Source organism: Petaurus breviceps, unplaced genomic scaffold (genome assembly GCF_028583685.1).
Source record: "Petaurus breviceps papuanus isolate PSGF00001 unplaced genomic scaffold, PetGlider_PUasm1.0 90842, whole genome shotgun sequence".
Taxonomy (NCBI): Eukaryota; Metazoa; Chordata; class Mammalia; order Diprotodontia; family Petauridae; genus Petaurus; species Petaurus breviceps.
In genome coordinates, this window is record NW_027187358.1 from 8,144,231 (window position 1) to 8,216,319 (window position 72,089).

At 40.1% G+C, this 72,089-nt stretch overlaps 1 long non-coding RNA gene and 1 pseudogene across 1 annotated transcript; both read right to left on the reverse strand.

The window, feature by feature from the left end:
• Positions 1-11,778: 11,778 nt before the first annotated feature.
• LOC138148883 (ubiquitin-like FUBI-ribosomal protein eS30 fusion protein) lies at positions 11,779-12,166 on the reverse strand (annotated as a pseudogene).
• Positions 12,167-22,880: 10,714 nt separating this feature from the next.
• Positions 22,881-28,728, reverse strand: LOC138148924 (uncharacterized). Its single transcript, XR_011165205.1, has 3 exons — positions 28,656-28,728; positions 24,149-24,306; positions 22,881-23,197 (listed from the first exon to the last, which is right to left on the reverse strand). It is a non-coding gene; the product is annotated as an uncharacterized lncRNA (long non-coding RNA).
• Between the last annotated feature and the right edge of the window lie 43,361 nt (positions 28,729-72,089).

Here is a 72,089-nt window from a genome sequence, read left to right on the forward strand (position 1 = left end):
TTATTAGATTGGAGTCCCTAAAGGCACATCCCAGCTGTTAGAGCAGATACCTCGCACTGGTGACACAAACTCAGCTACTCAAAAATACTCTGGAATCAATCTTAAACTTTTTGCATGTCATCGACCCCTTTGGCAGTCTGATGAAACCTATGGATCCCTCAGAATATTTTTTTATTTATAATTGCTTTATTTTTGGAGGGCAATTGGGGTTAAGTGACTTGCCCAAGGTCACAGGGCTAATTTTTATGTTAAGTGTCTGAGGCTGGATTTGTACTCAGGTCTTCCTGACTCCAGGACCAGTGCTCTATTCATTGCACCACCTAGAAGCCCCCTTTTATTTATAATTGAAGGAAATATTAACTTGTAATTAGCAATTAATGAAAATAAATGTGTAATCTTTTCCCCATCCAAGTTAATTTGTTGTTGTCAGTCACTCTTCTGATGCATCCTACTCTTTGTGACCCTAGTTGGAGTTTTCTTGGCAAAGATTAATCTATCCACTGCACCACCTAGCTGCCCCCAAGTTAATAGACTCCCTAAAATCTATCCATGGACCCCAGTTTAAGAACCCTGCTCTAAACTTTCGTTCTCTGTAATCGTGGCAAATTATTTCTAGTTTCTGAGCCTGCCTGTAAAATAAGGAAAACAATAATTAGACAGCCTCCAAGCTCCTTTCCTGCCCTAAATCTGCGATCCCATAATTCCAATTTTCTGCACTGCTCAAGAACTCTATTCGAGGCACTAGCTGTTGAAAAAGAAAAGAAGGAAAAGTTGCTGGCACATGTACCCATGCTAATACTCCCAGTGGAAAGTGACAGGGAGACCAATATAGAAGGAAAAACATAGACCATTTAAAAATCCACCCACCCAGTAGTTGAACCACATTGAAAATCAATAAGGCATCGAGGCAGAGAGATCTTAGGGCCGACCTGATACCTGTCTGGGCCTTTAAAACTAGGAAACCTTTGAAGTTGCAGACGACCAATAAAAACCCAGCTGGCCTTCACAGCTTAAACATGCCCAGCGCTGGTGTTTTTTTTTTTAACACTAGTGCTGCAGCAGCCAAACCACTGATCTCTGGAATGTTTGGTCATCGCTGCCTTGGCCAGTAGCCAAAGGTCCGTCCAATAGGCTGGGACAGTGGCTCATGGCCAGACACTCCATGACCTTGCAATGACTGTGCTGTGTACGTTCAGAATAACAATATATTGGCACCTGGCTGTGGTGGGCTTTACTGAAGAGTAGAATCCTGTGTAAGCTGACCCATTCTGAGAACCACATCCATAATATTTTCCTTATTAAAGCTCCTCCAAAGTCTCATTTTAAGGTAATTTTACCTTTAATGCAGCTCTGCCTCTCAGAGCCTTGAGAATCAATGAAATCCCAGAGTAATAAGAAAGTCTGCCATTTGGGTAACATTTTAGAGGGCTTTGCCATCTATTTTCCCCTTCACATCCACTTCTGGGAGGTAGGTAGGGCTGGATTTATTCTCCCCATGAAAAGATGGGGAAACTGAGGCAGAGATACTTGTCTTAGTCCCTTGTCACACAAATCAGAAATTGAGCTGGTATAAGAATCTAAGTAGCCTGACTACCACCCAAACATGCTGACTTCTAAGCCCAATGGCTGCCATGCCAGACTATCACTTACAATAATGTAAAGAGGGTAGGTGGGACAGCTAAGTGGCTTGGTGGATAGAACACCAGCCCTGGAATCAAGAGGACCTGAGTTCAAATCTGGCCTGGGACACTTACTAGCTATGTGGCCCTTGGCAAATCACTTAACTCTGATTGTCTAAAAACAATAAAGGAGCATCTAGTGTATGACTGTGGTTACATGGGAAATACAAAAGTAGAAGATGTGGAAACTCCACACCCAGTTGTAGGAGTATGCAAGGTATATTAGGTAGTAAGGTTCAGGGAGGAAAGTGCTGGATTTAAAATGGGAGGTTGTGTAGTCATTTCAGTCATGTCCAACTCTTCATGACCTCATTTGAGGTTTTCTTGGCAAAGATGGAGGAGTGGTTTACCATTTCTTTCTCTAGCCCATTTTATAGATGAGGAAACTGAGGCAAACAAGGGTTAAGTGACTTGACCAGAGTCACACAACTAGTATCCGGGGTCAAATTTGAACTCAGGTCTTCCTGATTCCAGGCCCAGTGTTCTATCCATTGTACCACCCAACTGAATGGAAGAATTATTATTCAAAACCTGGATCTTCTACTTAGAGCCAGCCTGTTCGGTAGGAATAGCATTTTTTTTTTTTTTTACTACAAGCTAAGTTGCTTTTTCTCCATGGAGGCAAGGAAATCATCCTTGAGTAGTTTGGGAGATTAGGGCAGTTCAACTGCCATGCAAGACAGGAAGATACCTCAATGCCAGGACGGATCTGGAGACTGAGAGGAGCCAAATACACCTAAATCTATTGTTTTGAATCAGCCTTGGTCAGCCCTGGTCATTGTCCAGCCTATGTGACTGTGTGCACATCACTCCCCAGGCCCTCAATTTTTTCATCTGTAAAATGAAAGTTAGAGTAGATGGATAAAGTCTTTCTATCTCTCGTCTCCATGAGCTAAAGAAAAATTACACAACAATAGGAGAGAAAGATACTATGGCATAAAGTGGATCTGGACCAGAGCTAAAATCAGCAAACAGGGAACTGTTTGGATGTTCATTAGTCATAGTCTTGTCTAAGCATAGTTCTAAGTTCATTTATCTATTTTGATTGATTTGATTTTGATCTCCTTAAGAACAGTAGAAAATCGAAATGAGACTCCTTGCCTTTTCTTGGGCTTTTTGTACCTCTGCTCAAGCTTTCCTCTTCTTCCATAGCCTTCTAACCTAATCTCTCTCATTTTTCAAGGCTCAGCTCCAAAGCCCCTTCCTCCAAGAAACCCACAGTGATCCCCGCCCCAGCCCACCACCTAGAATCCATACTGTCCTTTTGACATCCAGTAGCTCCTATTTTGTCTTATTTTGTGTGTATTATCAAGATTGTAAGCCCCCTGAGGGCAGTGTTTCTTTGTAGCTTCCTCAGTGTCTGGTGCACTCAAACATTTGTTGACCCAGGGATGAGTCTCAGGGGTAACCACGATTAAGGGGCTTCCACTCGCCAATACAGCCATGGAAGAGAAGGTAGGACCTCGGAAAAGAGAGATGTCAGAAAGGTGCAAGACCTAACAGGAGGAGAAGTGGACTGCCCCAGTCCAGTCTCCATGCTTGTTGCCTTCCCACTTTCATCTCCCAAGTCATACTAATTTCAACATTTTCCAGCTTATCTGACAAGGTACTTCCTGTGCAGGAAATAAATGTGTCAAATGATTTCTAGATTTAAAGTGACGGATCACAGTGGGTTTCTGGGCAGTAGGGGTGCTAGTCTCATAAAAAGTAGTCAGCCTTTATTACTTTAAGGAGGGCGTGAAGGAAAAAAAGCAAAGGGGAGAGAAGGGGAAGAAAGGCTAGAATTTCTCCGGTTTTACTCAGGGTAATCTCCTTAGCAGTCACCCTGACTCTCTGGTGCCTGCATCTTGAAAAGTACAAAGTCTGGAAAAATGGCTCACCTTCTGTGAAAAACTACTGTGTACTCTTCTCCTTTGTAGTTGAGGATGAAAAAAAACCCAAAACCTCAAAACCATCTTGGAAAAATCAAAAAAACAGACTTGCTGATAATTGAACTTGGCAAGGGCAATAGAAACATTGTTATGGGTGTTCCAGCCACCCCAGCACCAATTAACCCGGAGGGGATACGGGCTCTGGGCAGGGAGGGGGTGCATTGAAGGGGTCACTGCAGTACAATCTCCTGAAAAGCCAGCTCCTTGGCTTGGGGACTTAAGTGTGCAGAGATCCCAGTCCCCGCAAACTGATCTGAAAACCAGGTTTGAGTACAGGGAGTTCTGGATGGCCTCTGCATGTGCGCATGTGTCTTTTGGGCTGGTGCTTAAGGTGGGGGTTGGGGGGTGGAGAGGGAGCCTGAATGCTTCCTGCCATCTCTGCCCATTCTGTGATCCCAGGGTCCCGGCTTCTCTCCCAAAGGCATCAGGACAGAGAACCACTCTCTCAGTTCCACCCCACCCCCCACCTGCCCTCCCACCCTAGTCTACACACACATCCTTCTGCTTGCTCAGCTTGATTTAAGGGTCAGATTACTCCTTGGCCCCTCATGTCCTGACTCAAACTCCATACTGACGCCTGGGGCGGGATGCTCAGATAGAGGGGCGCCAGTGACAGGCCTGGCTGCTGGCATTCTCAAGCAGGAGGAGAAAGAAATGGGCAAAGCGCAGTGGCCCAGGCCAGCGTCTGTGCAGAGGAACCCGGACCCGAATTTTACTATTTGCCATTTACTATTCTGAGGGGGAAAACAAATTTAAAACACCTGGAAATTTGCGTCTCTGATGGGTCAAGTTGCACTGTGCTATAATTTAAATGACCCAGTCTGGGTACTTCAAAGGGATCTCTCCTCCAGGAAGCTGGGGAAAGGGGGTTGGGGGCTCCTTTTGTTTCATAGAGCCTGGCAGTCAAGTGATGACTGAACAATTCACCTGCTTCATCGGACTCCATCCAAAAATGCCAAGGCAGCCGCCAGAGAAAGCAACAGACCAAGTGTGCTTGGGTCTCCTAGGGAGTCACTGGGACCAGCGGCAGGCAAGAAATTCTCAAGGGGAGGTAAAGTGAATAATGGTGCTTTGGTGAGGGAGGGCCGTCTCCCACATGCTGTTCATGGGGGTGGCACTGTGTGGCTCTAAGGGAGACAGACTAGACATCTGTAGTCTCACCCCACCCTTCTCCAAGGGAGACTTTCATTCCTTCCAGGAAGAGGAACAGGAAGTTGGGGGCAGAGTCTGGTCACTTTTCCCTCCTCAAAGAGAATACCAAGGTAGAATATTTTACTTCTGTATGTCTGTGTGTGTTTATCTACACACGCATACATACAAACACAATGCACATGTATGTATGTATGTATGTATACATGTATATGTATGTACATATATATGTTCTTTCAAATATTCTTAGTAGTGTGATTTTCAGTTTCAAGCTATCTGCTAATCAGTATTTCTTTAATGGGGGAAGCAGGACCCTCAAACTTTATAACCGAAGCTTGGCCAATTTCCCACTGTATGCCAGTTCCACAAAGAACACACATATTAGGTAGCCAAGAACTCAACAGCAAAAACAGAAATCAGAGAAGGCAGACACAGGAGAATTTATACCAGACAATACAGAATGAGGGAGAGAGAGAGAAACAGAAATAGAGACAGAGAAGCATACAGAGACAGAGACAAAAAGAGAGAGACAGAGAGAGAGACAGAGAGTCCAAGAGCCCTAGAGGTTAGCCAGGGGGAAGTTCCCCACAGTCTCTAGTACACCAAGCCAGGGTTAGGGTTATGATGGAGACTACTGGCTCTCCTCATGTCAGTGACCTCCCAGAGTCTTTTTATTCAGCAGTCAGAAGAGGGGTTGGCCTTGTCCATCTTCACTCTCAAAGTCGGAAGCCAGAAGTGCCTGGAGAGACTGAAAGTGGTTCCCCACTGCTCTTACCAGCTCTGCCCCACTGCTCACTCAGGCACAGGTAATCCCTAACCGTTAGAACACCTCTGCTTTTGCATCTCTTATCTCATTTCACCCTCACAAGAAGCCCTGGGAGCTTCCCTAGAGGATGGATTTAATTTTTTACACTGGGGAAAACTGAGATTCGGAGACATTGTGATTTGCCCAGTGATCACACAGGAAGTTCGCAGTGGAACTGAGATTAGGACTCAGTTCTCTTGGTTGCCAGTCCGCAGGGGATGAAACCTGGACCTGGGGTCAGAAAGACCTGAATTCAAATCCTGCCTGAGGCATTTTCTTAATGGGTATTGTGGTCCCGAGCTGGTTATTTAACTCCTCTGAGTCTTAGTTTCCTAATCTGTAAAATGGGAATCATATTACTACCTATCTCACAGGACTGTGATGACAGATATAGGATTAAAGATTTCGGGGCTAACAGGAAGGGATTTTAGCCTCAAGTCCAACCCCCTCATTGTGTAGATGATGAAACAGAGACTCAGAAAGTTTAAGGCACTTGCCTAGGGGAGTCATATAACTAGGAAGCATCTGAAAGTGGATTTGAACCTGAGATTTCCTGCCTCCAAGGTCAGTGTCCTCTTCGCCATGCCAGGCTGCTTTGCATCGCATTTTGCAAATCTTAAAGGACTAGATAAACATGAATGTTAGTGTTGTGATCTTTCCATGAACCTTCTCTGAAGTACCTTGTATTCCCTCCCCTTCCCCTCTCCCACTGGTGACTCCTGCCCTTGAAAAGAAGGACCTTGGTGCACAGCCTCATAAGCAATCACCTGTGGAATTCTGGGACAGGCAACTTGTAACAAAACTCTCTGATGCTCATCTCCTCTCAGACAGGAGGAAATATTCTTTTTTTTTTTAAGCCAACACAATCACTTGTCAAACCAAGAAAGGCTTCCCTTTTCAGTCTTGTGGCTGCTCCTGCTGCTGTCTTAGACTAATCATCATAAAAGACAATTAGAAGAGATTGTATTATAAAGAAGAGAAAGTGTTGTCAAGGGATCTTGGGCACTTATTATCCCAACTTTGTCATTAAACTACTTACATTCCTGGTATAACCTTGGGCAAATAACAGTTTCTATGGGCCAGTTTATTGATTGATTGAGCTATAGGGAAGAGACTTCTAGAGATCATTCCTCTGTTCTCAAGCAGATGACAGGATCAGCCCACTAACACTTTGGTCAGAGGTTTACCACATAGCCCTAATGGGAATTCCAACACCTGGGACAAATTCAGGTGAGTAGAGCGGTGAGTGGTATTGAACTATGACCACAAAACCTTGGCATGATTGATACAGACTGTAGATAGAAAACAGTAATTGAGGAGGTTGAAGACCTAGAACAGGGGGACCATGGTACTTAAAGAGGGCAGGGATTGGGGTGAAGAAGACTAGAAGGTAGATACTGAACTTCTCAGAGAGGAGGGAGAGTAACTTGGAGGCCCATAGATGACAACAATTTGGATGAGATAGAATGAACCTTAAAGCTGGAAGGATGGTTGCTGGGTAATGATGGCAGTAAGAGGGTCTGAAGCACTGGGAAGCAAACAATGTGCCAATTATTCCTCTCAGTCCTGTGTTTCAGAATATTAATGGAAGGGAAGTCAACTTTGGAAATGGCACCAAGAAATGTCTTGACTTCGGGAGAAAGTTAGGTTTCAGTGAACATAAAAAGATGAGAGGAATGGGAAAGGGTATATTAACAATGAGGAGGTTTCAAAGTCTAGTAGAAAGAGAGGGTGCAAGAAAATAGAGACTAGAGAGAGCTAAGGTTAGAGCTGGATGTAGATGTTGGGGGAGGTAGCAAGGAAAAGAAGTTTCAAGGGTGAGCAGAAAGGCAAAGCACCATTTCCCTTAGCCTTAGCATGGTACCTAGCACATAGTAGGTACTTGATTTCCTTCCTTCTTTCATTCCCCTCTGCTCCTTCCCTAACCTCTACATCAGTCTCCTCCATTCCTTCTCCCTCTCCCTTTCCCAGGGTTATCTTTCTTCTAAACCCCAGCAAATGAAAGGTGGGGTGGGATTGGACTGGTACAGTTTCACAGTGAGACAAAGTAGCCCATCCCATTCTCCTCCTCCCAGAATCTTTGTGGATAATGACCCAGTTCTCTTTCTGTCTCAAAAAAATACCTTTAATTCCAACCCCCAGAAAGGACAGGAATGATGGAGAATGAGGAGTTACTGGAAAGGTAGTCTCTGGACCACAGTATGGATAAAGAAAAATCCCCCCATCAAGGGAGCCTTATCAGGATGTCACACCTGGGACAAAGCTCGAGTTGCCCTGTCCTAGTTATGACTCTCCTCTCACATGTTATAAAGGATCTGGGTACACTTCTGGGGATTTTTCAGTTCTCTGGCTCACTACCCCACCCTAGACAATCTGAGAATTTAACCATCTGTCAAAACCTAGCATACTGTCAATAGCTTTCCTTGCAAACATAAAAGCAAGCAGGAATCACAACAGGGTACATGGAAAATAATGATACCCACATAGGTTTAACACTGCTCCAGTGAGTTGGACAGCTTCAGTTATTTACAGTCATGCCCTGGGTAGGGCTTCTCAAAGGGGGTACCTTTAGCATAATCCCTCAGAATGTCTCCTACTCAGGATCTTTCAGCCTTTCCCCTTGGTTGCATCCTACATGGTGCCACTGACCTACCGTGTAGGAGAGCAATTGACTTTGCCTGTAATTCTGCACAGCTCCCAGCATAAAATGGGGATCATCTCTCCCTATTACCCCTTCTAGTAAAGTTCAGTAGTTTATCCAAGATCACACAGGCAGTGAGCATCAACATCGGTCTGTCTGCCAGCTTCAGCAGATGGTTTGGATTCTCTTCATCAATCAGCAGGCAGTGCTCATTCCCCAAAGCTACTGGGTAGATATCCCAGAGCTCCCTTGGACTAGCCAGAGAAAAATGGCACCCGATACTGAACTAGAATAGAGTGTCAAACAAGGGACCCCAGTTAGGATTTCTCCCTTACACTGACCTCTTGTTTCACACACTTGTGACCAGAGTCTAGGTTATAGCACCTGGGCAACACACAAGCACTTTGTCAAAGTGAGTGGGGATGTTCATCATGCCCCTCTACACCTCTGAATCCTGCCCCGTAGTGAGATGATACATCTCCCTTAACATGGAAATAACAACACATATGCCCACATGTGCCTGGTTCCACATTTATTCAATGAGACTCAACAGGATATAAAGTCCATTGTTGGTCGGTGGCCCCCCAACATTTGTCAGTTCAGTTCCCCAAGGGGGCTTGTCTTACATAATAGTCATATGCTGACCCGTGACAAAATATCTGTCCACAGAGACTTTGCACTTCAATTGTCCCTCTCTGTTCTCTCATGCTTTCTTCTGGGGAATTCTCTCAGTTGCCTACTTTTCTATCTCAATTTTGGGATTTCTCATCATTTTTTTGGTTTGTTTTTGTTTTTTTGTTTTTGGGGTTTTTTTTTTTTTTTGCTTTTTGGAGGGGCAGTTGGGGTTAAGTGACTTGCCCAAGGTCACACGGCTAGTAAATTTTAAGTGTCTACGGCTGGATTTTAACTCAGGGCCTCCTGACTCCAGGGCCAGTGCTCTGTTCACTATACCCCCTAGCCACCCTTCTCATTATTCTAAATGGGAAGAAAATGAGATGCTGTTTCCTACCTCCAGATCTTTGCTTTGAGATATTTTCAGCCTTTTCATTGATCATAGTTTTGCTGACAAGATAGTCTGGTAAAACTTGTTATATTATTTAGAATTCAAAAGATTTAGAGACATTTTAATTTCTTTTATGTTCAGTGGAAAATGGGAATCTCCCAGATTGGGGGAGGGGAAGGCACTCTTTGATTTCATCATGGCAAAGATTGTTTTTTAATTGCAGGGTACCACAGAGCATTTTTATACAAGCAAGCATGTGTAGGAATCCTAAAGAGAGTTTCTTGAAGCCAAATGCTATCTTGTACTCATTGGTGCATTATTCAAACTTCCCTGACTCAGGGCTAAGCCAAAGGTCATCTTCTCAACCTTAGACAGCTTCCCCACGTACAGAGGAACTGCACAAGCTCTCGAGAGCTGGTTGTTAAAGTTTCACTATGAGCATTTGCACACTGGAAATAGACAAATACTACAAATCAGGGCTTAACCTATTGTTTCGTTGATTATCTAGACTTAAGAAAATTATGGAGAAAATGTTAATAATGCAGATTAGACTTTAAAGTATGTCACCTCATTTTTTTTTTTTTTTGGAGAGCCAGTTGTTAAAAATTTACCAGAATATTGTTGTACAGTCTTTCAGTCATCTCTTTGTGATTCCTTCAACCACAGCATTCTAGCCTCTTCTATCCTCCACTGGTTCTTAAAGTCTGTCCAAACTCATGTTCATTGTTTCCATGACACTATTTATTCATCTCATCCTCTGCCATCCCCTTCTCCTTTTGCCTTTTGCCTTCAATCTTTCCCAATATCAGGGTCTTTTCCAATGAATCCTGTCTTCTTATGTGGACAAAGCATTTAAGCTTCATCTTCAGTATTTGACCTGGTGAATAATTTCCAATGAATTCATTTCTTTAAGCATAGACTGATGCAACTTCCTTGCTGTCCAAGGGACAATCAAAAGTCTTCTCCAGCACCAGAATTCAAAAGCATCAGTTCTGTAGTGCTCAGCTTTCCTTATAACCCACCTCTCATAGCCATATAATACTACTGGAAATAACCATAGCTTTGACTCTATGGACCTTTGTCTCCAAAGTGATGTCTCTGCTTTTTAGTATGCTGTCTGGATTTGCCATAGCTTTCCTTCCAACGAAGTAAGCATCTTGTAATTCCAAGGCTGCCATCGCTATTTGCAGTGATCTTTGAGCCCAAGAATATAAAATCTGACACTGCTTCCTTTTCTTCTCCCTCTATTTGTCAAGAAGAGATGGAACCAATTACCAAGATCTTTGTTTTTTTAATGTTAAACTTCAAGCCAGCTTTTACACTCTCCTTTTTACCCTCATCAAGAGGTTTCTTAATTCTTCTTCACTTTCTGCCATGAGAATTTACCAGAATATCCCTGCCTGTATATCTCTGACCTCTTGGAAGTATGACAAACAACACTCAGGAATATACTTCCTATTGCATTTTCCAAGCAAGTCTCTGTTCCCCGTACCAGACTTGGTCAAGGAGAATTTCACCATCTGATATCTTCTCCTTCCAGTGCCTAGGCAGCATACTTCCTCACTATACCAGTACATCCCACATATCTAGAGGCTCAGTTGAACTCCCTTCCCCCCAATTTCTTCCCCATTCATCTCTGGGTTCCATGAGTTCATCTAGAGCAAGCTGGACAGGGTTATTTAAGATAATCTGAGCTACTGACTTAAGGGAGGGGGGAAATGTCAAGCCCTCCCTGAATTGCTGCACAAAGAGAAGACAATATTTTAGTCCCTTCTATATGCCTTGCAGTCTGGTATTCTGGGAAGAGTACTAAATTTGGAGTCAAAAGACTCAGGTTCAAATCCCAGCACTGCCATTTACTATAGAATGAATATATACTTACATACCTACATACATATGTGTATATGTATGTATGTAGATATGTGTGTATACACTTATACTCATTTGATGAATATATATTCATTTATTTAATAAACATTTATTAAGCACTTATTGTGTGACATGGATATATGTATATGTGTGTATACATGCATGTTCATTTATTTATAGCAGCACTTTTATGCTAGCAAAAAACTATAAACAACCTGAGTGCAGATGAAGGGTGGATAAGAACTTATAGCATATGAACATTATTCAATATTAATGTATCATAAGTAATGGTGAATACGAGAAATTTAGCTTTATGAACTGATGCAATGTGAATTAAATAGAACTAGGAGAATAACATACATGACTACAATAACATAACGTTTTTAAAACCACAAAAAATAAAGTCATCAATCATTAGGTAACAGAAATGACAAATCTTAGAGAAAACAGGAGGAAGTATGTGCCACTCCCCACCCTCCTTTAGTTAAAGATAGAAGAGATATATATACCCTCAGACATGATCAATGTATTGGTTTTGCTGAACTGTTTTTCTTTGGTAGAAGGGAGGGATCAAGAAATTGGGGGGGAAGGGGAGACATTAATATCCAGAAACATGTGTGATGAAAATAAAAGTATAAATAAAAAATTTTTTAAAGAATCACAGTAGCTTTATTTGGGGACAGACAGAAAGTGCCAGGGGATTACAAGTTAGCACTGGGGCCCTTCTTCTTGCCAAAGGTGGGCACTACATTGACAAAGCATCAGTTGTACAGCTTCCTCCTGTTAGCACGTCCAGTCTTCTTCTTCTACTACTAGTTGGCCACCCTGGGAGTCTGACCCCTTGCTTTTCCAGCTCGGCCCAGAAAGCCATGGATTTTACCTCTTAGCATCTGGTCAGCCACTTCCAGAGTGGACAGGGGCTCCACCCCTCACTGCACCATCCTCCAGCGGGGAGCCCCCTAGAAGCAGGACCTGTTCCTCGGGGGCAATGCCCTCCAGGGATGCCACATGGGCCTTGATCTGGGCAACAGTCTCCTGCCCGGTCACCTTGAGGGTGTGCAGAGCCTGCGCATGGACAAACAGCTGCATGGTAGCAACTTGGCCACGCTAGTCCTGCTTCCACTGCTGCGAAGATGGAGACCACAAAATAAATAAAATTATTTTTTAAAATAATAAAGTAAACAAAGTTTCTACTTAGAAATAATATATTTGGGGGCGGCCAGGTAGCACAGCAAGTAAGAGCACCGGCTCCAGTGTTGAGAAGACCTGGAGATCAAATCCCGGGCTCGGACACTTAGCACCCACCCAGAAACACCTGGCCGTGTAACCTTGAGTAAGTTACTTAACCCCCATTGCTTAGGGGCGGCCAGGTGGCTCAGCAAGAGCACCGGCTCCAGTGTTGGGACGACCTGGAGATCGAATCCTGGGCTCAGACACTCAGCACCACACCCAGAAATAACTGGCCCTGTAACCTTGAGCAAGTTACTTAACCCTGATTGCTTAAAAAAAAAAAAAAAGAAATAATATATTTGTATAGTAATAATCTATTTAACAATCTATGAAGGCTTTCTCTTTATATAACCTTATTTGATCTTCACAACAATCTTCTGATGTGGGTAGTATAGGTATTATTGTGCCCATTTTACAGAAGAGAAAACCAAGAAAGGTTTAAATGGTTTACTCAGGGCCACAGGAGCTAGTCAATACAAAATGGGAAAAACCTAGCTTTTCTGACTCCTAGCCCAAGGCCCTTCTCAAGAGGCTATGGTGCTTCTAACCCTTCCCCACCCTAATTCCCTCTCCCAAAACAGATTTACATCATTACTTTGCTCAGCAAAGGCTTCTTTTGTTGAATTAAGTGATTAAAATTACTTATTTAGCACCTACTAGGTGCCTGGGCCCTGTAAGGATCAGCTAAAGCTCAATCTCTGTCTAAATCATCAGATATTCCAAATGGTCGGCCAAGGGTAGTTGAGTTTCTATCTGAGAGGCCCAGATGAAGCCTCAAATGAGGATCTGGATGGTTTGTTAGCTGTTGAAATGACCAATTTCTCAGAGATCACTGCAATTAAAGCTCATGTTCAATGGCTTACAACACCAGCACTGAGATTTCAGAAATGGAGCATCTGCAGCACAGCTGGTACAGCTGTGTTGGAAAATCAATCATTGCCCTGGCAACTGCGTAACTGATGGTCCATCAATCAGAAACACAAGGCGTTTATAAAACACATAAATGTGCCTGCAGATCTGCAAATGCAATGGGGAATTGAGGGCCTGGGCAGCTTGGGAGAGAAGGCAACTTGAAAGGCCCCTTTGGCTGGGGGGGAATCCACAGCTCGGTGCCCCCAGTAGCACAGCCCAGGGGTGGCAGATGGGATGTCGTCTTAGAGAAGGCAGAGCCCCCAGGCAGAGCTCCTCACTTGTGGTGGGTGGGCCATCTTCTGACTCAGCTGTCCCCCCTACCTGGAACTCTCTCTCTCTCCTCATCTGGTCCTCCTAGCTTTCTGGGTTCCTTCAAATCTCAAGTAAAGACCCATTTTCTATAAGGAGCCTTTCCTAGTCCTTAAAGTTATGGGCTTCCTTCTGAGACTATCTTCAGTTTACTCTCCATATCTCTTAATTACATGATTGTTTTCATGTTCCCTCCTGTATTAGATTCTTAGTTTCTTGAGAAGAGGAACTGCCTTTTGCCTGTCTTTGTATTCCCAGTGCTTAGCATGATGCCTGGCATATAGTAAGAGCTTAATAAATGTTTATTGACTGACTGACCGACTCTGCCTGGGACAAAGAGTTCCCCTGCCCCACCCCACCATCCACAGGGCCTAAGGGTACCTTAAAGGTACTCCTAAATGTTTGCACTTGAAGATGCCCTCCCATGTGTTATTGGCACAATAATCTTAGGTCCCACCCCCTCCAAACATGGCAGTTTTCTGTTACGATGTCTCCATTTTCTCTAAGAATACCTGAGATCTTGTAAGCGGAGAATAGAGAACCAGAGGAACAAGTCGGGGATATGGGAACAAAGTACTTTCTTTCTCCTGACTCAGACTGTAAAAGAGAACCTTCTTTCCATTTAGCGATTCCTTGTGGTTCCAAACATTACCTACCTTCAAAAAAAAAAAAAAGGAGATAAAATGAATGCTCTTCTCTTTTCTTTCCAAGATTCCTCATGGGCCATTTATTCCCCCCATATTCATTGTGAAAGGGAAGAGGGAAGGAAAGTTGAGGAATATTTAAATTTTTCCCTTAGTTTTATTTTTCTATTTCTATTTTTATTTTTTTTTGGTGGGGAGAGGGTGGTGGTATTGCTAGTCCAGATGTCTTCCTGGGTATTAATAACCAGATCACTACTTAGAGCACAAACTCCCCAGGCGTAGCCCATTAAGAATAACTCCTATAATAGCATAGTTTTTATAAGCTTTAAGTCTTATACAAGGTGTCCCAAAAGTCTTAGGGCACTTTTAAGCTTTAATAGCTAAAAAAATGCCCTAAGACTTTTGGGACATCTTGTATGCTTTAGAGGTACAGAGAGTGTATGCTGTAGAGTTGAGGTCTCTGGATGCTATAACAATAATACTTGGTCATTGTTTGGGCCCTGATAGCTCAGAGTGAGTATAAATAGCAATTGTTTCTTATTTTGGCCAAAAACCCTGAGAGTCTTCCCCTCCCAGATAGATTTTTTTTTAACTAGGTAAAAGAAGCCATTCTTTGCCTCATTTTTTACCTAGCCTTGATCAATGAATGGGTGTTGCCTCAATCAAACTGAGACTTGGGAAAGATCTTAGCTTAGAGGTCTCCTACTGCATCCAGGGTCATCTCCAGTCCTCCTGACCTATATCTCACCATTGGACCCAGATGGCTCTGGAGAAGAGAGTGAGGCTGGTGACCTTGCACAGTCCTCCCTCACTTGAATCCAATTCACTGGAAAGTCACGGCATCACCTTCCTGACGCCATGCTTCTCTTTGAGAACAAAGGACAGACAACAACTAGAACAGTCAGGAAATCAGTGGCAAAATAAAGCTGCTAAATTGTGTTCTATGCTGTGGTGGGTCCTAAAAACACAATAGGAGTACATAGGTAGTATACCTCAGGTCTGCAGCATTCTGGCCTTTCTTTCCAAAGGTCTCCACTTTAAACCAGTCAATAAGAATTTATTAAGTACTTACTATGTGCCAAGTATTTTGCTAATTTCCTCGGACAAAGAAAGGCAAAACCAGTTCTTTCCCTCAAGGAATTTACAGTCTAATGTACAATCTAACCACCTCCTTAATCCAATCCAGCTATCACCCAATTAATCCAACTATTTTCATTAAAAATTTTAGGAACATAACATTGAACATTAGTATAGTTGACTAAAATTGCTTTACATTCATATCAATCAATTTAAACACACTATATATCACAACAGCTAGGAAAGCTAAGTGGATAGAATGCAGGGCCTAGAGTGAGGAAAACTTATCTTCCTGAGTTCAAATCTGGCCTCAGACACTCACTAGCTATGTGACTCTGGGCAAGTCACTTCACCCTGTTTGCCTCAGTTTCCTTATCTATAAAGTAAGCTGGAGAAAGAAATGGCAAACCACTCCAGTATCCTTACCAAGAAAACCCCAAAATGGGGTTACAAAGAGTCCGACATGACTGAAAAACAGCAAAGTATCATAACATCTTTTGGTCTTTTATTCTAAGTGTTTTTTATTCTAAGGTCTTTTATCCTACCTTCGCCTCATTATTCTCATTTACTTTTCCTCATATTATTATAGTGCATGCTCTATTTTTCTGGTTATATTTTTTCCTTTACATCATTTCATAAAAGTGTTTTCAGATTTTTTTATTCTTCATACTTACCAGTCTTAATTGCATTATAATACCCCATCATGGTAATGTGCTACAATTTATTTAGCCACTCCTCTATTGGGGAGCTTTAAGTATTGTTGGACATTTAGGCTACTTCCAGTTTGAGAAATTTTTTTTTCTTTCAAATTCTCATAATGCTGCTATGAAAATTTGTTAACACCAGTGGGGTTTTTTCTTTGTCTTAATAACATTTGGAAGATGGAAAAGGGTATGGGGAGGAGATATTCCAATAATTGTTGCGTTCGAAGGTGTAATTCTTCTTGTAACCTCTCTTACATACTTCCGTATTGCTTTCTAAAAAGATTCCATGAGTTTGCAATTCTGCTCATAATGAATGTAGATGTCTTTCTGCAAGTCAAAAAATTTAATCAACAAATATTTTTATACATCTACTATGTAACAGGCTCTATACAAAATTCTGGTGATACAAAGAAAGGTAAAAACAATAACTGGGGGAGACAAGATTCAAAATAAAACACCTATGTACAAACAAGATATTTATAGGGTGAATTGGAGATAATCTCAAAGGGAAGGTGCTTCCATTAGAGAGGAGAAGGAAAGGCTTCTTGGAAAGAATGGAATTTTAGCTGAGACTTGAAGGAAATCATGAAAGCCAGGAGTTTGAGACAAGAAGGAAGAAATTTCCTGGTTGCACTGAATTTTGTTATTTTTTAAATCATTTTTGCATATTCAATGAACATGAGGTGGTACCTCAAAGTTATTTTAATTTGTATCACTTTGATCACTAGTAAAGTTAAGTAATTTTTGAAGTATTGGAAGCAATTTTTGTTTTCTCTTGAAATTGTTATGGTGTAAGAATGTGATGGAGTACTGTTGTGCTATAAGTTATGATGGAGGGGATGACTTCGGAAAAACCTGGGAAGATTTATCTAAATTGGTGCAGAGTGGAGTAAGCAGAACCTAGAGAACAATGTATACAGTAACAGTTCTAAAGGACTCATGATGAAATATGCTATCCACCTCCAGATAGAGAAATATAGTGCAATTTGGAGCATATATTTTCTCTCTCTTTCTTTTTCAGGTTTTTCCCCCCAGAACATGGCTAATGTGGAAATTTGTTTTTCCATGGCTTCATATTTAGAATGAGTTTTGTATTTCTTGCCTTCTCAAGGGGAAGAGGAGGGCTGGGGGAAGGAAAGAATCTGGAACTGAGAATAAAATAAAATAGAATTTTAAAAGAAAGGGAAAATGTTCATATCTTTTTACTATTCATATCCATTATAGAGTAGGAGTTGCCACTCTGACTTTTTAACAATTTCTTGTCCCAAACTTTTCAAGATACTCCAGCTGTATTATCTTTCCCCCTCAATAATCCCTCAACAACTCTCTCAGAAGAACCCTGAGCACATTGGGCTGTGGGTCTGACCTAGTGTGGCATTTCTGATATTCCATTTTCCTGTGGGTTACCTAGGGGTGATGAATTTGCAATCTCCCCATTTCATTGTGAAATAAGCTAAGGGGCTTAATTGAATGAACGAATAAATCAAAACTAGCCTTAAGGTTTGATGGCATCACAAAGGACACAATCCATCATTCGATCAATAAGCATTTTTAGTGTCCACTAGGTGCTTTTGGTAGCATAAAGGTATTTAAATTGAGATCATCTTATGTGAATAAATTCTCCCTTTACCAGACCAAAGAGCTACTTCTCAGCTTGATATTCAAGACCCTCCTTCAGCTATACCCCACCTTCCCCTGACATAGCCCATCATTGTTCCTCAGGTCCCCTGCAGGGTCTCTCTCCAGTCTCTGGCACACACACTTTTTACTACTCCACCTCTTTGCTCCCTGATACATCTCCTCTATGTCACTCCATGAACTTGTTAATAGGATCACAGAACTGGAAGGAACCTGTTTTGTTCTATAGACAAGGAACCAGTAGGATAAAGATACCTATTCAAGGTCAATACAACTCCTCCATATCAGAGTCAAGATTTGAACTAGGTCTCCTGACTCTTGAGCAAGGACTGTTTCTACTACCTTATATTCTATGACCTGTGTCAGCTATTCCATGCATGAATGAGGTGTATCATTTCCCTAGTTATGCTGGAAGGTCCTGTAGTATTGAAGAACTGGAATTGGGATAAGAAAAATCTGGATTCAAATCTCTCCTCTGACACTAATTATGTCAAATTCCATGATCATTCTTTTTTTTTTTAAACAATTGGGGTTAAGTAACTTGCTCAAGGTTACACAGCCAGTTATTTCTGGGTGTGGTGCTAAGTATCAGAGCCCAGATTCGATCCCAGGTCATCCCGACTCTGGGGCAGGTGCTCTTACTCACTGAGCCACCTGGCTGCCCCTAAGCAATTGGGGTTAAGTAACTTGCTCAAAGTTACAGGGCCAGGTGTTTCTGGGTGGCTGCTAAGTGTCTGAGCCTGGATTCAATCTCTAGGGCTGGTGCTCTTACTCGCTGTGCTACCTGGCTGCCCCTATTCCATGATCATTCTAAGCCTCAGTTTCCTCATCTGTAAAACGGAAGAGTTGGATTACTGTTGTTGTTCAGTCATGTCTGATTCTTAATGACCCCATTTGGGGTTTTCTTGACAAAGATACTGGAGTGGTTTGCCATTTCCTTCTTCAACTCATTTTACAGATGAGGAAACTGAGGCAAATAGGGTTAAGTGATTTGCCCAGGATCACACAACTAATAAGTATCTGAGACTAGATTTGTATTTAGGTTTTCCTGACTCCAGGTCATGGCATCACCTAGCTGCCTCTTCCCACTACTAATTCTATTATACTAGGAGTAACAGGGGCTTTATCATTTCCCTACTGTGTGCAACAAAATAGGTCCTCCATCAATGCTTGATGACAAATGTGGTATGAACTCTACACCTTGGGTTGTAACTCTTTTCTTTCTCCACCAAAATAAGGAATAAGTTTGTAGCTGGAGCTAGAAATCAGATAGGATCCAAGCCAGAACAGTTAATAAAATCAGATTCAATAGCTCAGAGACAAAGCTTAAAGAAAGAGACATCTTTGACCCATCGCCTAAGGAGGACTGCACCCACATTCCCACTCATCCTCTCAAGAACGACAGACCCCCTCCAATTCACATATTCCCTACGTGTTCTGATCTGACAGTCCTTTCAAAAACAGTAAGCCTAGAGCATCCATATTTCTATGTGGCATTTGTGATGGATATGAAATCAAGAATTTATTTCTGTCACCGAAATAAACCCTGCTTTTCAAAGACGCTGGTAATTTAGAAGCCAGGGGATTTCTCCGCTTACTTCTGCCAATTGCCATTTTTCTTTCCTTCTGGCTTTTCCCACAGTAAATCACTCTGAGGAAAAACAAAATGTGAAATCAGGCTTTTCATATGCTGGGGACGGAAAGTAAAGGATGGTAGGAAAAAATGAAACCACTCTGGAGCTGCGAGTCCCAAGCTCCACTCAAACTTTCCACTGAATCGAGACCTCAGCTTGCAACCCGAGAGGAGAAATTAAGTTGTAATATTCCAGCAAATAGTGGGAACCAGTCAGCGCTGGGATACGGGCTTTCGGCCTAGATAACGAGGCTCTGCAGAAGCAAATTTAATTACCTGTCAGGAACTAAATAAAAGCTTTGCTTTATCTAATACTCCCTGTGTGCAGCATAACTATGGAAACAAGTCTGAAACTCAATTGATTTGTTATTTACAGGGTCCTAAAGAGCTGTTAAAAAGAAAAGTGGATGACTGAAAGTCTTTTTGAAGTTTGATTTTTCTTTGATATGCTTTTTGTCCACTTCTTTGCTGACTAAACCTCTAGCTGCCACCATCTCCAACCATTAGCTTTAATCAGAATTATGCTTACTAAAATAATTCATTAGAGTAGCTTACCTTGATCTAAAAAAAAAAAAGCTTAAAAAAACCCATCCCCAAGTGACTAACTGGCTGGAAATAAGTTTAACCCTTAGCTCAGTAAGTTCTCAAAAGGCAAAGTTTGTCAAGACTGAACCCAAAGTCTTCCTTATTTGGTAGAATCTAAATCATGGAATTTGTGCTCTATTGTTGTTGCCTTTGAGAGTTTTTAATTTCCATGTCATTCCCTTTTCTCCAGCCATGTCAGGTAATGATGCATTTTATACACATCACCAAAAATCTAGTCTCAACAATTTTGTCAGGAAGGTTGGGCAAATGTTATTGCTCCCATTCCCAGATGAAAAAATCAAGGCTCAGTAACTATTATTATTGTAACCCTATTATTATTCTTTCTCTTTCCTCATTGCTTATATTTATTAAATATATATATATATATATATATATATATTACATTCCTTTGGGCAAAGCACCCACATGTAAGGATACAATTCCCCTTATGGACAGAGAGAGGAAGGAAGGAAGGAAGGAAGGGAGGAGGGAGAGAGGGAGGGAGGAAGGAAGGGAGGAGGGAGGAAGGAAGGAAGGAAGGAAGGAAGGAAGGAAGGAAGGAAGGAAGGAAGGAAGGAAGGAAGGAAGGAAGGAAGGAAGGAAGGAAGGAAGGAAGGAAGGAAGGAAGGAAGGAAGGAAAGAAGAAGAAACATTGCCCAACTGGAACTGGCCAGTTGGATGCCCAGTGGGGCAGCTACTACTACTCACTACTACAACTAATCTTGGGGTTTGAGGGCTAGATTTTTTTTTCTCTTCCCTACTACTTATTCTTTCATTTTAAAAAAACTGGAATAATTAACTTTTTGTCTCATGTAGTTTCATTTATGATCTCTTTAAATAACACTCTGGAAAACCAGGCTTTGATAAAGCCCATTGGGATTCAAATGGAGTTACTTGACTGTGCCTTAAACCTAAATCACTCTGGCTCTCACTGATGTAATAGGTCCCAACCCAAGCCTCATTTGGTCATTTTTTGGGGCCTGATGGCTCAGAGTAAGTGTAAAAAGCATTTTTTTTTCTGTTTCATCCTGAAACCCTCAGACTCTTCCCCTCCCAGACTGATTTTTTTTTAATCAAACTAAGCCATCTTTTGCCTCATCTCTTACCTAACCTTAATTCACTGAATCACTCAATGGGTGTTACCTCCAACTGAGACCTAAGAAAGATCTTAGATTAAAAAAGGTCAAGGTGTGCCCACTGCATCTGGGGTCAGCTCCAGTCATCCTGACCTATGTCTTGCCTCTGGACTCAGATGACTGGAAGAGAGAGTGAGGCTGATGACTTTACACAGACCTGCCTTGCTTAAAATCAATTCACTTGCAAGTCAAGACATCACCCTCCTGATGTCATTGGTCCTCTTTCAGGATGAAGGACTAAAAACAACAAACATTTATTCAAGGTTTTGTTAGCCACTGTCCAGATCGGGAGCTAGGCTTAACCCATGATCACCTGGGCAGTTTTCACAATTTCCAGTGGAGCAGATGTGCTGGGAAACTTCATTGTTTCCTATGGTTATCAGAAAGTCAATAATCTTCTATCCCTCAGTTCTATTGCCCTCTATGGGGCAGCTTAGATTCATTGTCAAGGGGTATGTGGGTTTGTGGATCTAATGGATTAAGATTGAGCTCTGAGCCCCCATCCACCTCCTTTTTATAAATTTGCTGCATTTCAGTGAATGCTAATCACATGACCTTGACATAATAGAGTCAGTTCTACACAGAAACAGTTTAGTATAGAATCAATATTCAAATAAATAGTACAAAATAAGAAGAACACAATGAATAATAAAACAATAAATCTTCTACCAGGTAGTTGTGAGTCCTCCACTCTGCTTAACCCTGGAAGTGCCTTACATCAAAGGTGTCAAATATGGTGTGGATGCATGCGACCCACAACACTCCTGACAGTAGCCTGAGATTAAAATGTACTTCCTATATGATTTTAATGGGTTGATATATTAATAACAGGGGAAAAAAAGAAACAGATGAACATGTGTGGTTTTCTAAGTCAATATGCAGCCCAAAGGGATTCAGTTTAAGGGCCTTCATTTCTATTTGAGTTTGACACCACTGCCCTAGATAATAGGAACAACTTAGATGCAATTCTCAGAAATATATTATTTGTGTTTAGTTTCCCACAGCTATGCTCCTATGAGTGGGGAAAGGATTATAAACAAGAGTGTTTCCAAAGAATGTTTGACTCATCCTTCCCGCAGTACCATTCACTATTAGCAGTTAGGGGCTTGGAGGAATTCTGGACCTGGAATTCCTAGAACTCAAAATTCTATATGAATTAGAATTAAAGAGCACTAGCATTTCCCCTGGCCTTGGATGTCTGTCACTGGCAGGAGACTCTGGTTCTGGCCTCCGCTAGCCCATCCTGGAGCCAAGTCAGTGGACTCAGCAGCCCATCCTATGGTATGAAGTTGGAGGAAGGGAAGGAAGAAGAACACTATGGTATGGCCTTGGTGTGTAACCCAAATCAAAGCCATAACCCTAAGCCAGAACACTTCCCTTCTATCTCCCTAACATCGCTCACATCCAACCCCTCCTTCTGCCTGCTCACAGAACCAGTAGGTTACGTCTAGGTCAGGCTCTTATTACCTACTAGATTATTGCAATAGCCTCCTAGTCAATCTCCTTGACTCAGGTGTCTCCCCACTCCAATCTACAGCCCCCAACCACCATTCCACTGCCGAAGTGATTTTCCAATGGTGCCGATCTAACCATGTCTCTTCTCCATTCAATAAACTCCTGATGTCACTCCCTGTTGCCAAGTGGGCCTTCTTTCCATTCCTCATATGTAACACTCCTCTCCCTCTATTCCTTTGTATTGGTGATCCCTCGGGCCTAGAATGAACTCCATCCTCACTCCTACCTCTTGGAATTCCTAGTTTTCCAGGGCCTACCTCAACTATCACCTTCTTAATGAAGCCTTTCCCAGTCCCCCAGCTCCTAGAGTCTTCCTCTCAACATTTCTTTTATCTTATTCTCTATCTTGTTTTTCCCAACTAGATTTCAGGTTTAGAGGGAAGAGGTTATTTCAATTTTGTCTTTATTTCCCAAATGCTTAGCATAGTCTCTGACATGTAATTGGAACTTAAGTGTTTATTGATTAGCTGGACATGGTAGCACATGCCTGTCATCCCAGCTACCGGGGAGGCTGAGGTTAGCAGAGATCTTGAGCTCCAGAGTTCTGAGACTCAGAGGACTCTGTTCATCAGGTGTAATCACCAAGTGTGGCATCATTATAGTGAGCCCCGGAGAGTGGAAGTCCTCGGGTCACCTAAGGGGGAACTAACCAGCCCGGGCCAGTAATGGGGCTGGTCAAAGTGCCCACGCTGCTCAAGAGTGGAATCAGGCCTGTGAGTAACACCCATGCTTCCAACCTAGAGAGAAGAGGAGATTCAGACTTTAAAAATATGATTATCTTAAATGATCTTAGAAATATCATGATCTTAGAACAACACGGATAGACTTGGATGAAATAATGAAAAGCAAAATAAGCAGAACCAAGAGAACACTATCTACAGTCATGGTAATAGTGTTTTAAAAACACCTTTGAACAAGTAATTAAACAATTAATTTACTAAACAAGTAATAAAAAAAACAAGTAATTCTGACTAGCATAAATACTTAAATTAACTACAAAGGACATATGAAGGAAGATTCAATCCCTATTCAGAGAAAGAACTAATAAACAGAAGTACGTATAGAATGATTTTACATATATTTGTGTCTAAAGGTAGTCATCTCTAGCGCTTGGGGGGGAAACAAATTTACATGATAACTAAAAATAAAGGGAAGTTTTTAAAATTTTTACACTTGAATTTTTTTAATTAAAGGGATAGCAAGTTATACATAATAGATTTACAGTTTCATCTGCAATCATCTTTTTTAATAATACTATGTTATAGAAATTTTATCTTTTATTCCATAAATTAAAAATGAAATGAATAAAACAAGATATATATTAAATAAACAATACTTTTTGAGTAAGCAATTGATTGGTTGTAGATGTCTGGACACCAACCCCTGGCTCATCACAAGTAAGTGGGAAAGTCAGGAATGGAATGAGAAGAACAAACTGAAGTTAAAACACCAGAGAATTTGTTCAAGCGAGAGAAGTCTGGACCAGGATATGAGAAAATGAGCTACCTACTTAGATGGGGCTTTCACAGAATCTCAAAGTTGAAAGGGTGCTCAGGGACCATGTAGTTCAGCCCATACATGAAGAAATATCCTCTCTAAAACACTGAGAGGCAGTGTGATCCAGTGGACAGGGCACTAGACTTGCAGTCAGGAAGACCTGTGTTCCAATCCCACCCTCAGATACTTACTAGTTGTGTGATTCTGGATAAGACTTGCCCTATCTTGATCTCAGTTTCTTCATCTTTAGAATGTGGGGGTTGAACTCAGAAGCCCAAAGTACTCAAAGGTCCCTTTCAGTTCTACATTGGTGATTTCATGATACCCACAAGTGATCACTCAGACTCTTCTTTAAAAAAAAAAAGGAAAATTATTTGATGTTAGAAACACCATATAGCAAACATCTATTTTTTTCTGGATTAAACTTGTGATTTCATCAGTGAAGGAAACACTCAATGAGAAAACTCTCTTTACCAATACAGAGCAGTACCTGCTCTGTAACTTAATAAGTTTCAAGAGTTTCCTGGGACACTGAGAAGTAGCCATAATGTGTCAAAGGCTCAGTTTGAACCCAGGCTCTCTTTTTCTTATGATTAATTTATTTTTAGTTTTCAACATTCGCTTCCTTAAGATTTTGAGTTTTAAATTTTCTTCTCCTCCCCCTCCTCCCATCTCCCCAAGACAGAGTGCAATCTGATATAGGCTCTATTTATACATACATACGAAACATATTTTCACATTAGTCATGATGTAAAGAAAAATTAGAACTAATGGGAGGAACTACAAGAAGAAACAAAACAACAAAAGAAAAGGACAGAAAATAGTATATTTCCATCTGCATTCAGACTCCAAAGTTCTTTCTATAGATGTGGACAGCATTTTCCATTGTCAGTTTTTAGAGTTGTCTTAGAGCCTTGCATTGCTGAGAAGAGCTAAGTTCATCAAAGTCATTCAATGAATAATGTAGCTGTTACTGCGTATAATGTTCTCCTGGCTCTGCTCATTTCACTCAGCATCAGTTCATATAAGTCTTTCCAGGTTTTTCTGAAGTCTACCTGCTCATCATTTCTTACAGCACAATAGTATTCTATTACATGCACATACCACAACTTGTTCAGTCATTCCCCAATTGATGGATATCCCCTCAATTTCCAGTTGTTGGCCACCACAAAAATAGCACTCAGCCTCTGATTGAGCACACTCTAAAAAATAGCATGGTTTATTGGAAAGGGTGCTAGACTTGTTGTCAGAGGAACCCGTGTTCAAATCTCACCTCTGAAGATTGCTGTCTGTGTGACAGTCACTTGACCTGTCTGGCCCTCACCTTCCTCATGTGAAAAATGAAGAGATAGGACCAAATAGCCTCTAAGAAGCCTTTGAGCTCTACATCTATGATTCTATAACTTCCCAGGCCACCCACTTAACTTTTAGACAGCTCTAATTGTTAAGAAGTTTTTCCTTATTTCAGCCCTAGGTCAGATTCCTTGAAATTTTCCCCTACCATTTCTAATTCTGTCCTTAGAGGGCCAAGTAGAACACATCTTCAATTCATAAACATTTGTTAAGGCCTCTTTATCCCCCACAGGACCTTGAACACAGTAGCAAGTCTGAGGAAGAGATGAAGAGTTCCGTGTATGCCACATTAAGGCAGAGAGATCCAGGAGGCAACTGGAATTGCAGAGCTAGAGGTCCAAGATGGGTACCAAGATGTGGGAGCCTTCTGCACAGTGACCATCACTGAAGAACCAGAGAAAGTAAATGAGATCACTGAAAGAATGTAGAGAGAAAAGGGCCAAGAAGAGAACCTTGGGAAAGTCTGCATTTGGAGGAACAAAGAAGAAGGAGTCAACAAAGAAGACAAAGAAGAGAAATCTGAAGCATGAAGAGGAAAGTGCAGGATCATGGGAATCAAAGGAACAGAAGGTATGCAGAAGGAGGGGTAGTCCACTCTGATAAATACAACAGAGTAAAGTGGGTGAGACCTAAGAAGAGGACATTGGATTTAGTGATTCAAAGTTTTGTTGGTTTTTTTGCTTTTTGGAGGGCAGTTGGGGTTAAGTGACTTGCCCAAGGTCACATGGCTAGTTTTTTGTGTTAAGTGTCTGAGGCTGGATTTGAATTCAGGGTCCTCTGACTCCAGGGCTGGTGTGCCACCTAGCCACCATTCACTGTGCCACCTAGCCACCCCTTATTCAGAGGTTATTAATGACTTTAAAAGGACAGCCTCAATAAAGATGTGGAGATAGAATCCTGACAACCATGGATAGTGAAAAAATAGTTAGTGAGTTCAGACTAGAAGTCTGACAAGTAGAGAGACATGGAGGGAGATGGAGATGGGATGTAGGGTATATATGGTAGGGATGTTTTTTTAGGATGTAGGAAACCTGAACATGTTTTTAAACAGGTGGGGAGGAGACATCAGAGAGAGAAAGACTGAAGGTGATACAGCTATCGCCCTGCTCAGTAAATTCCATTGACTGATCAAATGACATAATATTCATAAAGCACTTTGTATGGTGCCTGTCACATAGTAGGACTTAATTAACAATTTTCTTCCTCCTTTCCTTTCTTCCCTCCCACCTTCTTTCCTTCCTTCCCTCCCTCCTTTCCCTCCTTTCTTTTTTCTTTCCTTCCTTCCTCCCTCTCTTCTTTCCCTCCCTCTTTCTTCCTCCTTCCTTCCTTCTTTCATTTCTTCATTCCATCCTTTATCCTTCTTTTCCTCCCTCCCTCCCTCTAGAATCAAATTTAATCTCCCCTGTCAGACATTTCAATCTCCCTTTCTACCTTACTCCTCCTTCACAGTCTGTGATATAACCACACTAGCCTCCCCACACAACATTCCATTTCCCATCTACGTACCTTTGCAGTGGTAGTTGGAATTCACAACTTCTTCACTGGTATCTCTTGGAATACCTGGTTTCCTTCAAGACTTAGCTCAGAAGCCCCCTCCTACATGAAGCCTCTCCTGGTCCCCACCCCCCATCTCACCCCTACTGGCTATTGTGCCCCCTTCCCAAACCATCTTGTATTCCTTTCTGTGTGTGTAGCTGTATCAACTGTACATACTCATATGTGCAATGTTTTCACCCTCATTAGATGGGAAGCTCAAGAGCAGGAACCATTTCACCTTTGTCTTTGAATCCCTAAAGTTGAGCACAGTATTTGCAACATAGGAAACACGAAAAAATGTTTGTTGATTGACTGGTTGGTAGTTGATGAGGCAAAGTCCTAGAGGAAGCAAGGGTCACTGGGCTCAAGAACACAAGTAGAATCGATTATACATCTGAGTCCTTTGCTTCCCTGTGGGTCTGAGTCAGGCCAATAACAGAACCAGACCTTGAACCCTAGACTTTTTTGACTCCCAGCTACCTGCTCTTTTTCAGGAAACCTTATTGCTCCTTCATTCATTCCCTTCCCTTATTAGAGGAGAAAACTAAAAAAGGACTTGAAATTTAACACGACCCCTAAATGTGCACATTTCCACCTTCAAGTCTTTATTCAATCTGCCCCATCTCTTTGAAGCTTATCTAAATCCTGCCCCAATCTTCAAAATCCAGTTTGTCCCACCTCCTTCATGTGGCCTTCTGGAAAATATCCTCATCTGTAAAAGGAGGGGGTTGGACTACATGGTTTTTTCCAACTTGAGATCTATGATACCAGAAGCCAATGACCTCCCCAGCCTACAATGACTCTGTCTGTCTTTTCTCTGTCTGACTGTCTGTCTCTCTCTCTCTCCGCCCCCCACCCACTGCCCCCCACCAGCACCCTCTGCTGGCTAGGAATCCCCCACTATGGCGATCTTTCAATCCTCCCACAGCCAGAAAAGAACAGGTGAATTTTACCTTTCTCTCTACTTATTAAAGATGGGGAAACTGAGGAATAGGGAAGTGTTTAACTCAAACTCATGCACATTTAACATAGTTATGCTAATTACTCTCTGTCTCTTCCTTCCCCAGTTCCCTGTAGCATCACTAATGATTCGATAATCCAGAAGACACCCCATTTTTAATTCTTCTCTGTTGTGAGGATTTTTTTATATAAGCAATGCTAATAAAATCTATACCCAGTGTGGAATCCCCCCCACCCCTTGCTCATCAGCTATTACCTGGCCTCAGGCAGCTCAAGTCTGTTTACATTACAAATAAAGGATAAAATATGCTCATTGCCAGCTCTCTGGCTCCTGGGGGATACTGGTTGGGAATGGCGCCAGCAAGACACCCCGCCTCCCTGTCCCCCCCAGCTGACTGCCCCCCCCCCCCCCCAACTGCCCCAGGCGTGGCTCCCTGCCTTTCTCTCCTTTGGACTTTAACAAACTGCTACAACTACCTCAGATCAATTCCTTAAATCACAGTTTAATTATTTAGAAGAGGAGAGCTTTGGCTCCTCAGCAACCCCCCCAGCTCCCCATGGACCCCCAGGAACCACCACTGAATCATTGTTTAATCCTTATTACTGCCGTGGGCCCCCTGGGGGCCCTGCCGTGTTGTTGAAACTTCATTTCAATATTTACCACTCAGATCACTTAAGGGCTGTCAGCTTTAATAAAATTTTATCAATTGGATACTTATATTATTCACGGCTTCATAAAAATAACAAGCCCTGCCTTGGCATTTCAATCATTCCTGGGCTAATTTCAGTGACTGCTCAGGGATTTCGTTTTTATTAACATTTATATAGGATGTGACTGATTTTGCTTACCAGATCCATATTGCATGAAGCAGCTGGCCCATGGTGCTCTGAGTTATCCCATGCATCTTGGCTCCAAGGGGATGATGTGGAGACACACCACGCAGAGGCCTGAACAGCTGGGCCCAGACAACAGGAGGCCTCTTCTTGTCTATGAGTCTGTGCCTGGGCCTACTTGGTAGAGTGACTTAAAGCCAACAGGCACACACTCTCCTGTCCCTCCACTTCCCTCAAATTTTGACAAACCACGAGGTTTGTCATCCAGGGATGGTAGAGACAGTGTCAATCGTTGTCATTCATTTCCTTAATGCCAGGGTAGTCTACTGTCCTGGATAGCTATCCAGGGTCCAGCAAAGTTGGGGAGCTTCCCAGGAGAGAGTCCTCTTTGGGTCCTTCTATGAAGGAAGTGACCCCAGAGTCTCAGTGTGAGCATCTTCTTAACCTGTGTTCTGGATAGATTTCAAGGGTTATGTGAACTTGGATGGTGGGGAAAATGCCATCTTATTTTTTCATTAATCTCTAACTAAAATCCTTCAATTGTTTTAAAACATGATTCTAAGAAGGGATCCATAGTGTTCATCAGATTGTAATAAGGGTCCATGACAGACAAAGAAAGGTTAAGAACCCCCAATCTACACAGGGAAGATCCATTCTGAATTCTTGGGAAGCCCAGAGAGCCCCATGGAATAGATTACATGGAAAATGTGAGCCACACTGGGCAAAATGGGGAAACTTGTAAATTTGGGTTGTTTTTGTTGTTTTAACTGACCACACATGCAAACTAGCAAATCTCCAATCGCTCTAGCAATTGCGAGATTTGCCAGCCTGGGACTTTGCTATTCACTCCAGCTTCCCAGAGGACCAGTTCAATTCCTGATCTAATCCAGGGGATCATAGTGCCAGGCCCTGGGTACCTCTCTCAAATCTTTAAGCATCTGAGTCTCTCAAGGTCAGGTGAGTCTCTCAAGGTCAGCTGAGCCAAGTAAAGATTAATATCCTTTTGTTTTCTGATGGCTTATCCTGAACCCCCAAACCACCCCAGGTCTGTGAGACTTAGTGGACCAAATTTCATCTGCCTTCTTCCCTTCTCCCCCCTGTTCCATGCTTTAAAATCGAGGGCTGCTTTCTCTAACATGTATACATAGCACTGTGGAAAGACTTTTCTATCTGGGGCCAGAGAACCAGGGTACAAATTATAATCCTGCTACTTAGTAACTGTGAAACCCTGGGCAATGTTGGTTTCCTCATCTGTAGACTTGATTAGAGAGACATATCCTAGATCATGGGATTCACAGATCATGGATTTCAAGGTATTGCAAAATTTGGATGAAAAAAGTTGCCGTTTTATATTATTAACCTCTAACTGAAATTTAACCTTTTCATCAATTATTTTAAGACATGATTTGGAGAATTATTCCAGAGATTTCACCAGGCTATTGCCAACAGGGTCCATTACATGCAAAAATGTATTGTCCTAGATGATCTGGTATTCTAGATAGTAAACACCCTTTCAGTCCTAAGGCCCTGAGTCCCTCTGCATTCCAAAGCTGAGCTCACTTAACAGAGGTTCAAGTTCTGAAATAGGTTGTAAAAATGCAGGTAATCAGAAGTGCATAAAAGAGATCTCAGCCTCACCCCTACCCAAAGGTCCAAATCTAGAAAGGGAAAGAAGAAAGAGAATGGAGTCTGCAAATTCTACTCCAATGAGCTTGAACTTCAATTGTTAACAAAATTTTAGAATTTATTATTAAAGGGATGATTCTTAAACATCTAGAAAAGAAATCAGTGATTAGAAAGAACCAGCATAGCTTCACCCAAAACAAGAAATGTCACTCTAAGTTCATTTTCTTCTGTTACAGGGGAACCTAAACAGTACATCTGTGTAGATGGAGCTTCCTTAAATTTTTACAAAGCATTTGCCACATCATTTCAAACTTTTGTGGAAAAGATGGAAAGACATGGGCTCAACTAGTAGGGTCAAACTAGACAGACACTAATCTATACATAAGGATCCCTACAGGTTGTATATTGACTTAGAAACCACATATTAACATTACATATGTTCCTTTATATTCTATTTATTTTGTTAAATACTTCCCAATTACATTTTAATCTGATTCAGACTGCACCCTCCCTCCATCCCATGTTGTAAATTGAACACTAAATCACCACCTCTAACACCCCCAGGAAAGAGCTTATACACATGATGTATAATTGTACAAGCCCATGACCACAAATTCACATAGACACCTCCACAAAGTCACAAAAAAACCCTTTCTCCCAATTAACTTCATTAATCATACAGCAAATCCCCTGAACTGATGGAAGAACTATATGGGATAAAGTAAGATTAAGGCTAATTGCTGTCTAGAGTAATCAGTTTCTCCATTATTCATGGGAGTTGGTAGTCAATGGAACATAGATAATTGAAACCCACAGAGAATTTCAACACAGCTCTCCTTTAAGCATTCTCTTCCTTTTTCTCTCTCCCTTCCTCCTTGGAGATTCCATCCACTCTCACAGCTCTATATGTAGAGAACTCTTAAACCCGCATCTCCAGGCTCAGTCTCTTCTCTGAGCTATAGACCTGCATTTCCAAATACTTGTTGGACTACCGAGATGTCCTGCCATCACCTCAAACTTGGCACGTGTAAAACAACTCATCCTTCCCACAAAACCCAGTCCTTGTTCTGATTCCTTTGTCTCTAATGATGACGTGTTCATTCCAGAATTCCATTTGGGCAGCTTGGAAACCTGAGTTTACTTTGACTCCTCCCTTTGTTTCATTCCCCACATGCCTTTAATTGCCAAGGCACTCTGTAATATTTTTCCTAACTTTTCCTTCTTTCCTATTCTTATTGCTACAGCCCAAGTTCAGGTCCTCTTTAGGGAAGTCTTGTAGTGACTTTCAGCCTGTGTATACCTCCCCTTCCATCTTACCAGGCAGCCCTGGGGAAAGTCATGGGCTCAGGGTTTGACAGAGGGATGACAAATAAATACTGCATTAATAAGCTGAAAAAAAATTAAAAGTAAAATTGGCTAAATGGAAAAGGAGGTACAGGTAGAGCCAAGATGGCAGAGTAGAGGTAGGAACTTGGCATGAGCTCCCACTCCAACCACCTCCAATACCTGTAAAATATGACTCTAAACAAATTTTAGAGCTACAGAACCCACAAAGTGAAAGAGAGAAACAAATCTCCTGCTGAAGGCAACCTGGTAGGCTGACAGGAATGATCTATCGCACCAAGCTGGGAGCCAAATGCAGTCCCACATGAGCTGTGCAGTCTGAGACCTGGAGTGGCCCTGACCAGTGGCACAGACTGGCCAAAGCAGCCTTCAGGAGAGTGAATCACCAGCAGCTGTGGCAGTTTCCAGACTTCTCAACCCAAAAACTCCAGAGAAAAGTAAAAGGTCAATGGGGAACTCTGCTAGAACCTGTTGAGAGAAGAGCATGGTCCAGCCCCTACCCCCAGGGTGAGGGGTGTCAGAGGCACCACAGCTGCAGCCACGTGGTTGCCTCCAAAGCTCCTGACCTGCAGATTGTAGGGGGAATCAAGCAACCATTCAAAGGGTAATCACTCTTGCTTTGACCTGCTTGGATCTGGATTGTGGTCTTAGGTGGTGGTCCTGGGGTGTAAGGCCAGTGTGCCAGAGATTGGGGTGTTTGTAGAGAGGGTTCCCTCCTCATAGCTCTGACAGCATTTGTGAAAACCCCAGTGATTTGGAACATAGCTCTCTCCAGTCTGGAAGCAGAGTCTACCATGGCAGAGAGCTCAAAAGTCAAATAATTGGCTGGCAAGATGAGCAAGCAGAAGAAGTGCAATCAGACCACAGAATCCTTTTTTGGGGACAAAAAGGTTCAAAACACAAAAACAGAAAAATTCAATGGAGTCAAAACTCCTGCATCAAAAGCTTCCAAGAAAAATATGAATTGGTTACAGGCCATGGAGGACCTCAAGAAGGATTTTGAAATCAAATAAGAAAAGTGGAAGAAAAATTGGGATGAAAAATGAGAATGATGCAAGAAAATCATGAAAAGCATGTCAACAGACTGCTAAAGGAAACCCAAAAAATGTTGAAGAAAATAACACCTTAAAAAATAGACTAACTGGGGTGGCTAGGTGGCACAGTGAATAGAGCACTGGCCCTGAAGTCAGGAGGACCTGAGTTCAAATCCAGCCTTAGAAACTTAACACTTACTAGCTGTGTGACCTTGAACAAGTCACTTAACCCTAACTGCCCTCCAAAAAGCAAAAAAATAAAATAAAAATAGACTAACTCAAATGGCAAACAAGGCCCAAAAAGCCAATGAGGAGAAGAATGCCTTAAAAAGCCAAATTGCCCAGATAGAAAAGGAATGTCAAAAACTCACTGAAGAAAATAATTCCTTCAAAATTAGACTGGAGCAAGTGGAAGTTAATGACTTTATGAGAAATCAAGATACTATAAAACAGAGGCAAACAAAATAAAAAATAGAAGGCAACATGAAATATCTCATTGAAAAAAAGCACTGACCTGGAAAATAGATCCAGGAGACATAATTTTAAAATCATTGGACTACCTCAAAGCCATAATCAAAAAAAAGAGCCTAGAAATCATCCTTCAAGAAAAACAAGCACAAAAGCTCATTAAAGAAAATCATTCCTTAAAAATTAGAATTGAGCAAATGGAAGCTAATGACTTTATGAGAAATCAAGAAATAATAAAACAAAACCAACAGAATGAAAAATAGAAGACAATGTGAAATATCTCATTGGAAAAACAATTGACCTAGAAAATAGATCCACGAAAGATAATTTGAAAATTATTGGATTAACTGAAAGCCACTATCAGAAAAAAGAGCCTAGACATCATCTTTCAAGAAATTATCAAGGAAAACTGTCCTGATATTCTAGAACAAGAGGTTAAAATAGAAATTGAAAGAACCCACTGATCACCTCATGAGAGAGATCCCAAAATGAAAACTCGTAAAAATATTATATTCAAATTCCAGAGTTCCCAAATCAAGGAGAAAATATTGTAAGCAGTCAGAAAGAAGCAATTCAAGTACAGTGGAGCCAGAGTCAGGATAACATAAGATTTGACAGGTTCTACATTAAAGGATTGTAGGCTTGGAATGTAATATTCCAGAGGGCAAAGGAGCTAGGATTACAACCAAAAATCACTTACCCAACAAAACTGAGTAAAATCATTCTGAGGGAAAATGGATATTCAATGAAATAGAAGACTTTCAAGCATGCTTGATGAAAAGACTAGAGGTGAATAGAAAATTTGACTTTCAAATACAAGACTCCAGAGAAACAGAAAAAGGTAAACAGGAAAGAGAAATCATAAGAGACTCAATAAGGTTAAACTGTTTATATTCCTACATGGGAAGATAGTATTTGTAACTCATAAGAACTTTCTTATTATTAGGGTAGTTAGAAGAGTATATATATAGACAGAGGGCATGGGTGTGGGTTGAATATTAAGGGATGCTATTTAAAAAATAAAATTAAAGGGTGAGACAGGAATATACTGGGAGAAAAAGAAAGGGAGAGGTAGAATGGGATAGATTATCTCACATAAAAGAGGCAAGAAAAAGCTTTTATAGTGGAGGTGAAGGGGGTTGGGGAGTGAGTAAACCTTCCTCTCATAAGAATTGGCTCAAAAAGGGAATAACATACACATTCATTTGGATATATAGAAATCTATTATACCCTACAGGAGAGTAGGAGGGGAAGGGAATAATGGAAGGAGGGGTTATAGAAGAAAGGGCAGATTGGGGGAGAGTGTAGTTAGAAGTAAAATACTCTTGAGGAAGGACAGGGTAAAAGGAAAGAGAGAATAAAATAAATGGGGGGAAGGATGGAGGGAAATATAGTTAGCAATACTAACTGAAAAAAATTTTGAAGCAAATTTCTCTGATAAAGACTTTGTTTCTCAAACATATAGATAACTGAGTGAAATTTATAAAAATAAGATCCATTCCCCAATTGATAAATGACTGAAAGATATGAACAATTTTCAAATGAAGTAATCAAAGCTATCTATAGCCTATCTATGAAAAAAAATGTTCTAACTCACTGTTGATTGGAGAATGCAAATTAAAACAATTCTGAGGTACTACTTCATACATATTAGATTGGCTAATAGGACAGAAAAGGAAAATGACAAATGTTGGAGGGGATGTGGGAAAAATTAAACTAATGCACTGTTGGTGGAGCTGTGAACTGATTCAACCATTTTGTAAAGTAATTTGGAACTATGCCCAAAGGGCTATAAAAACATACATACTCTCTGACCTAGCAATGCCACTACTAAGTCTATCCCAAAAGAGATAGAAAATAAAAAGAAAAGGACCTATATACACAAAAATATTTATAGAAGTTCTTTTTTGGTGTCAAAGAATTGGAAATTCAGGGGATGTTTATCAATTGGGAAATGACTGAACAAATTGTGGTATGTGGTTATGAAGGAATAGTATTGTCCTATAAGAAATAATGGGCAAGATACTCATAAAAATATGAAAAGACTTACATGGACTGATACAAAGTGAAATTTACTGTGTACAGAGAAACAGCAATATCATCAGATGATCAGCTGTGAATAACTTAGCTATTCTTAGCAAAACAATGGTCTAACACAACTCTAAAAGACTTATGATGAAAGATGCTATCCATACCAAAAGAAAGAAATGATGGAGTCTGAATACAGATTGAAGCATACTTTTTTTCTTTATTTTTCTTGAGGGTTTTTTTTTTTGGTCCATGTTTTCTTTCACAACATAACTATTATGGAAATGTTTTGCATGACTCTACATGTATAACCTATATCAATTGCTTGCCTTCTCAGTGAGGAGTTGTAGGGAGGCAGGAAGGAAGAGAATCTGGAGCTCAAAGCTTTAAAAAAGGATGTTAAAAATTGTTTCTACATATAACTTGAGGAAAATAAAATACTACATAAATTTTTTAAAGAGTGAATGAAGGGGTGGCCAGGTAGCACAGTGAGTAAGAGCACCGGCTCCAGTGTTGGAATGACCTGGAGATCGAATCCCGGGCTCAGACACTTAGCACCCACCCAGAAACACCTGGCCGTGTAACCTTGAGCAAGTTACTTAACCCCAATTGCTTAGAGGCGGCCAGGTGGCTCAGCGAGTAAGAGCACCAGCTCCAGTGTCGAGATGACCTGGATCAAATCTGGGCTCAGATACTCAGCACCACACCCAGAAATAACTGGCCATGTAACCTTGAGCAAGTTACTTAACCCTGATTGCTTTAAAAAAAAAGAAAAGAGTGAATGAAAGACCTAGTAAAAGAAATAAGGGGGAATTCTGGGTCACATGTCTCACAAATCCCTGTAGCACCACTGCAATATTTACAGAGCCCATGATCACGATAAAGACTGTGACTATAAGTCACATGATCATCAATAACAAAATATGCCAAACTCAGATAGAGGACAGAACTGAAACATTTATTTAGACACCAGAAAATTGAATACCAAAATCAGTAAGCCGATTCCATCATAGTACCAAAGATATTCAGAAGCCATAATTATGCAGAGAGCCACAGCATCCTTCAACCTTCCCACAAACCAATTCAAGATCAATATTTACTCAGAAAACTCTCTGTCTCCTTGCCTGAGCTCCTCTGTCCCCCACCATCTGGCTAGTTCTGACTATCAGCTTCCTGTGGGCTCTGCTTCCCTTAAGCAAACTCCTCCCACCACAGGCTCCATGTAACTACATTCAGCCTATTAGGGGGCAGAGTTTATTTTCACAGCAGGGGAGGTCTTCAAACTCCCCCCTAGGTCTATGAAGGGGCAGGGAAGATCTTCAAATTCCCATTCCCATTACAGTCCCCAAGAATGTCATGGTATAGATTTCAGGGGATCCATGAACTTGGATGATAAGAATAATAATAGCAATAGTAACAATAATAACAACAACCTTTATATTAATTTTTTATTTCCTTTGTAGTTTTGTATACTTTATGTATTTAAAAACAGCTTTATGAAAAGCATGGCAAGTTTGGCATTTTTTTTTCAGTTCTCACTAACTCTCAGGGGAAAAAAAGAAAAATTATGTACTAGATATAGAACAATTACAACTGAACCTACAGGACAAGATAAATCAAGTCCACGAGCATTTATTAAGCATTTAGTAGGTGCCAGGCACTGTGCTAAGCACTAAGGATACAAAGCAAAAATCAAAAACAAACAATTGATGGTTTAATGGGGGAGATAACGTACAAGCAACAATATACAAACAAAAATACATGTGTTTATATATGCATATATGTATACACCCACATATATGCATACACGTGTACGTGTGTATGCATATATGCATATACTCAGTGCTTAGCACAGTACCTGGCACATACTAAATGCTTAATAAATGTTTGTAGATTTGACTTATCTTGTCCTGTAGGTTTAGGTGTAATTGTTCTACATCTGGTACGGAATTTCCCTTTTGGGTTTTGTCTGAGAGTTAGTAAGAAGTGAAAAAAATGTCAAACTTGCCTTGCTTTTCATAATATTGTTTTTAAACACATAAAATACACAGGATTGCAAAGGAAATAAAAAATTAATATAAAGGTTATTATTGTTATTATTGTACGTATACACTTATATATTATATATAAATATATATTTATATAAAATTTATTAGATATTTATATATATTATACATATATCTATACATATATAAGGTAAACAGGAGATTAGCAACAGATGCAAAGCACTAACATTAGGGGAGGTCAGGGAAGGTTTTTTGCAAAAGGAGGGATTTCAGCTGAGACTTGAAGAAAGTCAGGAGTCAGAGATGAGGAGGAAGAGAATCACAGTAATGAGGGACACCCAGTGGAAAATGTATGGAGTCAGAAGATAGAGTGTCTTGAGAGAGAAGCAGCCAGGAGACTAGTGTCACTGGATCACAGAGTATATAGAGGGTAGTAAGATATAAGAGACTGGAAAGGTAGGAAGGGGTCAGGTTATGAAGGGCTTTAAAAGTCAAAAAGAGGATTTGTTTTTTTATACTAGAAGTAAAAGTGAGAAATCTGAGCAAGTCATTTAACCTATATTTGCCTTAGTTTCCCCATCTGTAAAATAAGGATAATAATAGCACCTACCTCCCATGATTTTTGTGAGGATAAACTAAGATATTTGTAAAATGTTTTGCAAACCTTATAAATGCTAGCTATTGATGTTATTCTTAACATTAATGATTAACACTCACTTAAAACCCCTCCCTCACCAGTCTCCACTCCCCATCAGAAGCATAAAAACCAACCCACAGGTTTGTGCCTAGGATCCACATGAGAATTCCTTTCATACTGCAAAATGCCACCATACCTTTCTCCTATCCCTGCAGAAAGTAACCTGAGAAGGAAGCACCAAGAGTCAGAGATGGAACTGAGTTGGGGGCCAGTTTAATTGAGTGTACTAACCTTGAAGGAAAAGAAACTAAAACCAATTATAGTTAGTCCCGTTACCCCAGAAATTAATTAGGGTAAGTACTGAGGCCAGTAGAAAATAAATGCCCCAATGTGGGAAAAGCCTGAGGCAGCTTTGTAATCCAGTTCTGACAGTGTATCTGCCATCAGAGAGGAAAGAGTCTGAAAGTGAGTGACAGGGGAAAATAATGAAAAAAAGATGAAATACCAAAGACATTAAGGAAAAAAAAATCAATAAAAAACTGAAAAAAGGAGATGAATCAACATAAAAATACTAAACATAGAAGCAAGGATAAGTACTAAATCTTCAAAAATGTTACAAAAGTCTCTTAACAAATATTATAGGACAGAGCAAATTGAATCAATGTCTGATATTCCAAAGAACACCATGGAATCACAAAAGGGAACTGAATAAAAACAAGATATTCTAAATGGTTCAAAAGAGAAGTGAAAACCATAGTAGAAGTTAAAAGGAAACAAATACCAGACTGTATGTATAGCTTTTGTAGCAGAAATAATTAGCAGTTAGAAAAACTTGAATATACGGTGCAATTTTTTTCCAAAGAAGTAGAATAGAGAATAACTTATTTAGAACACAAAAGTACTGAAGTGAAGGACAATCTATAATAAGAGAAGAAAAAGACAATGATATTAAAAGAATACATAATTTAATACATAATACAAGCAAAAGTCATTGACCTTGAAGACAGGATCCTCAGGGACAACTTAAGGATCATAGATCTCCTAGAAGAACAGATGAAGTGAAAAACCAGAAAACAGTAATACAAAAAAAAATATTGCAAGAAAACATCCCAGAAATCTAAACACATAAAACAGAATAAAAATAATTTAAAGAATCCACAAATTGCTTCCAGGGAAAACAACAAGAACCTTGTGCTTCAAAATCCAAAACACCTACTAGTTAAAATGGAGACAAACAAAAAAATCTGCAAGCATCAAGGAGAAAGACTTCCTAATATGAAGGAAAGGAAAGTTGAATAATACAAGACTATTCTTCACCCACTAGAAACTGCAGGTAGGAATGAAATGATATAGCTGAAAAACAAGAGGTCAAATGTAATATAAAAATAACATATCTGGCAAATCTGAGCCTAATCATCAATAAAAAATATATAGATATTCAGTTAAAAAGAGGCATTTTAGGCCTTCCTGAAAATAAAAACAGACATGAGTAGAATAGTTTACTTGCAAACACCCCCAAACAATAGAATGTAAGGAAGGTAAATAAATTCAACAATCAAGAAGGATAAATAATGAAATAAATTATCCCATCTCTAGAGATTTTTTTCTAAAAAAAAAGAAAGATGGTCCCATGGGGTAAAACAATAACTATAACAAAGGGACCTTCAAAAGTTGCTTTCCCCCCCCTTTTTTGTTCTAATTATGTAAGAAGATAAAAATGAAAGAAAAGTAGGTCAATGAAGAATCACAAATAAACTCACTAACTTTGTGTTTAATAAACCTGGAGACAAAAATTAACTCAAAACAAACTCCTTATTTGATAAGAAAAGCTAGAGAAACTGGAAAGCAGTCTAACAGACATTAGGTTTACACCAACATCTTACATTTTCTACTAGAAATTCAAAATAGATATGTGACCTGAATATTAAATATCACTCCATTAAAATAATTAGAAGGGATACAGATCATGTATCTATCAAAGCTATGAATAAGGCATAAACTCTTAATCAAACAGAGGGAAGCAGAAATTATAAAATAAATCATTTTAATTATATGAAATTAAAAAGCTTTTGCAAATAATAAAAATTAATGCATCTAGGATAAAAGGAGAAATAGCCAACTTGGAGTCAGGGAGAGGGAAGAACCAGAAACTTTATATCATATATTGATAAAGATTAGCAACTTTCTGTACCTCTTAGTCTCAGAGAATTCACTGGGGGATGGAGAGGTTAAATGATTTGTCCATCATCACAAAACCAGAATGTATCAAAGGTACACCTTACACCTAGGTTTTCTTGACCATAATTTATTATACCTATCCATTATACCATACTACCTTTCTTTTAAGGAAGAAATAGAGTCAAGACAACATTCTCAGGAGGTAAGCGGGAGGTGGGCCTGGAAAGAGAACAAATAACCTATCACAGAAACTGAAAAACAATACCCGTGAAAAACAGAAAGAAAAAACATAACTCGAAAATTTAATGATACAGTAAGAAATAACAGTGTATCATTAAAAGAAAGAAAAATTGAAGGAATACATGAGATATCTGCTATTAAAAACAATAGACTTGGGATTTGAGAAGAGAAGTAAGAATTTGAGAGGGAAGAGGAGAAAAAGAGAGAGGGGGATATAACTGTAGATAACAGGTCCAACTATAGATTACTGATTTCATTGCCTTTTCTCTTTTTCTTTCTCTCAAAGCCTTTTTTTTTGCACATTTTTTTAAAGCAGGAGAGAATATATTCCATCCAAAATAAGTGTGAAAAACATTAAATGCCTGCAAGTTAAACTACCAAGACATATTCAGAAATTTAAAAATACAACTATAAAACATTAATATTCAGTCATTTTTCTATCATGTCCGACTCTATATCATCCCCATTTGGGGTTTTCTTGGCAAAGATACCAGAGTGATTTGCCATTTCCTACTTTAGCTTGCTTTACAGATGAGAAACTGAGGCATACAGGGTTAAGTGACTTGCCCAGAGTCACACAGCTAGTAAGTGCCTTAGTAGTCCAGTTTGAACTCAGGAAGATAAGTTTTCCTTACCCCAGGCCTGGCACTCCATCCACACCACCACCTACCTGCCCAGCATAAAACAGTATAGAAATGTTTTTCAAAGGATAAATAATTGGAAAGGCATTCAGTGTGCATGGTTAGGCCATGCCAATGTGATAAAAATGACAAAGTTAAGAAATTAATTTGCAGATTTAGTTCCCAACAAACCATAGTACTGAGGGGTTACATTCTAAAACTAGACAAAATTATTACAGAATCCATCTAGAGGAACCAAAGGTCAAGAATCTCAAAGGAAATCATGAAAATAGTTGGAAAGAAAACCTAGCACTTCCATATCTCAAGACATATTATAAAGCAAAGGCAACATGGACCAGCTATACTACTTTTGGACTTCTTTGGACCTTACCATTGTCTTCCTTCCATAGGAAACTCATTATTAGAAAATTTTATTATCTTACAAGGCTGAATCTTTCTGGATACTCCCATCTTATCTGAATCCTCTGCCCTCTGATTGGATCCTCTGACTGGAGGGGAGCTCCAGTGCTTATATTTAAGAAAGGGGGCTCAGCACAGTCTTGGCCCCATCTCCTACCAGTTACAGTGCTTTTGAATTTCTTTAGATTTTATCATGCCAACCCCCACCACCACATTCCTTCTCCACCTTTTTCCCCCTTCTTTTCAGCTTCTTTTTGTGTGTGATTCTCCTCCATTAGAGTGTAAGCTTCTTGAGGGTAGGAACTGTCTTTTTTTTTTTTTACTGGAATTTATATCCCCAGTGTGAAGCACAATGCCTGGTATATGGTAGACACTTTATAAATGTTTATTGACTGACTAGAAGGATTAGATTCAAGTCCCTTTTCTGACACATACCGGCTGTGTGACCTTGGGCAAGTCACTTAATCTTTTAGTGCCCCAAGCAACTCTCTAAGACTGTGAGGGGCAGAGATGGTGCCAACCTGCAGTGATAGATGGAACTTCTTCAGAGTCCCTCATACCTATGAAATCATAGATATGGATGAAAAGTAAAACAATTAAAAAGGCAATCAGTGGAAGAGGCTTGATAAGCAAGACTCAGAAGCACTAAAAACAAAGTAGTAACCCACTGTTCAATAAACACAAAACCAGGAACTATTAGTGCTGAGTTCCCTATTCAACAAAAACTGCTGAGAAAACTGGAAAGCCATTTATCAGGGAAGAGATACACCGCAGGATGTCAACATGAGAACAGTTTCCGGAAAAGGACATCTTTAATGATTATGGGGAAGGATTGAAAAGAGAGGGAAAGATTAGAGGGGAGATGACCAATGGAGTCGAGTCACAGAAAAGAGAGAAATGGATGGGACTGAGGGTACAATGGAGCTTATCTTTGGGAAGGAGGAGGTTGACCTCTTACTCAGGGAATGTGGAGAAGAAAGAGATGAGTGAAGACACAGGAGAAATCAGAGTTCTGGAGAAGAGGAACTGGAGAAACTTTCATCAGATGGGCTCAATCTTTTCAGTAAAGTAGTAGGGAAGATCAAGAAATTGAGACTGAAGGAATAAAATCCAAATTCCTTAGGCTAGTATTTGGTACCAGCATGACATAGTCTTCAACTATATCTTTCTAGTCTAATTTCCCACTATTCTTTTTCATAAACCTATGCTCTAGTCAAATGGGAGGTATCATTGCTCCCCAAATATTTCTTCATCCCTTCATGCCTTTACTCTTGCTATTTCCTCCTTGATATGTAATTCAATTCACATATATAATGGCGGAGAAAACTTTCAAACAACTATATACAAAAAAAGCTACAGAAAATAACCAATATAGGGAATGCACTAAAATTAAGAGGGATTAGAAAAGACCTTCTTTAGAAGGTAGGATTTTAAATGGATTCTGAAGGAAGCCCGGAAGTCAAGAGCAGAGATGAGGAAGAGAAGCCTTCTACCATGAGAGACAGTCAGTGAAAAATACTTGGATTTGGAAGATGTGGTGTCTTGTTCAGGGAACAGAAAGAAGGCTGGTGTCACTGGATTGTATAGCACATGCAGGAGGAGGGTAAGATAAATGAAGACTAGAAAGGTGGGACAGGCGGCTAGTTTATAAAGGGCTTTGAATGATAAACAAAGGGTTAGGAATTGAGAGAGATAGAGATTAAGGATATGATGGGATATATATTTATTTTGGAATTATCCAAATAAAGACGTGAGACAGTACAGTGATGTGGATAGAGAGCTGGCTTTGGAACCAGCAAGATCTATATTCAAGTACTATCTCTGATATAAAAGAGTTGGGGGACCTTGGGTACATCCCTTAACCTCTTGGTTAAGGCAAACCTCTAGGTTGCTCTGGGCAACACTCTAAGACTACAACCTGCCAGACTGTACCCTATCTACTACCTAGTAACACTTTCATTTTGTTTTATGATATTGGTACATCTACAAAATCTTCAGGAGAATAATTTACATATGTATCACAGGCATTCTTGATGCAGTTACAAGAAAGAAATAGCAAGATTTTGACCCCAAAAAATGTATTCTACAGCAGAACACACTTTTACAGTCATGCCATTTCCTCAAAGGTGCAGAGACTCACTGTATTTATTGTTGACTATAAAAAAAAAGCATGTGTTAATGCAACCTTAAAGGCTCTCCTCCAACAAAGTGTCTCATAGGCATATGTTAAGATTATAAAAGATTCCTTGATAGATGCAATAACAGAATTAACTACATCTGACAATTCTCTGATTATTAACAGCAAGCGAAGCATAAATGAGAAGACATGCATCCACTGTCATGGAGGTTGCCCCAGGTGAAGTCCAAATAGAAGGATTCACTGTGATTGGTAAGGTCTTCCATATGCTCTTAATTGCCAGTGGCATTTGCTGATTTCATCAAGGTCTGGAAAATTGTATAGCTTCCTAAATGAGATTCACAATCACGCAAAAGAAGTCAATCTAACTATCATCCATGTAGGAGATATCTAGAATAAGTTTCTGAGAATTTTGTGTGGAATCACCTGGAGTATTTATGGGTTAACATGGACAAGAGTGACTAAGGATGAAAAGGTATGAGTGATTGCAATATGTACCATAGGACAGAGTACTCATGTTAATGAAATTGTATATCCATTGAAATACAATGTGTCCAGAACTATCCTGGGCTCTGTTGGAGGAGGAAAAATAACTAAGATAATCTTTGTTCTCAAAAAATTTATGGTCCAGTTGAGGAGAGAAGAGATTTGGAGACAAAAGACCTGAGTTCGACTTATTAGCAATGTAGTGTGGGGGAATGTAGCAGCAAGCACCCCAGCGTTCCCAGGGTGGCTGCTAGCACAGGTTCTTGGATCTGCTTTGATAAAGGAAAGCAACTCAAAATGGGTTAACAAGCTTACTTTAATCAGTCAGACATATATCGTTTACCTTGTTCAGGGGAAAAAGGTCAGCACCCCAAACTTCAAAATACACAGACAGAATTATCAAGACAGAAACAGATCAAGTAGACAGCTTTCCAAATTGTCCAAGCATTACATCCATACCAAATCAACATCTGGCTTTCAACATCTGGGTTTTTCAAAGCCGGGGGGGCTCTGGACAACGGCTTCCCAGAATCCAGATCAAATCACAGAACACTTCTCAAATTGAGCCCCCAAAACAAAGCCTCACAACAGGTCTTATATAGCCTTCTCCTGGCTCAGAGAATGTAACAACCTTTTGGACCCACTGGCCAATCAAAAAGTATCTACTGAAAAACAAGCCTCCCACCCCAGGCTTCAGGTGCACTTTAGCCTAGAGGCAGGGAAGATCTTTAAAATTTGCATTTCCATTACAGGGAAGTTGCCTAAACTCTCACTTTCCATACCTTTCAAGTAAAGAGGTTAGACTAGATGATCTCTATAATCCCCTACAATTATAAATTTTATGATTGTGGCCTTTCCCCAAAGTCAATATTTCATCTCCTACATCTATGTATTTGAACAAGCTAGCCTCATGTTTAGAATGCACTCCCTTCTCATCGCTGACTCTTAGAAACCGTATTTTCCTTCATGGTTCAGTTCAGCTGTTACTTATTGATGTGATAATCATGAATGGAAATGCACTGGTGGGGGCTCATGAAGTATGGTACGACAACCACTCAGATTTTCCCCTAGACCCTGAGGGCAGATGCAACAACTGAGCTCAGCTCAAGTGGGATTAGGATTGTAACACACCATAACTGTCAGTTCCTGATTTTTAGGGAGTCTACAATCCTTCCTCAGTGACTTGTTTCCCTTTTTTATGCAACATTCATTCCTGCCTCTTGAGCCTTTGCATACATCCCACCAGTGCACTTCCCTTCATGATTAACATATCATTAAATGAGTTAGACCATTAACTTTTAGAAAAGGACATTTACTAAGGTGGTATGGTAAAAAAAAAAAAATTGTTGGTACACAGTAACTCTCCTACCCCCTACTCCTGCCCAAAGTCTGTGGCACACTCTCCCAGTAGTACATACAAAGTCTAGGATAAAGTGAGCTAAAGGCCATCCATAGTTCATGGTTGTCTCCTCTTTGTTGAGTACCCATGAATTTCTCCTTAGGTATGGTGTAGGTTTTCTATTAGATTACTTGTAGAGTCTTAATGATACCTTTCTCCAGTGTAACTAGCTTGTCCTCAACTCCTGAGGTAGACCCTGAATCAGTTATTCTAGGGATGCTTCTAGGAGTGATAGCAATGAAAAGTCCAACATCCTCCAACCCTCTAAAGTTTACAAAATTCTTCTCTGGTTGAGAGAATGGAATAGAGGTGACTGAGGCTTGATCCTCTCCTCCCTAAATGATTCCTTTTCAGGGGTATGGCTAGAAGCTTCTACTACTAAGCTATCAAACAGTCCAACAGGGTATAACCAGGTCTCTCAACTGATCTGGACAGTTATGTTTAGTTGAAATGCCTTTGGTTAATTATTTGATTCAAGAGAATACTCAGGCCTTGTACATACCTAGTTTACACCTCTAATTGATGGCAAAGTGTTCTTCTCTGATAAAAGCATCAGAGCTGAGTGGGGTGATATGATTGAATGGATGGTTGATTGATGGACTCAGTTGACCCCCAATCTTACATTTGGAAGTCTTATGGTTGTTATGAAACAGGACAGAAGCAGCTTGTGATCCTCTTTATGGCAATAGTAAAGGCAGTATGAACTTAGAACCCTGGCTTCCAATCCAGAGTCTAGGCACTTTTTGTGAGTCTGGACAAGACACTAAATCTCTCACCTATAATAATAACATGAATAAATTCTCTTATTAAAATGGAGAGAGTTAGACTTGCTCTGCCTAACTCAATGGAATTGTTGGGAGGAAAGGGCTTTGTAAGGCCCAAAGAGTACTAACTTTTTTTGTAGTGACAAAGAACTAGAAGCTAAGGGGGCGCCCATCAATTGAAAAATGCCTGAATAAATTATGGATTATGAATGTGATAGAATATTATTGTGCTATAAGAAATGATGAAAAGGACAGTTCCAGAAAAGCCTGGGAAGATTTATATGAACTGATGCAGTATGAAATGAGCATAACCAGGAAAATAGTAACATTGCACAATCAACTTTGAAAGACTTAAGAATTCTGATAAACACAATGACAAATAGGATTCTGGAAGATTCATAATGGAAAATATTACTTACTGCCTGATAGAGAAGTGATGATCTTGGGGAGGGGAGGGCAGACTGAGGCATATATTTTTTGGATATGGCCAGTCTGGGAATTTGTTTGCTTTACTATACATATTTGCTACAAGGGGTTTGTCCCTTTTTTTCCCCAATGGGAGTGGAGAGGTGGGAGGGATAGAAAATTGATTTTTGTTCATTGGAAAAATTAAATTATATTTATCCAAAAAAAATATATAAGTGGTAGCAAGATGTGAGTTATTATTATTCTATTTATTAGCTTATCAGGCTGAGAATCAGCTTGCTTAACAGCCTGGTAGGTTAAGCAGAGGACAGAGTGCTAATTCTAACAGTTCCAGGCTGCTGGCCACTTTACTCTTATGCTGGCTTCCTTAGGGTCAGTCAATCAACAAGCATTTATTAAGTGCTTCATATATAACAGGCATTGTCAAACACTTCAACAGGACAGGAAAAGCATAATCAATTCATTCTTGAATCAGCAGCAGTTCTGCATTGCCCTGACCTGGGTCCTATCCCACTCCAGTCTGTGCATGGAATCCCTTCAAAACAGAAGCTCTATCATGGAAAACCTTTTGTTTCCCATTCAATTATATTAATCTTGTCAGTCAATATGTCCCCTACTTGGAGCATCTATTTCACTTGTCTAAAGTTGGGGCTTAAAGCATCTCCCAGGACATTGGGAGGACAATGGCTGCATTATTCCAAGCCTCCTCAAGAGAAAGCTGTTACAATGGAGGGGAAGAGTAAGGAGGTGAAACAGAATGACTCTTTACTCTCATTGGATTTGGCTGAAGGAGGGAATAACATATACGCTCAATTGGGTATCTTACCCTACAGGAAAGTAGGGGGGGAAAGGGATAAGAGAGGGGAAGTCAGAAGCAAACACTTTTGAAAAGGGACAGGGTCAAAGGAGAAAATAGAATAAATGGAAGGGGGTGGGATAGGATGGAGGGAAATATAGTTAGTCTTTCACAACATGACTACTATGAAAATGTTTTGCATAACTACGTATGTATAACCTATATTGAATTGTTTATCTTCTCAATTGGGGGGAGGGGATGGTGAGGAGGAAAGAAGAGAGAGAATCTGGAACTCAAAGTTTTAAAAACAAATGTTAAAAATTGTTTCTACAAGCAAATGTAAAATAATATATACAGATAATGGGGTATGGTAATTCATCTTGCCCTATAAGAAAGTAAGGGGGAAGGAAGAGGGGGGTTGGGAGGGAAAAAAGAGCAGGCAGACTGGGGGAAGGGGTAACCAGTTTGCTTGCCATCTTGGGGTGGAGGGTAGGGGAGAGATGGGGAGAAAATTTGGAACTCAAAATATTGTGGAAATAAATGTTGAAAACAAAAAATAAATAAATCGGCGGGGGGGGAGGGAGAACTAAAAAAAAAAATTATTCCCAGGCTCCTTTCAGCACTGTGTGAATCAGGTCTCTTCATGACAGTGACTGAGGGGCAGAGGTTTGGATGTAAAGGAATAAATACTATTTGAAGCAGGATGTGTCTTTTTGCTGTCCTTGTTTACCCAGTTCCTGTCCTGTCCTGGACTCAGATATCCAAAGTTGCATGAGATGTTGTCCTTCCAGGGACTCCTGCTGTTGGATAGCATCCTTTATTACAACTAATCCTTCAATAATCAACAGCTTAATTAGTTCAGCTAGAGGAAAGATAGCTTTTTTTTAGGCACTAATATTTCTAGAAAGCCCCTGTACCAGACACACCAGAAGCAGTAAGTTTTAACAACTCTGATAATAAATCAAATCAAGCCAATTCACAGAACACTAATAACTCCACCAGCTTCCTCCAAACTCTGGCAAACTCACAGAGTTGGGTTTGTCAGTTTTTCCTCTGCAGTGACTAAACCTCAGAAACTTGAATTTAACAGGAATTATTAATAACAATAACTAGCATTTACATACTGCTTTGTGCATATCTCATTTTATCATCAGAACAACCCAATAATAGCACTGAGGTAGGTGTTACTACTATCATTCCCATTTTATAGCTGAGAAAACTGAAGCTGAGGTTAAGTGACTTGCCCAGGGTCATTATAAAGCCATGCATGAGCAGCTTTCCAGAGGACTGCTGCTACGAATAGCTCTAAAGTTCTGATCACACAGGATAGTGAACTCTCTATTTATTCAGCAGTATAATAAGGCAAAACATTCACAGAAACCAAAGTACAGCATTAACAATTATATAACATAACTTATCACTAAAGTGGCCACATAGTTTTAAACAAAGGATATCATTCAGGATACAAAGTACATAGTTCTCCCACCCCTAGGTCACAGTAAATAATGATCTTGTCAGTCAGTACTAAGTGCCCAAGGAGAGGTCTTTTCATCTTGATTCGAGGCTGGCTCCCAAATTCCATGGTTCCTCTTTCACAGGTCCAGCTCTTGCCTGAATTCACCCAACCATCACCTAGATTCACAAGCAGGCAGCTCTCAGCTCCTCATCCAATTCCCATTCCATATTGAAGCTCACAGTGTCTAGTCCACCTCAAGTCCTTTGCAGTTTCTGTTTCTGGTAAGACAAAGCTTAACAGAGCCACAATAACATTCATTCACATTGCCAGCACCATCATCAATTCACTATCTGCCTGTGAAATTGACACAGACCCACAAACAAGGTCCAAGAACTCAACACAAATCATCAGTATAGTCCCAGGACCTCTGAAACCCTTCTCCAGGACTTCTTTAAACAGACAATTTCAGGGTTTCTGAACCAGCAGTAAGGTCCCAGGGCTTCTGTACAGAGTATCACAAACACAAATCAGCACAGACAGAACAGACAGACAGAGTGCTGGCACTACAAGGGCTTTCCTTCTCAACCCTGCTCTGTCCCAGCTTGTGCTCCTCCTTTTATATAGTCAGTTCCTTCCTGTTCTGCCCCTTACTGTTGCATCAGCAAGTTCCTCCCACCTCCAAATCACAGGCAAGGCTCAAAAACAATTGAAGAACTGAAAGAAGGTGCTAAGTACTTCTTTGCTTGTCATTACAGTCATACAACTAATAAGTGTCCGAGGCAGAATTTGAACTCAGGTCTTCTCCACTTGAGGTTCAGTGTTCCATGTTCTTAGCCACCTAGCTGCCTGAGATTTTAAAGACAAAAATGAAAATAAACACTGCCCTTAAAGGATTTATATCCTGCCAGTTAGTCAATAAACATTTATTAGGTATCTACTATGTGCCAAGTGGGGCAGCAAGGTGGCACAGTAGATAGAGTGCTAAGCCTAGAGTCAGGATGACTCATCTTCCTGAGTTAAAATGTGGTCTCAGACACTTACGAAGCTGTGTGACCTTGGGCAAGTCACTTCACCCTGTTTGCCTCAGTTTCCTCATCTGTAAAATGATCTGGAGAATGAAATGGTGAACCACTCCAGTATCTCTACCAAGAAAACCCCTAATGGGGTCCTGGAGAATCAGGCACAACAGAAAAATAACTTATCAGCAACAACAAAAATGTGCCAGGCACTGGAGGTACTTTCAAGTAGTTTACAGTCAAATGAGAAAGACAACATCAAGACAATTATGAACAAATAATCTATATCAGATATGTCTGATAATGGGAATATATTGATACACAGATAATATCAGATAAATGGGAAATAATCAGCAGAGGGAAGGCAGTGGAATTAAGGGGGATTGAGAAAGGTTTCTTGTAGAAGGCAGGATTTAACTGGCACTTGAAAGAAGCCAGGGAGGCCAGGAGGTGGAGATGGGGATGGAGAGTATTCCAGGCACAGGGGAATGGACAGAGAAAATGTCTGGAACTGAGAAATGGAGGGTCTTATTAGCACAACAGCCACAAGGCCAGTGTCACTGAATTGAAGAGAACAAATTGAGGAGTAAGGTGTAAGAATACTGGAGTAGTAGGGGGCTAGTTTATGAAGGGTTTGAATGCCAAGAAAGAGGATTTTGTAGGTGATTGTGAGGTATAAGTAATAAGGAGCCACTCATGTTGACTGAGTAGGGTAGGTGACTTGGTCAAACCTGTGAATTTGGAAGATCACTTTGGGAGGATAGACTGGAATGGGGAGAGACTATGCATGTATCAAGATAAGCCAAGGCAGTGGATTGAGTGTAGAGAGCCTAAACTCTGGAGTCAGATCTGACTCTGATACTAATTACCATGATGACCCTGGGATAGCCTCCCCAAGCTTCAATTGCCTCATCCATAAGATGAGGGGAATAGGAATGGGGGGAGAAAAAATGATAGCGATGCCTCCCCTTTAAAAAAGGGAAGGAAAGAATAGGAATGAAACATTTTAATATACACATAAAAGAGAGCAGGAGGAAGTTCAGAGGCAGGCAGATGTACAGTAGGTAGAGTCCTAAGCCCAGGGTCAGGAAGACCTAAGTTCAAATCCAGACTCAAACATTGACAAACTCTGTGGTCCTGGGCCAAGGCACTCATCTCACCTGTAAAATGAGTAATAGCAATAGCACCTACATCCCAGGGCTGTTGTGAGAATCAAATGAGATAATGATTGCAAAGTGTTTAGCACAATGTCATAGTAGGTGCTAGATAAATGTTATTATTAATAAAAATGGGATACAATCATGGCAGTTTGGGTACCATCTTGTTAAACTTAATATACATTTTTTTAAGAATCAGTATGTAATAGAGATTCACTCTTTTCTGTTCTCTTTGTCTACAGAAATGTTGATGTTTGTTAAGTTCATGGTAAAAAAAAAAATTATAAAATAAAATGGCAGGAGGGAGCTCAAAATAGCCCAGATCTCTGATGTTATTATAATTAGCATGAGAATGTATCATGATTTAGACATGGATCAGAGTCACACAAGACAAGGAGGCATAGATGGGCTGCAGTGCTCATGAGATCAGAGAATCATTTGAGTATTTATGTAAATGCAAGACAACTTGAGGAGAGAGAGAAGGTCCCTGAGCTGCCACTGAGATCAACTCTTGCTGGGTCATCAGTTTTTCAAATCATTAAGTATTTATTTAGTCAGAACCAATTGGACCTAACACTAACTGCAATTGTATTTTGATATTTTTCCACATAACTAAAGATTCAGTAAAAATTCTGTAATAATAATAGTATTTAAATAGCACCTAATACATGCCCGGTACTGTGCTAAGTGCTTTATAAATATTATCTCATTTGATGATCAACAACAATTCTGGGAAGTATTCATTATTATTATCCCTATTTTACAACTGAGGAAACTGAGACAGAGATTGACTTGCCTGTGGCTACATAGCTAGAGAGACTAGCTTTGAGCTCAGATTTTCCTGACTCCAGGTCAAAAGATCTATCCACTATTCCACCTAGCTACCCAGAACAGGCAGTGGCCCTTCTTGATAATGCCATTATGATGAAAGACAGGAAGGACTCATATGAGTCAGGTGTCCTGGCCCATGATTGAACCTGTCATCTACCCAAAGCTATTGGCTCATTAACAGTCTCCTTAATGCATTCCAAGGTTCAAGTCTGACCATATCACTACCCTACCTCAAGGCTCTGAGATAAGGTAGACTCTTCCTCCCTTAGGTATCCAATTCCCTTCTTACTCTGGCTTCCACCTTCTCTGGTTAATTACCCATAACTCCATGTACTCTCTCTTCCAGCCAGATTTGACATTCCGCCTCTCACCTTCGCTCAGGTCTTTGCATGTGCTGTTCACCCATACCAGGAATGTACTCCTTCCTCATCTCCACCTCTTGGAATATCTCCCTCTTTTCAAGGCTCAGCTCATGCCCCACTTAGAAAAGAGATTCTTTCTGGATTCCCCTAGTTGCTATTGCTCTCTCCTTTGTCCAGTTTTTGTTGCATATACATGTTAAATCTCCTCCTCCATTAGAATGTAAGGTCCTTGAGAGCAGGGTCTGTCATTGTATCTGCCTGATACTTGGGACATAATTGGTACTAAACAAATGTTTAGGTCCTGAGAATTAGTTTGGTTTGGTTCTATATTGTCATCAGTGTACAGATGAGTCCCAGGACTTGGACAGCCATTGCCATCCCTGATCTGCGCTTCATATGGCAAAGATAGAAATCCCCACATGCAACAGCAGGACCAGTTTACCTGACTCCCTTTCCCAGGTCCTCATTTTGTTTCCCAGCATGAATCACTTACCCAAACCTCCAGCTGTTTTTGATGTCCCCAAAGTGTTTCAAATAAACTGAATTGTATGATCCATAATGCAGCCGTCATGGCAGCAATTAGACTCTAAAAGAAAAAAAAGCCAACTTTATTACTCCCTGTTTCCAATTGTTCATAACTGTCTCAAAACTTCTCCTGGATTGAACCTTCTTTCCCATGTCTGGCTTTTGCCCAGCTTAGGAGAGGAAGCTGCTTTAAGCTTCCAGTTCAGATGCTTGGAGAGAAACAAATGGGGAGAAGAGAGATAGAGAGGGAGGAGGAAGATGGACAGAGAGAGAAAGGAAGAGACAGAGAGGGAAAAGGAGAGACAGGGGTTGGGGAATAAAGGGGAAAGAGTGAAAAAGGAAGAAAAAAGAGAGAAAGGGAAAGGAAGAGATAAGAAAGGAGAGAGAGGGCAATGGAGAAGGGAGAGGGAGAAATGAAGGAAACAGGGAAATCTCACTCAAGGAGAAGAAGAAGAGTCTAACTGTAAATGAAGATGTTCTATAGCTCAGTTCTACCAGTATTTCAGGCATAAAAGTCTCTTGGGCCAGGTTGAAGACCAAGTTAATCCAACCCTCATATTGTAATAGGATGAATTCTGGTGAGTCCCATTCATTCATTCATTCAGCTAGCATTTATGGAGCCCTCCTTTGTTAAGGCACCGTGAAAGACAGGATCCCTTAAGAAGCATACAGTCTGGTTGGGGAGAGGAGCCTGGAATATCACACAATGGAGAGAGTCTGGAACTTACTTTAACTCTCTCTCTTCTGCTGTTACTTGTCCCAACCTGGGCTCTGGGACACTGGGGATCCCACAGAAACTCTTGAGACAGAAATGGACAAAAACCTTTCTTCGATAATTCAACTAAGATGTAGTCAGAGTTAAAAAGCTTTGCTTAGGAAATAAAGGAGGAAGGAAAGTAAAACAAAAATAAGCTTAATTAAGATTGTCAATTTGACAAAAGTCATAAGATCGCAAAGATAGAACTAGGAGGGACAGCCAAGACCCTCTATCCCAACTCACTCATTGTATAGATCAGGGAACCAAGACCCAAGAAGAGTAAGTGATTTTTCCAGAGTCAGAGAGGTGAGATGAGAACCCAAATAACTCTGACTCTTTCAATTGTACCATACCTCAAAAATTATGTTTCAGTTAACCTATGTAACCTTTACCAAGATCCAGTCTGGAAAGTTCTTTTCATCCCATGACTCTACATCTAGGTCAGTGTTTGAGGGGATCCTCCCTAGCCATCGATAACCTTGATTTTTACTTTAAGTGAAGCTCATTTTTTTTTCCTTCTAAGTATAGTCTCAGTCTAATCTGGGTCCAGTCCACAAAGTTTGTAACAGCTGCATTGTAAATCTTGGAATATCCCTTCAAGTGAGTATATATCTCCCACTAGGTCTTAGAACTTCTCCCATATTTTTTTTTCCTGATTTCAAAATTCATAACCATCCTTGCACCACTTACAAATTTCTAGCATCCGGCTTTTTTTGAGGATATTTCCAGAGCGGCATCTGAGTCATGCTCAAGCTCATTAACCGAATTCACACTTTTCTTAGACTCAGGTGCCCACTCCACACACTTTCCTCAATTAAACAACTAGGTGGTACAAGAGTCAGGAGATCTCAATTCCAAATCTGCCCCCAACACTTATTAACTGTGTGACCACAGACAAGCGGAAGAGTTCCAGGACGCTCAGCTTCCCTCGGCGCAAGTCTTCAGACCTCTAGCACAAGGCACTGTGCTCCAAGTAAGTTTGTAAAGCATGCTGACTTTCGGATTGGCTCAGCTTGGGTAATCACTCTGGATAATAATCCAGCCAAGAAACATTCTGCAAAAGCAATTCATGCCACAAATACAAGTGGAATGGAACACATTTCAGGCTCCCAAATATGACGAGAAGGGAGAGAAGACAAGGATGGAATGGAGATTAGATTTCTGGTGCTTTCATATTCGAGTCCCTCCTGTGGATCTGTGATCTTACTAATTTGGTTGTTGTGCCCAGATCACAGCACGTCCATGGCTGCCCTTCTTGTGTGGCCTTTGTCCACGTCCTTCCACAATTCCACCACAGAGGAGTCATCCAACATGCTTACTTCAATGTGAATATGGACTGGACCCATGATTCCATCGATCGGAGGAACTCCTTTTACCAAGATCAATTAGAGCCTCATCTGCAATTTACAGTCTTAGAGAGTTGGTCAAAGCACTGAAAGATGGAATGATTTGCCTAGGGTCACATAGATGGCCAGTAAGTGTCAGAGGCTGGACTTGAACCCTCACATATTCCTGGGTCCAAGGGCATCTCTGTGAGCTCCACTGAGGTGCTTCTCGGTTTTGATATGAACTGCCAAAAGACCACATTTTCCCAAGTCTCTGTCATGGGTTAGAAAATCAACATAACACCCTAGATAGTTCTACACCAAAAACCTGTTCTAGAAACTGGCCTGACTTTCTGCAAAAATCTTATAATTTTAACATTTTTATTTTGCATGAAGAACAGAAAAGTGAAGACACATTAGCAACAGGCTCTGGACTAAAGGGGGAAAAATAGTGACTTTTCCAGGAAATATTTGAAGCCGGTGAAGATTGAAAGTAGCTTTGCATGCACATACAATCAGTTCCCAACTAAAATTATAGCTATTTAATGAGCTATCAATGGTCCAGGGTAATGGTGAGACACAGGACAATTTTCAGCACTGATCCTACCAAGAAGAGACAAACAAAAGTGTTTGCTTTTATTATTTATTAGGCAATCTGGGGAGGGGAGGGGGGAGCTGTCTATAAGTGCAAGCAGCACCTTTAACTAAAGAAACTAATTGCAAGCCACTTTCAATATCTCTTGTTTTTTAATTTAATGTCCTTGGAGAGATATAATTGGGCTGGAGGGAAGAATTTTCACTGAAGTCATGAATTTGCGATATAAATACAAACAAGAAAGAAAGCTAATACAGTAAGGGAATATGGGATTAATTTTGAAATTGTCTGATTAGTGGATTGCTGCCCATCAATAATTGCCTTATATTTTCCCAAGGCCCTCTCTTTATTGGAGTCTGGCATCTGCATCTGCCCACAGAGTCTGTCAATCAGTTCTTGCAGCTGGGAGGGTCTTTAGAGAGACCACAATTGTCAGCCTGCTGGGGCACATTGTTAGACAAAGCAATATATCCTAGACACAAAAATCACTCTCATCTCAACTCTGCTGCTGACATTTTTTACACCAAATTCTCCTCTGTGCTTGTGGGGAGGAGGGGAATCACACGGGGCTAAACACTATTCAGTCTGATCTTTTTAAAGGCAAGTAAAAAGTCATCTGCAACTCTTAACATACATTATTGGAACCTCTCTGCTAGAAGAGGTTGAGGTCCCTAGGAGGATCTGGACTCCTTAATAGTGCTATTAGGAGAACAGTATAACAGCTGGAGTTTTAAGAGATGCATCACAATCACCAGGGATATCTAAAAACAATTTTTAGAAATAGAAATGAAGAAAAATGGTTAGGAGTAAGTAAAGCAGATGGTTTAAAATTGAATTAATTTGTCCTTACATTTTTTTTTCAAGTACTCTTCACAGCAAAGAGAGCTGATCTTCCACTGGCGAAGTCCCCAAGGGCCACAGAGACACTTGATCAGAGAAAGAGGAGGTGGGTCTGTTGACTGAATTCACCATAAACATCTTTTAAAACCACAAAGAAAGTTGCAGCCCTGCTAATGATCTGTTTATGGTATGTCCCTTTCCAGAAATATTTATGTCTCTCTATCTTGCCAGCAATCAGTCAAAATACACAAAATGGATTTGCATGTAAAGATACTTCATTTGGAAATGAGCAGGGGATGGTAATGGAACAAAGATGGTCCCAAACGCTCTGGGTTTTTGTTTTCTTATCATCTGGTTTGGTAAGCCAAGCATTTGTTTTAAATTGTGATGACATCCTTGTCAGACAGAAATGAGATAGTTATAACCCTGGATGGATGGAAGGCTCCTAAAGCGACACACTAGACTGGTTTTAGGGTTATTGGTGGTTTTTGTTTTTGTTTTTTAAGCAATCAGAATGTAGCTTCCTATCTTCGGGGTAGTTGTGTCCACAGAGGCATGTGCTCTAATATTTTTTCACCCTAATATTTTTCATTGATATTTTGCATCTCTTTTTTAAACTTTACATTTTTAAGAAGTAATGCTTTGTTGTTCATTAAGAAAAATAGAACATTCCATTGTTTTAGTTTTTTTAAGTAAATTTAAAATCTTTATGACTGAGTATTTATTGAATAATGAATATTAACCTTGAAAAATAAAATTCCCTGTATACATAGCCTAGTGAAACATGCTATGAACATATATGTGTGTCCCACATAAGGAAGGGCTTAATCCAAGATTGCGTCTCAGAATATCACATGCTCCATTCTGCCCTGTGAGCTTTTCCATCATCTATAGTTATCAGCCAACATGGCAGAAGGATTGTGTTCCCATAGACCAGGAGCTTAGTTTGAGACAGGTCTGCCTGATGGGAATTCTAGTTTCACACTGGGAGGTAAGTGAATTTCCAGAAGACTGGAGCTGGGATGGATCGTTTCTTAATGGAATAACTTTGCAGATCCCAGCAGGGACCATATTTTATTCTTCTGTAACTCTCAGGATCACCTAGCAAATTGCTGTACATGAAGAAAATACTCAGAGGTTTGTTTTTTTATGAACTAGTTAATGAGCATCAATTATTTTGATATTATGAGGAACAAGGTAGGGAGGGGAGCAAGAATATACACAAAGTGTAATGTGAGGTAGAGAATGGTAGGGGGAAAGCACTGCTGGCAAATTTGGGGAGAGAAAGAACACTTTCAGTTGGAGAAGATCAGGGAAGGGTTACATAAAGGAAGGGACACCTGAGCAGAACACTGATGGAAGATGGACATACTGTAATGTAAAATGGGAATGATTATACTTGTACTAGTTACTTCTGAGGAGTGTTATGAGGAAAAGGCTTTGTAAAGTCCTGTAAGACTCTATAATCTGTCACTCAGAATGAGAACTCTGATCTGACACAACTAAAGGGTCAATTAATTAGGCTTGTTGATTAGTGTTCTTTATGGCTGATGCCAGTTCAGAGAGTCCTCTGGAATATTCTGAGCCTGCCTAATTAGGGCCCCTTCCCCAGGGTTGTTAAACTTTTAACAAACAACCTGATGCTTCAAGTAAGTATCTAAACATAGACTATATGTTCAAGAGAGTAAAGAAGACAGAAAGGTCTTGTATCCCAAGCAATAGTGATTGTGCTTTACTTACCCAAGGATACCATTTCTTTTTTTTTTTTTTTTTTTGCTTTTTGGAGGGGGGAAGGCAGGGCATTTGGGGTTAAGTGACTTGCCCAAGGTCACATGGCTAGTAAGTGTTAAGTGTCTGTAGCAGCAAGCACCCCAGTGTCCCCAGGGTGCCTGCTCACACAGGTTCTTGGATCTGCTTTGTTAAAGGAAAGCAACTCAAAATGGGTTAACAAGCTTACTCTAATCAGTCAGACATATATCATTTACCTTGTTCAGGAGAAAAGGTCAGCACCCTGAACCTCAAAGTATACAGGCATAATTATCAAGAAAGAAACATCAAGTAGACAGATTTCCAAACTGTCCAACCATTACATCCATACCCAGTCAACATCTGGGTTTCCACATTCTGGGTTTTTCAAAGCCGGGGGACTCTCAACAACGGCTTCCCATAATTCAGATCAAATCACAGAATACTTCTCAAAGTGAGTCCCAAAACAAAGCTACACATCAGGGCTTATATAGCCTTCTCCTGGCTCAGAGAATGTAACAACCTTTTGGACCCACTGGCCAATCAAAAAGTATCTACTGAAAAACAAGCCTCCCTCCCCAGGCTTCTGGTGCACTTTAGCCTAGGGGCAGGGAAGATCTTTAAAATTTACATTCGCATTACAGTGTCTGAGTCCAGATTTGAACTCAGGTCGTCCTGACTCTAGGGCCGGTGCTCTATTCACTATGCCACCTAGCTGCCCCAAGGATACCATTTCTTAACCCCCAGATCTCAGTATGGTTTAGTCTCAGTTCCCTTAAAAGATCCATGATGCCAAATGAGAGAATCTCAATCTCCTTTGGGAAAGAGTTAGTGGAACTGCTGGACAAGATTCACAGTTTACATTGGTTTCTTGTCTACATCTGAAACTTTGCCATTCATATAAAAATGGAATCTCTCATCCAAAAGTCATTCTCATTTAATAACCCCACCCTACTGCCTAATGTTTCTTTATGTTCCTGGTTAGCACCATGACACCCAGAGCTAGTATTGTTTTCCATGATACTCAAGTCATTTATGATGTCCAGACCTCCTGAGAGGTGTGGTCTGCTTTCCTCTCTCCTCTCTCCCTTCCCCCTTTCCCAGTGGCCCCTGCTTTTCCAGAAACCTTCACTCAATACTCTCTGCCATTTGCTTTGGTCCAGAGCATTCTGGGAAAGTGAAATGTGGTAGTTCCTTTTTTTCCCCTAATGGCGCCATTTTCTATTGCAACCACGTAATGCCCTTCTGTCTCCCTCCCCTTCCCTCTACAAAGCAGGTGAGGAGAAAATAAAAAGGAGAAAAAGCTTTGTCATCCACTGGCTCTGGTGTATACCTGCTACAGTACCACATAAATGTGAGATAAATTCTTCAAGAGGTCCTGTGACTCCATCATTGTGGAAATCACTACTAAGGCAGATCACAATTTAGATGTAGGGTGACTTAGATAGTATTTGGAAAGTTGCTGTGGGAGAAAATTCTATCACCCTATGGCCAACAGGTGAGGACCCTCTCTGACCTAGCTAGGTTGTTCCTTAGGACAACCTCAAGTGTGACACCAGGCTTCATCCTCTAGACCTTTCTATCTTGGTAGGACCTATGGAACTTGTACTCACATATCATTAAAAGACACAATGGCCATAAAAGCAGCTGAAGCAGGCACTGTGGAATGTTTAGAGTTTGGTCAGCCATTGAAGATACCGAGGTCATCCACTGTATACCAGGCCATTGCCAGTCATCACTGGATTTCAATGGTTCAGGAAGAGAGAGGCTGATGACTTTATACATCTCTGCCTCACATCCAATTCATACCCAAGTCAAGACATCACCCATGATGTCATTGGTCCTCTTCGAAAATGAAAGATGAACAATAATAATTCAAAATGTGCTGAATTAAGACTAAGGCTATAAAAGTGCAATGTGACATTAATATGAATTTTACATTGTTGATACAGGATATTTATATATAAGGTTTAGAATTTTTGACATTACTAATACCCAGAGTATACTTTGAGATGCTTGGGGGGAAAAATCTTTACTGATATAAGAAAGGTATTATATTAACAGAGATTGAATAAGAATTCTAGGTTGGCATGAAACCCACTTTTATTATTTTTTTATCCTCTTTTTCTTGAACTGGGTAAACAAGAAATGCTGTAAATTCTGAGAGTTGGTCTCATAGGATCATAGATTTAGGGCTGGAAAGGGCTTTAGAGGCCATTGAGTCCAATCCTCTTTGTTCCAAAGGCAGTATTCAAACCTAGATCTTCCTGACTCCATGGTCAGCTCTCTGTACCCTATACTATGGATGGTGAATAACACTAATACTAATAATAACAATAATAAGCCCTAGTTAGACCACACTTTCAGACTTATTTAGTTTTCTTATCACAACCTTGTGAAGTAATTGCTGAAAATTTTAGCCCTTTTAATACAGATGAGGAACCTAAAGGCTTAAAAGGTAAAATCACTTGCCCAAGACCACCCAGCTAATAAGTAACAAAGCCAGAGCTAGAGTCTAAGGCCAGTGATCATTCTTTTAAAAAAAATTTTATTTTGAACTTAACACCGAATAAAATGAGTGTTTCCACATACATTGTAGAACAGAAAAGGATTGTATATGAAACTACAAATCTCTATTTTTTTCCTACACAAATTCAGGGTACAACTTTGAAAACTGTTTTCTTTGTCTGTGATTTCTTCTGGCTTTCCTTCTGCCTTACTATTTTATTTCTGGGAAACACTATCCTTAACTTCTCCTCCCATCTCCTTTCCCCCACACCCTTCCACTGAACAGAAAAGAGACATAGCCCAGCATGGTACCATAGGCTTGTAATTCCTCCTACTGGAGAGACTGAAGATTGTGGATTGCTCAAGTTGTGGATTTCTAAGCTTCAGTATGCTAAGTCATTCAGCTGTCCACAATAAGTCCAGCACCAATACATGAACCCACATGATGGGAAGGATCTTCAGGCCACCTATGTCAAACCTGACACAGGATGAAAACAGAATGAGTCAAGCTCTTATGTTAATCAGCAGTGGGACTGAACCCATGAGTAGTCACTGCACTTCAAGGCTGGGCAACATAGGGAGATGCAAAGAAGAAAAGAGGAGGGGAGAGAAGAGGAGGGAGGAGGGAAAAGGGAGAAGGAAGAAGGTTAGGGAAGAAAAAGGAAGGGAAAGGAAAAGGAGAAGAAAGAAATTTTTGTAATATATGTACTTATTCAAACAAAACAAATTCACACATGTCCAAAAAACATATCTCCCTTTCTCCGTTTTGACTCAATCACCTCTCTGTCAAAAAGTGGATAGCATGCTTTATATTGGTCCTCTATAATCCTGGTTATTTATTGCACTAAGAGATCTTAAGCCTTTCAAAATTGTCTTTACAGCGTTGTTATATACATTGTTCTTCTTACTTTGTTGTTATATACATTGTTCCCAATGGTTCTGCTCACTTTATTCTGCATCAACTCATAAAAGTCTTCTCAGGTTTCTCTATAGCAGTGCCTTTCATTTTATATATATTTATATATATATGAAAAGAAAAAGAAATATATTTTAAACTTAAGTATTAAAACTTAAATACGAAATAAGAAAAGAAAAAAAGCATTGCCTTGTGCACAGCAGAATGCAAAAGAGGATTCAAAATATATAGCAATAAATTTCTATTTCAAGAAAACCTATATAATAAATCCTATGCATTGTGTTCCAAACTATCCATTTTTTCTTTGCTTCCTTGTAAGTTTTCTTTTGTTCTCTGCTGTGCACTTTTGACTTTTTTCTTTTTCTCCTCCTTTCCTCCCCCAAGAAAGGAGGAGAAAAAGAAAAAAGTCAAAAGTACACGGCAGTATGTGTGTATGTATGCATATATATACACATATATGCATTACATACCTACATATATGTCTATACACATACACATATTTACATATGTATAATCATACTCATATATAGACACATACATTCATATGCATCGATGTAAGACCACACTATACTTATTTACCATGTTTCTCTGAGGGTGGATAACCTCTTCCTTCATAAATCCAAGTCTTTCCATACTTTTCTAAGTCCACCAACTTGTCATTTCTTACACCACAGCAATATTCCAACCTTATACTGTCTCATTATTTTAAACCGTCTAAAACAACATTGATTAATATTGCTGACATAATAGTGTAGTTAATTTTTCTGTTAAATTTATTTTACCTTTAAGTTTGTCTGAATTATGATTACTACACCTGCTTTTTTTCCCCCTTATAAATTCTACTCCTGATCTTTATTTTATGTTTGTGCCTATCTCTTATTTCCTATCCCTCCTAACTTCTCTACTTTACTTCTACCCACTTAACTTGCCTTCCTATTACTTAACCTACCACCCCCACCAAGGATCCCTGCCTCATCCTCCCATTCCCATTAAATGTCCTTCTGTTACTCCCCTTATCCTATTCCCTCTCCCTCCCCTCTAAAAATCCCTTCCTTATCCTTTCCCCGTCCCTATCCCTTTACCATTTTATTTCTTCTGAATTTAGAAGACTTTTATACTCTTCTAGATATACATGTATCACTCCCTCAAACCCATTCCCAATGAAAGGAGGTTACCAGAACTACCAGCCAGCCCTCCTCCCCCAATTCCTCTGTGTTGATTCTTCCTCTCCCTCCTCATTTGTATTAAATATTCATCATTTCTTTTGAAGTAATAATATTCCATCACATTCATAGACCGTAACTCATTCAGCTATTCCCCAATTGATGGGAATTCCCTTAGTTTCTGGGTTTTTGGGGCTACAAAGAGTTGTTATAAAAACATTGCTCTTTCCACTACAATTTCCCCCTATAGCACTCTCACACTCACTCTCTCTCTCTCTCTCTCTCTCTCTCTCTCTCTCTCTCTCTCTCTCTCTCTCTCTCTCTCTCTCCCTCTCTCTCCATATATATGTACATATATATTCGTTTCTTGCCTCCCCCATTAGACTATAAGCTCCTTGAGAGTAAGGACTGTCTTTTGCCTCTTTTTGTATACCCAGCACTTAACACGGTATCTGGCTCATAGCAGATACTTAATAAATATTGATTGATTGATTGATTAGTTGGTTGATTGAAAATAGAAAAGCTAAAGAGATTGGTGAGACAGGGGTCAAATCAAAAGTTTGGATGTTCCCTGCAAGGGTGAGTTGTGCTGACAGAGGCTTATAATGAGAGCTATCTTTTAATGAGTGACTCAAGACTTAATGGGTAGTCAGCTGCTGGGATAAGACAGGGTGCCAGTCATTAAAGGGTCTAGGACCAATCTGATGATTTCTAGGGTTTCTTCCAACTCTTAAATCCTATCATCCTAAAAATTACTTAGAGTTTAAAGAGGGAGAACCTAGAAGCAGCCAAATGCTATTTATAAATTCCCTGGAATCTCCAGTTTCAGGAACCTCACCCATCAGCCATTTTACCCAAAGATTCTCATTCCTAGACTAGGACCCATATGGTACCATATAATTTCACTTATATTACAAGGTTTTTAAAGGCCCATGAACATGCAGGCCTGTTTGCTCTAAACCAAATGGCATCACCTCTGAGGCTTTGTGATTTATGTAGCAATTTAAAAAAAAAAAAAAAAGAAAGAAAGGAAAGGAAAGAAATCCCAAAGCAAAGTCTTTCCCCAGCCACAATGCATAAAGCTTACGAGAAACATGACTGATGATGAGATAAGGAGGTGCCTGTAGCATATGGAATGCAACACATGAATTCCAAGGTAACTGATTACATATTAAAAACACGGTTTCCATTTACCCAAGTCGAACAGAAAAATCCGTAGCAAGAAATGAAAAGGTTGGCAGGGTGCTGTGTGCAATAGTCTCCTCTTGGTGGGGTGGAGGGGAGGGCAGGGAGAACCTAACTTAATCAATCACCAGGAGTAGGAGGCAAACGGAGGCATTCGGAAACAGATCAAAAGGCCTGCCTCCCTTGTATTGGCCTGGGTCTGCACACACTGTATCAATCTCTGGCCAAACCCTGGGAGCCTCCAGGCATCACCTCACAAGCTTGCACAGAGTGGGCTGGTTTGATTTTTAAATGCACACGAACAGCCTGAAATCCAATCCTAGAGTGAGGCTGATGGGGTAGGGGGCCGATGGAAGGAGGGGGAGTGCCTGATGGAAGTTTGTTCTGATTTGCTTTCTTACTGATTTCATTACTGTGAAGTTTATGCTAAATCACTCCCCAGATTGACAAAACTCTTGGGAAGGAAGAAGCCAGGGAAAGGAAGAGCATCCCAACCAAAGGCTCCCCCGACGCCAAGCTAGGCCAAGTACACAGAGTACCTAACACTGACTTCCTTGGCTCAGCATTTTCCTCCCGTGTCTGGTATGAAATTCAGCCAAACTTTCCTCTTTGAACTCAAAGTTTCTATTTGTTATTCCTGTAGCACACATTCTATGGACCCATAGACTGGGCATGATACCCAGGTTTGTGTTATCCATCATTCAGCCTTCCTGGGGCATGAACCCTCTCATTGATCATCTTGCCAAGTAGAAATGTTCATCCCAAATTCTCTACCTGGTGACAAAACAGAATTTTGTCAATTATGTCAAGGAAGTGTCTGCAAAATTCTTAAATTTTCCCCAAAATGCTTATTGTACATACTGAAGTTCTATCCTAACCTCTGGCTCCTTTCCTCTTCTTTCTCTCTATCCTCCCCCTTCATGAACTTATTGTTTCCATGGTTTCAGTGACCATCTCTTTGTGGATGATTCCCACATCTATACATCCAGCCCCAGTTGTTCTCCCAAGTTCCAATTCTACCTTCTGGCTAGGTCTAGCTGGCAATCTCACAGGCACCTCAAGCTCAACACATACCAAATGAAACTTAGTCTCTTTCCCTGCACATCTACCCTTCTCGTAACTTTCCTACTTATGTTGACGCCACCTTCTTCCCAGTCCTCCAGGTTCATCACCTTGGAGTCACTCTCCACTCTCTCACCTCCACCTCCAATCAATTGTCAAGGCTTATAGATAAAACAGCCAATGTGTCTCTCACACCTGCCCTCTGCACTCTATTCACACAGAAGCTACATTAGTTCAGCCCTTCATTTCACCCCTCAGCATCACCTTTCACCTCAACTATTTCAGCTGCTTCCTTTGGGGGTTCCTTGCTGCCAGTCTCTCCCCCATTCAATTTGGTTTCTAGCTAACTGCCAAAGTAATATTTGTAAAGCACAGCAGGTATGACCACGACATTGTCCTGCTCAATCATTCCTTATTTCTGATATATATAAACTGTGATGGGTTTAAATGTCCATTTGAAGTACACACACACACACACATATATATACATATTCATAAATATATATACACATACATATATTTAGATCACTATAGATATAGAGAAAGTTGGAGCTAGAGATACATACATACACACATGTGTGTATATGTCTATATGTATTTGCACACGTATGCATAACACGTGTGTATATATAGGTGTATGTATTTATGTGTTTATGCATATATCGACTATATATAGTATGCATGTATAGATACACATACATCCTTATACATAACACACATATACTGATATATATGTGTATCTATTGTGTGTATACATGCGCTACATACATGTGTGCATATATACATGCATAAGCTCCAGCTGGACATTTAAGCCCATTACAGTTTGAACCTGCCCTACCTTTCCAGAATGATTTCTCATTATTTCCCTTTACAGACTCTATGTTCCAGGCAGCCTAGCTCTGCCTTGTAGATAACAATCCATTTCTTCCCAGAAGGCTCTCATACAGGCTGTCCCACGTGTCTGGAATGCACTCCCATCTCCTTTCTGCCTCTTAGAATCCTTAGCTTCCTCCCGGGCTCATCCCAGTTGCTCCTTCCCCGAAGCCTTTGCTAATTCCCTTATTTTGTATTCTCTAGAACTTCAAAGCATCCTATGGACCAGCTTGTGGGAAAGTTGTCTCCCTGAAGCAGAAATGTAAACTACTTTAACCAAGGAATGTCATTTGACTCTTGTTCTCTCAGCTCTTGCTTCTTACACCCAGTAGTCGCTTAATAAATAAATATTTGTTTAATTGAAATTGGCAACTAATCTTGAACTGCCTTATGGCTTCACTTTTACTCCAGAATTAAATTACTATTTATTTCTTTTTCTTTAATTTTTTCATGTTTTGCCTTCCCAAGCAGATTCCAACCTCCATGAAGACAAAAGTCACAGAATAGAATTGTTATTATGTGTTGTTTTCCCCCATTTGATTATAAGCTCCTTAAGGACAGAGACTGTTTTTCTTTTCCATATTTATATCCCCAGCACTTAGTACAGTGCCTAAAACATAGAAGGTACTTAACAAATATGTATTCACTGACTGAAAGACTGACTAGAAGGAAAATAATAGAAAGTTTAAGCTGAAAAGACCTTGGAGATCACCTAGTACACTCCATTGCTGACTGATCAACTGATCAGCAGGCATTTATTAAAGTACCCCCCTATGTGCCTGGCACTGGGCTAGAGGCTGAAGACACAAGTACAGAGAACGGAACAATCCCTGTTCTCAAGGCCCCTGGAACAGGCTTTGCACTCACTGGGCAATCAATAGATGCCTAGAGATTGAAATTGTTTTCCAGAAATTCAGCCCTTTAAGAAAGCTAGGTTGGTTGCATGGTTCATGGTATGACCTTGCAGTTAAAAGAAAGCTAAGTAGAGGCTGTGCATAGCAGTAGCTTCTCCCATCTGGACTTAGATTATCTCTCAGATATTCCCTGGCTATGCACCATAGGTGAGTCACTAAGGCTCTTGGATCTTCATTTCCCTCACATGGGTTTTCTTTAAGGGAAAAGGACAATGCTCATGATCACCAAATTTACACAGCTACATCATATTGCCATCAAAACAGCAAAGCAAGGTACAGGGGATGAAGTGGTAATTCTGGCAAATCAGTGCCTCTGGGTGTTTAAAATCAGGCTTTTTCATTTACTAGCTAATTAATAATAGCAGCATGTATGTGGCCCTTTAATGTTTACAAAGGGCTTTACATGTATTTTTTCATTTTATCTTCACAACAAGCAAGTGAGGTATAGGTGCCATTATTATTCCCCTTTTACAGATGAGGAAACTCAGGTAAATAGAGGTTAAATAACTTGCTTAGGGTCACACAGCTAGTAAATGTCTAAGGCTGGATATGAACTCAGGTCTTCCTGACTCCAGATTCTATTCACTAATCTGCCTAGCTTTCTCTAGCTAGATGTTTCACTTTCATTTCACATCTCTGTTCCTGTCTCTTTGTCTGCAAACTAAGGGTGTTGGATTCATTGACCTCTAGGGTCCCCTTCAGGCTTAGGTCTACTACGATCCTATACCTTGCTTTTGGAAGACATATAATGTAGTCACCCCAGGTCCTAATTTGAGGTATTCCTAGTGGAACATGTATAACCCAGAACCTAATCAGCTTTGCTCAGGACTGCAGACAAACCTGAGTGGCCCCCTGTTCCACAAGGTACACCTTTCTTTATACTTCACTGTTTTTTAATGTCCCTGGAATGTCATGAATGTGGGTCTTCTCAGAAAGAGTGTAAATTACATCCTGTCCATGCCTTCTCACCCTTCCTGTTCTCTCATTTCTGATCATACATTTCCTCAATGATATCACTTAAATCACTTCTTTTGCATAGGTCATTATCAGAAATATGGCACTTCCTAGATAACACCCAGTATGCCCTTTGGATCACTTTCAATTCTGATTCTTTGGAGCATATGGTGTTCCAAGGTTTTCAACCACACACTACTACAGGGAGAACATTGGTGTATAAAGAGACAGGTGTTTGTCTCAAGTTGCATAAGAGCCCTGTGAAATTCCCTAAATGCAATCCAGCCTGCTCATTTCCTCCTATTTAGTTGTGGGAGGAATTGTCCTTCTACAGAGACTATCTTAGGTATGTTTAGAGGGTTATAAAGAGCTCTGGACTTAGATTGAGGAAGAGTTGGGTTTGAATCTCACTTCAGAAACTTCAATTCAATAGGTGTCTCAATGGATAGAGTGATGGGCCTGGAGTCAAGAAGACCTGAGTTCAAATATGACCTCAGAAATTTATAAACTAAGTGACCTTAGACCAGTCTCTTAATCTCTGTTTGCCTTAATACACTGGAGAAGGAAATGGCAAACCATTCTAGTACCTTTGCCAAGAAAACCCCATGTACAGTACAGGGTCATGAAGAGTCAGACACAATTGAACAGTAACATGTGTCAAACATTATATGTAAATATATGTATACTTTGGCATAAATATATACATATTTGTATTTATATATTATATTTATATATATATATATACATATACAAATAAGAAAGGGAGAGGTATTCCTTGCCCTCAAGGAGTTAACAGTCTAATGGGGGAAGATTATAAACAAAAGGAAGATGAAAAAGATGGCAGTAAGCAAATGGGAGTTATGTTCCATGAAGTCAAACCTAGCTATTTGTGAAAGGGAATAGTAATCATTGTGCTACCGATCCCATGGGGTTATTGTAAAGAAAGTGCTTTATAAATCTCTAAAACATGAACAGGAATGGGAATTGCTACTACTTTATAATGCCTTAGGGTTTACAAAGCATTTTCTTCACAACAGCTCCACAAAGTAGTTAATGAAAGTATTATCAACCCCATTTTAAAATTGTGAAAAGTGAACCTTAAAAGTGTTACATGAAACCAAAATATCTTAACAAGCTATAACTTTGAGAAAATAAGATAATAATAGGAGAAAATGTCAGAAGAACAGACATAAAGTGTTACACTTTGGTTCAAATATTAAACTTTACAAGTATAAAGTGTTGGGGGTGGGGAGGCATGGCTAGATAGATTGTCTGAAGACAATCTGGGGGTCTTAGTAGACTGCAAGCCTAATATGAGTCAATAGTATAATAAGACAGGCAAGAAAACTAATGTAATCTTAGGCTATATAAAGAGATACATAGTATCACTTGTGAGGTGGCTGTCCCACTGCACTCTTTCCTGGTCTGACCACATCTACAGGTTTGTGCTTAGTTTTCGATACCATTCCATATAAGGGATAGTCTCAGGTTAGAACATGCTAATGTCTTCAAATAATTGAAAGACATTCAAGTAGGAGAGAAATTAGATTTTCTCTGCTTTGTCATACAGGGCAGAACAAGAGTTTCGGAAAAGGTACAACTTCCTAAAAATTAGAATTACCCCAATGTGGGATGAACTGTCTTAGAAGGTTATAGATTCTTCTTCCCTAAAAGTTTTCAAGCAAAGATTGGTTGACCACTTGTATTTGTTTCTCTTGAAGGCACCACTGCCCTTCCAACCTCCTAGGCTTCCTAACCTTGACATTATCCTCAGCTCCTTTTTCTCCCACTCCCTGTATATCCAATCAGTTGCTAATTCTTGCCATTTTTACCTTCACATATGAAGGTGGTGCAGTGGATAGCTCTGGACTTGGAATCAGGAAGACAAGAGTTCAAATACTGCTTCAGACACCTATTAGCTGTGTGTCCCTGAACAAGTGACAACCTGTCTCAGCCACAGTTTCCTCATCTGTAAAACAGGAACAATAATAGCACCTCCCTCCTCGGGTTATTGCGAAGATCAAATGAGATAATATGAAAAACAAACTTTAAAGTGCTATATAAATGCTAGTTATTGTTTCTTGTGACAGTAAATTGGGCCATGCTTTGTCTTAACTCTAACCTAGCCCTTGGTCGCTGAATGGGCATTGGGTCAGAAAAACTGAGATCTGGGAATGACCTTAATTGAGAAAGGTCAAGATCACCCACTGCATCCCAGCCCATCGTGGGTCCCCTTGACCTTTGTCTTGCCATCGTACTTCGATGACTGGAGGAGAAAGAGAGTAACAACTTTACACAGTTCTGGCACACTTAAATCCAATTCATATACAAATCACATCACCCTCATGATGTCATCGGTCCTCTTTGAAAATGATAGACAAACAACAACATTATTGTATCCAACCTCTTCTCTCCACTCACACAGCTACCATCTTAGAGGAGGTTTTGATCTAAATTATTTCAACAGACTTCTGATTGATCTATCAGTCCATCTTTCCCACCCCTGCCAAAGTAACTTTCCTTAAGTGCAGATATGACCATGTGAATCCCCTACTCAATAAATTTTGGTGACTTCTTGCCTCTACACTAAAACACAAACTCCTCTATTCAACTCTCAATGCCTTCCTTTCATATATAAAAAGTTTATATGAAAAAAGTTTTATAAAAGTATTCATGTAACATAGCCTTAACCTGTCTTTCCAACACAATGCACTTTCTACTTACTTCTGCATCAATATGCCCCTCTCTTTAAGATACAGCTCAAGCACCACCTTCTGCAAGGAGTGTTTCTTGATTTCCCCCCTCCCTGTCTATTATCCTCCTACCCAAACTACCTTGTATTTAATCTCTTTATATGTATTTGCATTTATTTGCTTTAGGTTGATGCTGCATATATTTTTATATGTCGTTGTGGATGTTCCTTTTAGAATGTAAATTCATTATAAGTAAGGATTCTTTTTTCTTTGTACTTGTATCTCCAATGCCCAGCACAGTAGCTGGCACATAGTAGGACACTTAAGAGAAACTTGTTGATTGATTTATTGAAGTTGCAAGGGAATGTTTATTCATATATGGGTTGGATGCAATGGTTGTCAAGGTCCCTTTTTAACCTTGTGATTCTTTGACTTTATCATAGTGACTCAATCATTAAGCATCTGGGCCAGAACTTTAACATCAGCCTCCTGATTCCCAATTCCAGTTCATTGTGTGGCAATGTCTACCCTTTTTTATCCCTTCACACTTGGAGAATATTTGATTCTGCTTTCTTGCCCTGTGAGCTCACTAAATATCTGACATAGCTAGTCTGATCCACCCTGAAACTTGCCTTTAGAGCTCCTGACATCCATTGTTGGTGCTACTTCCACTATGACACACTCATATATCGGCCCACTGCTAGCCACTTGACCTGCTTGACAACTACTCCATGAGGCAGCTGAGCCTTGCCTCACCCTCAGGTTCTGGCCTGCCTCTGTGATTCACATTAACCCTTTATTCACAGCCACACAGCAGTAGGACATTATAGAAATGGGATAGATGGATAGATAGGTAGATAGATAGATAGATAGATAGATAGATAGATAGATAGATAGATAGATAGATAGATAGATAGACAGACAGACACATACATATCATAAACTTAAATTATACACATTTATATATTACTATTTTAAATATTTAAATTATTATTTATATAAATTACAGGAAATATTTTAATTTGTATTTCTATATTTAAATTATATAAATTTATATAAAAATACATATTGCAAATTACAGTCCTGAATCACCTTTCTTGAGCATCTTAAAGGCTTTAGATCAGGTAGGGACTTTGAAGATCATCATCTCCCCTCCCTTATATTATAATTAAGGTGAGGTCAGGGGAAGTGAACTATCTTACAGATAAGCGAATACCAGAGATGGAAATTGAACCAGCTATTTATTGTGATGATGGTGATTCTAGACAATCCCTCTACAACTACTTTAAAAACCATGGAAGATAACACCAGATGAAGTAGTAAATCTACAAATAACAGAGGATCATCGGTGATAAAGTCTCCAGATCCCAAAAAGATACAATAACAAAGGATCTGATTGATATGGGGGGGGGGGGGTCCAACATGCCTCTCTGCAGCCACATTCAGAACTATGGAGGGGGCCAGAACTTAGGGAAGAGGTCTCTGACTCCAGGTTCCTATGCAATAAATGGGATTTTTTTTAGGAGGGGAGAAGGCAAGGCAATTGGGGTTAAGTGACTTGCCCAAGGTCACACAGATAGTAAGTGTGTCAAGTGTCTGAGGCCAAATTTGAACTCAGGTTCTCCTGACTCCAGGGGCAATACTCTATTCACTGCACTACCTAGCTGCTCCAATAATGGGGATTTAAAGAAAGAATTCAGACTGAAATAGAAACTCAATTATGTAATCCTAAAGAATGAGTAGCTAAAAGAACAAATCATAGACAGAAACAATAAATAAATTTGTCAGAGAAAATTATAACACTGAGACAACATTCCATAACTTTTCAGATTCACTGAAAGCAGTCCTTAGGGGGAAACATAAATCTCTAAATACTTTTATCCACAAAGAGCTCAAATGAGAATAACATTTCTTTAAACCAAGGAAATGAACAAATTAAAAACCTACAAATGAACACAAAAT